This window comes from Ixodes scapularis, unplaced genomic scaffold, assembly GCF_016920785.2.
Source record: "Ixodes scapularis isolate PalLabHiFi unplaced genomic scaffold, ASM1692078v2 PGA_scaffold9__187_contigs__length_104089568, whole genome shotgun sequence".
NCBI classification, from domain to species: Eukaryota; Metazoa; Arthropoda; class Arachnida; order Ixodida; family Ixodidae; genus Ixodes; species Ixodes scapularis.
The window spans coordinates 26504088-26576176 of NW_024609884.1; the positions used below are offsets into that span (position 1 = coordinate 26504088).

Consider the following 72089-nt stretch of genomic DNA (forward strand, 5'->3'; position numbering starts at 1 on the left):
GGAATCCTGGGCTCGATCCCCACCCGTGACCGTTTGGATCTACAGGGTGATTCAAGGAGACGCCAGGCTCTTTAAATCGACCGCAAAATTCGGTTTCTTAACCTATCACGCTACGACTTTCTGCAGCGTTGCTCACAGATGGTGCATTCTTTTTTTTTGTAAAATTTGCAAAGAGCGAACTTACCTGAGGAAAAAGTAAAGAAAGATAAAGGCTTAGCTCCTATGGAAACGCAGCGAAGCCACCGGTCTTCAAACAATACGGCGCCGTTTCGCACGGGAGACAAGAGATGGCGCAAGCGGTCGCACGCCAACTACCTCCAACGAACGAGCATACAACGCTGAGAGCCGGCGTCTTAAGCAGACAAGGAAGTGCACTTCATGTTGTTACCGCGCCTGTTTTTGTTTCTGCGACTGTCGCCGCCTGCGGAACGCGCGCAGCTTTTGAGTCGAAAAGATTGTCTGCTAAAGACGCTGGCTCTCGGCGCCGTATGCTCGTTCGCTGGTGGCGTTCGTTGCGCCATCTCTTGTCTCCCGTGCGAAACTGTGCCGTGTTGTTTGAAGACCGGTGGCGTCGCTGCATTTCCATAGGAGCTAAGCCTTTTTATTTCTTTACTTTTTCCTCAGGTAAATCCGCCCTTCGCAAATTTTACAAAAAAAAAATGCACTATCTGTGGGCAACGCTGCGCAAAGTCGTAGCGTGATAGGTTAAGAAACCGAATTTCGAGGTTGATTTAAAGAGCCTGGAGTCTCCTTGAATCACCCTGTAGATGAGCATCGTATCGGCATCCGTTCGTGTATCACTATACTGCGTAGTGCACGTTTAAAACCCAAGGCTAGCAGTTGTACTGCCCTGGCTTAGATTTCTCATCTGCAGCATAAAACAGTGTTGACATACCTCAAATGTAGACAGAACGACTTCATACTGTCTAAAAACGAACGTCCAATTTGCCTTGAGAGTTTGTCGGCGGACTACTGACGTTGCTGGCCGTCTAAAAGGCCAACGCGCTGTTTCCAAACAAGCCCACAGGACTTGTGGGCAAACGCGCTGTTCCCCCACCAGGTGTGGGCACTGCGCTTGCGCGGGAACCACAAGGGTCCACGCATGCGCCATGCCAATAGCAGCGCCGCGCAGCAGCGTGACGTCAGGGCCGCCTGTTCGTCTATACTTTGTTTCGTGCATATAGCATACAGCACTGCCAAAGCTACTGGTGGCGCGAGCGCGTGGCTTGATCTAGCGTCATATTTTCGCGACAACGAGTGCAAACGATAGGCTAAATCAAACCACGCGCTCGCGTCAGTAGCTTTGACAGCGTTGTTTGCGCAAAGCACATGCCACTCGAACCCTCAAAAGGGCGCCACCCAAAAGGAGCCATCTACTGCAATTTGGTATTGGCCAACTCATCGTAATTAAACAAACGTGGGGACACGTACTAACCGTATAAGCATGGCAAGCGCTTGGAGAAAGGAACGCAGCAACGTGAGGTGGCGAGTGCTCACGACGCCGCGGTCGAGTTCCGTAGTTGATGTGAAATCAGTATGGGCGTATTCCTGCCCGCTTATGCACAGCGCACGATTGGTAAGTTCTTATCCGCTGTATATCGTTACTAAATTATTATGCCCTGTGTATACTTACTAAGTTATTAGACAATATATCACTATTTTGTTTTAGCCCGCGTGTTTTGCATATCGCAACCACCCTACAAAGAAGAGCTACCTGAATTGTTTTCGTGTTCGCTACTAGCATTTTGCCGACACCTCGATTACGTTGGCAGAAATATTAACACACCAGTGTCGGTTTCTGATTTCTTGTTGAATGATATGTTTATGACTGGTGAGGCATTCCAACATGCCCTTGTTCCTAATATTTTTATTTAAAAAAGGTAGATCCGTGGTAATTTTAATATTTCATTTAAAGATAAAAATAAAAATTCAAGGTGATCGTCGTTGGGAGCACTTTGTAGAGCCTGAATGTTTTCTTCTGGTTTCATACTGTTCTATAATTGACGGTTTAAAAATCTTTCGTTCGAATCCCGACCGAGGTGCCCGCAATCTGACGGAGGCTTATTGCGGAGAAGGCGCCGTGTAACCGAGCTTTCGGTTGCACGTCAATAGATCCCCAGGTGGTCCAAATTAATCCTCAGTTCTCCGCTGGGGCGTGCCAGATGCCCTCGTAGGTTTGGTACGTAAAACCCCCAAATTTGATTTGATTTAAAAATCTTTTCTTTGATTTTTTTTTTTTTTTGAATCCGTCAGGAATACCATTTTACTCTAACATTTCTATATTCGGTTATAAGTGCTGATGAATTCTTAGTAAACGCGTTTATTCCATACTTATTGGTACAACAAATAAAACAATGCACTCGTACTTTGTTATAGTCGTTACCGTCTTGATGATGCTGGAGCGGTGCCGTTGTTTAGGCGCTTTCGAACGAAAATGGCTTTATTGGGCACATGAAGCAAACAAATAGAACAATTGATTGACACCATATGGATATATCATGCCGTATGAGCAGTTTTCAGTCGGAAAGAAATTGTGTTCAACTCGAATTATACTTATTTTTTTATTCGTGGGTAATTTACTCAGGTAAAGCTGTCTTCGACCTAAAAACGTCCAAACTTATGGGAAATGACATAATTGATCAGTAATAAAAAAGAAAAAGAATTCTCCCATATTATCTTGAGAATCATTTACGAGACGCAATGTTTAACCAATTGACAAAAAAAAAAAGATTTGTTGAGACAATGAACAATTGTTCACTGTGCTAGGGCCAATACTTTTCGTGAGGCGGCTCATTCTCACATCAATTTCTTGTAATATATCCAAATGGAAATATGTCATTAGGACTTCCGACAATAAAAGCTGGCTTACCTTGCGAGATGCAGTCAAGTCCGCTTCGAGAATTCGCATATGCCACCTGGCGGCTGCAAAGCACTTGAAACGCGTGAAGTCTGACACCAACTAAACTAACTGAAGTCGCCAAAGGCTGTCTGTACTTGACCAATCCACCAGGCCAAGAATGTCTCGACGAAACGTCAAAACGCGACTATATACTTCATTTTGCAACAAGTCAGGGAGCAGTAAAAGACCAACAACATATGCGCAAACTAAAAGAGCAAGATCATGGCACTTGGCAGCGCTTGATTAGTTTAGATGTGGTGATGGCACCCGAACAAACAAGACGAGCGCCGTGCTGTTTCACTTTTGAAGCTGCTTGGTTATCCACGTCGCATGCGCTAGGGCTGGGATGAAACGGAGTATATCAGGAAGATTTCTGGCTGTGTCAAATCTCGCCGTCACGTAACACTGGCGCTAGGTCGCAGGTAGGGGGCACTCTGCGTCTCTAGATGGTTGTGTCAATGTTCCATGAACTGAATCAAATAATAACCTAGTTACACTAGCAGTGATGTGATTGGCCTAAGCCGTTTTGGAGCACCTTTCGGAGCAGCCAAAACAGTGTTTTGGAGCAGCAAAAGTGCACTTTGGAGCAGATATTCTTAGAAAAATAAAATTATTCGTTTTAAGTGCTGGACAAACGAAGGACACTTTTCTCGCCGCAGTAAACATATTATAGTCAAGTTAGACCACCTGGGAGTCTTTCAACATGTAACTGAAATGCCAATCACATGAAACATAATTCAATGCTTCAAGGAGCAATGCAACAATTTTTGTACTTTGCGCAAATACCGCTTAAAACGGATCCCTGACGTTAATGACCTATGAAACACGGGTTCGTTTTTCACCCCACGCAAAAGAAGTCCCCCAAAAAAATTAAAGAAAAACCAGCAGCGTTCACTCCCTCAACTCGTAGCCAGAACAAGTGGCCACGTGATCTGGAGCCGATTATACGCCGCCAGTGATCATAGCCACGCGCTGGGGTTGGCAAAGCGCAGGACACGCGCTGAGTTCCAGACATTGTTATGGCTCGGCTGTTGTCGTCGTTGCAGCGATTGGACACGGGTCACTACCCGAATGCTTCTCGAGCTAGCAATTATCACGAGCCCAAGTCGAGTACTCACGCAATGCTCGGGTCCAATCTATGAACTCCATTCAAATATCGTCACTTGGGTGTACTGCGATCCCCACGTTACGTCATCAAATTTTGCAAAGGAGAGGTTGAATGAAAATGATCGCTTTTGTCCTTGAAATTACACCGCAACAAAGGAGTTTCTTGGCCAGTGGCGTTGCGTGTGAGTATCCTTAAGTCCCATGTGTGCCAGTAAGCTCGTGTCAAGTGAAAAACATTCCAATTGAATATCGTTGCTCTGCTCCTTTCAGTAAAATGGTACATATATATGTACCTGCTATAGGTAACTAAAAACCAAACTGCATCTATTAAAATTTATTTTAAAGTGACCATGCAGCTTAGTATTAAATATCGCACTATTAGGTTGACCAGTTATATAATAAATAGAAGCAGTCTCTAACTGTTGATCCACGTTACCACTGAAGTGCAATACGAAATTGTCACGCAAGCGGAGATAGCTCTTCGATCGAAACCATGCCACCCCGCTCCGTCGCCAACTGGTTGCCAAAATTGTACACAAAATGTAACTGTCCAGCATACGACAAAAAACAGCCCAGCCGCACGTGCTTGCCAGAGCGGCTGGCGAGGTATAAGCTAAACATACAGAAAAAAAAGAATCTGAGCACACCGATGCAAGATATCACGAGCCAGCGTCAGAAAGTTCTTGGAGCGCTTTGAGCAACGACTGAAGTCGAGACAAACAAGCGCGCTGTGCGAGTTCAGCGTAAACGACATTGCCTTCTTTGCTTTAGCTCACTTCATTTCACCAACTCTCTTGCGGCAGATTTTTCAAGTACCGGCGACCCCTCGAAGAAAAGCTTACCGAGAGAAACCCAGGCAAAACTTCGACACAGCGTCTTTGATCTAGAGGAAATTAGGGTGCCTCAATGTTCTTCTGTTAAGGGTGATGCCACCCTTTGTAGTACCCGATGCCGACAGCACGCGCTCACGGATAAAATACAAAGAAATCGACGAAAACAAAATGTCGCCATAGCACAGTCAGCGCCAGAAACGCGTGCAGGGGCACGCTCTTTCACGCGCTTCTGAACAAAAAAGAAAAATAAAAGTGTGGGACAAAATGGCCAGATGTCTCCACCCTAAGCAAAGCGCACATGAAGGCACCCTAGAGGAAATTTTTGTAGTAGAGCATTAAACAAGAATAAGAATGTTGGTGAAGATTAAGGCGGTCCTTACGTTTCAGTTTGTAAAGCGCCATATCTGCAGCGACGTGGCGACGGCAACACTCGACGTCGCGCGACCACGGCGACTGGCAGGCAGGTACCAAATGTAGTTTTCCCACGGTCATTGCTTTCAGGAGCAAGTGCTTCAGCTCACAAAGTAACTCCCGCCGCGCAAAAACGTGGTTTCGTTTCACAGCATGATGACATGGCTGGTACCCACGCTGGTGTCGGAGCGTCCGCAGACGCCCGCGTCTATCGTTGAAAAATTTTTGAAAAAACGCGAGACAACGAGAGGACGAGAGCGTGAAACGAGAGACGGCGGGAAAAACCATGCAAGACCGGATGAACGAGTGATGCAGGGTACTTCGTGTCGGGCGCCTGCTTGCGCCATTTAGCTCACGCGTGCTCATTACAGTACTCAGCTTAGATTTGGTTTTGAAAGGCGAGCAAAATTGGTTCTTTGGCGCAAGCTTGGCGCAGATTACCTATATTTTGGCGAAATGTATCAGGATGTAGCAGGGTTAGCCCTTCGGCGCAGTTTGGCGCAATTGGCGCAGCAATCACATCACTGCACTAGGGACTCTAAACTCGTCAAACACAAAGTTGGGGCCGAAGTTGACGGAGCACGCCGATTGGCTATCACGACGATGACTTCGCGCTTTTGTTTTTTTTGCCAAATCGGCGCGCTCCGCGAACTTTCGGCCCTAACTTTGTGTTTGGCGGGCTTAGGGCCCCAGCACTCTTAATTGCCATTAAGCCAACGACAGATGACTTAATGGCGATGGCCAGGAGTTACACGGCGGCACCAACTGCCATTACAGAAGCCCTACAAAAAAGTGATTTCTTTAAACAGCCTGGGTGGGACACGCGTGTCAAAAAATTAATTCCACGGGGAAAAAAATTTTTTTAGGACAATATTGACGGTGCAAGATTTATTTTAAATTCTTCGCGCAAAGTTCATGACGTCACGGAATGGTCATACACTCTTTCCTCCTCAATGGGATGGTCATACACTCTCTCCACCTCAACATGATGGCCAAGCCGATTCACCTCTCCTCCACGTACCCGAAATGATGAGAGTGAAAACAAGTGGTAATGAGGTGACTACCAACTAAATCGCAACTCGCGCCGTTAATATAACTCTAAAACTTTTTTTTTTGTAATTTTCATTTTTTGACACGCGTGTCTTAACCAGACTGATTAAAAAATCTTATTTTTCTTTCCATGGGTTCTTTAGGCCGGTAACGATCATTGAGTTTGACTGAGCTAGCCTGCCTCGGTTATACTCTATTTCGCGTTATGATGCACCGGAAGAAAGGGTACAAGCGCGAGTTCCTTGCTCTGGGGCACATCTCGGCGGCACAAGCTCTCGTGTATTCATAAGGGCAGCTGCCAACGCTATGAGCCCGCGCTTCTAGCCTTCGCTGCGGTACAACATAAGGTGAAACGGAGTATAACTGATCGGGGTTCGGCCCAATAGAGCTAAAGATGGCGGCGTCCGCCACATCGCCGCTCATGGCCGGCGCCAGCGAAGCCCTTACTACTGCGGAAGATTGAGGGAGGTATCTAGAAAGCATCGTAACAGCAAATATTGTAGGTAGAGGGACGATTCATGGCCATAGCTGCCGCTATACGGTTACGACACTTCGCGAAAGCCAACGCTCGGCGAGGGCGGTCATTGTAATGTCGGTGCCGATAGGACTTTGGTTGTGTCTCTTTTGCTTGAAGTTTGGCAACGAGGTAGAGGGGCTTAGAGCGATAAACTGGCAGCTGAAAGAAAGCCCCAATTGGCCGCCGCCATGTTGCAAATTTTTGACCACTAGACACGTGACCTTATATTTTTTGGTCTAAATTTTAACGAAGTACCTCGCACAAATAATTGCTTATTGGTGTTTACTAAGAGTACCGACGATATAAGTTACGTTTCGTTTGTTTTAAGTCCAGAATGTGGTTTTACGACAAAACCTCGGGCAGCATCGCAATGCCTCCGCTAGATGCCGTAAGCTGCGGCGTTGTATTTTAGGTTTTTATCGGAGCTAGACACTGATCTCCGGGTCTCACAGCATTGAAAAAATAGTTTATCGTGTTTTTTTTACAGCGATCGCAATACAAATGTCGGCTCAGTTTTGCGAAAAAGCCTCAAGATTTGGTACGGTCACGTGTCTGGTGGTCGAATTTGTACAAGATGGCGGCAGCCGAGTGGGGGTCACTTTTGCTTGGTGAACGGAAAGCAAGTTTATCGCTTTAAGACGCGTCTACCTCTTTGAACTCGTATTGAACGTTCTGAGCGTCGTTCCTTTGCTTTAAAACAATTTTTTTAAACCCTTTATGATAAATGAAGCGTGCATATATACATTTGCATCGCTATTTAAAAATATATAATATGACATCAGTTTTGGTTTCGTTTCGGTTTCGACTGTGTTCCTTGACGCGCATCTCCTCTGGAGTTGTTAGGCCTATGTACCGTGTAACACCGGGCAACTCAGTTGAGCTCAGTGACAGTTGGGAGATGTCAACAATCGTTGGCTTAATGACAGTTGAGAACGCTAGTGTAACTATATTATAGTGTAGAATCTGAGCATATAGTGTTTTGGAACCTTTGCTCCGATGCCAGCATCTATTCGCGCAGGCTGCAAACATACGTTGCTTAAAACCGTCACGTCGTGTCGGCGTTGGTTCGTTCATTCTGTGATTATGTATAACCTGTCGTTATGTGAGAGTTTTTTTTGCAGGCAGAGTTGTTGCAGTTTAACACCTTCGTCTTCCTGCAAGAGGGAGGGGTCCCCTTGCGGCCCCTCTTCAAATTTGGGCGCCGCTGCCGTGAGCCAGCTTCTGGGGAGAAATACAGGCATTTTGATACTTTAGCCCATCTTCGAAAGGGGGAAACAGCCACCGGATGGCCAAATAAACATGCCTTTCGTCTACTGCTTGTCACTATACCGGGTGTTTTTGCGAAGACTTTCAAAAATCCTAAAAATTAGGGCGATTGAAAAAAGAAGAAACTCTCTTCGGGAACAAACTACCAGCCACGGCGGACGGCAGGAATTGCCAAAAACCTACTAATTAGCCAGATAATTAATTAAAACTTGTTAATTAACTTTTTAATTAGTGGAAATAGACGTATGATTCCAATTAGAAAGTTGCTGAACATTATCGAAAACCACTAAATCAGTCATTTTCAGAAAGACTTTAAGCGCTTGAGAAGAGTAGTAGCGCACTAAAATTACCACTCGTGGAGCAGGTACAAGGCTGGGGCTAGATAAGAGGCGGAAAAATCGCGCGGGCGCCTTACCGCAAACGCTAGCCTTGTACCTGCTCCACGAGTGGCAACTTCAGTGCGCTACTACTCGTCTCACGCGCTCAAAGTCTTTCTGAAAATGACTGATTTAGTGGTTTTCGATAACGCTCAGCAACTTTCTAATTGGAACCATATGTCTATTTCCCCTAATTAAAAAGTTAATTAACAAGTTTTAATTAATTATCTGGCTAATTAGTAGGTTTTTGGCAATTCCTGACGTCCGCCGTGGCTGGTAGTTTGTTCCCGAAGAGAGTTTCTTCTTTTTTCAATCGCCCTAATGTTTAGGATTTTTGAAAGTCTTCGCAAAAACTCCCGGTATATTAGGCGCTTGAGAAAATCAGCCCTCTACGTTAAGTCTTTATTTTGTAACACTTCTTGTTCTCATTCCACCCATTAAAAACATGGCGTAAGAGCCTAAGTAGGCACCTGGTTCGCCGCACCACCGTCTTCTTCCGCACAACGAAGTCCGTCTGATATGATCACCGAACGTGGAAAGACGCACATGCGAACGCTGCGTCTGAAGAGCTACAGCGGCGCCAGCTCCCGAATGCCGTCTGCTACTAACGCGGCAACGCTATGCGGAGCGCAAGTCCTTCTGCTTCGTGCACAGGGGCTGCGATGATGTCAGAGTGCCGAGCTCTTATTTACTGATTGAAAAGAAGAAGAGTGGGTAGACCTCAAGGCACCTTGTATTGAGGACTACCCACTATCGTTTCAATCAAAGCCCATGAGAGCTCGGCGTCGTTCTGAAGTCACCGCAACCTCTGCGCAAGAGGCAGACTAAAGCAGACAACCCGCTCTCCGCATAGTTCGGGCTCCAGGCTGGCTTCCAAACACATCGTACCACTCGCTTCGCTCCGCTGGATGTTGCGTTCATGCGTTCGTCTATGAAGATGCTGCCATGGTGATGCTCACCCAGGGGGGTCCATATCTCTTTGTCGAATCACGTGTTTCATGGAAACACGTTTCGTGGACACATGTTTCTTGGGCGCAGGTTTCTTGGACACACGATCCGTCGACACTGAAATGTTTGATGGACACATATGCTTCTGCAACGTTTCGTCGACAATTGTCTTCTTTTTTTCTTATGGCGCGTTTACTTTTTCGGATTCGCGGGCGGATCCGCACAGACGGAAAGTGGATTTTGGAGCCCGGTGGCGAAATCGACTTGCCGCTGGAATAAAATCTGGAATGGATATGGGTCCCGGATTGATCCAGACTTTCCGCCAGCGACGAGTCGATTTCGCCACCCGGCTCCAAAATCTACTTTCAGCCTGCGCGGGCCCGCACGCGAATCCGCAAGTGCAAACGCGCCATTAAGTGGATTGGATTGCTGGATTCATTTTGTTCGCTGGAAGCATACTGGAACCAAAGTGGATTCATTCATGCGGCTCCGGTAGGGCAAAACCAAATTTGCGAGCCCTAATCCCAAACTGCCAAACAGTCCGCGTTACGCGCGGGCACCCCTCGCTCCGCTTGAGGCAACATATTATAGTGAGTTTTAATAATTCGTATACGAATGAACGCAAGGACTGTGCGTTTGCGTTGCGTGTTCCACACTGCGCGTTCGCTGAGCCCACACTGCGACCTTGGATTGGCGCATGGCGTCGACGCGCATGCGCAGCGTGGAGCACGCAACACTAAAGCAAGAGCACAGCGCTCTCGTTCGCTCCCATACGCAATACTAAAACTCTATTCTAACACCCGAGCTTACACCAGGCCACACCTGGACTGCCAAGCGTTGGGCAAGCTATAGGCCACCATCCGGACGCCGGCGACCAAGGCGTATGATTCTTGTTTTATTTCTTTACATTAGTTTGTTCTCGTGTGTTCCCATGTTTGTTCTTTTTCGGTTCGCTGCTGACCATTGAAGGGGCCCGAGGACTCGTTAAGCTGTATATTAGTTTTTTTGTTTTTTTTTGTTTTGTTTTTTACCTTGGGTCGCCCTAGAGTCACTAATAAGCTACGATTTAGAGTAACGACATTTCAGTCATCTTGGTGGTTAAAATCGCGGTTGCCAGTTATCCGAAGCTTTATCTGAAATCGCAGGAAACGTTCTTCCGTCCTCGCGAAATGTTAAAACAGTTCGCGACAGAGTAGAACGATTTCCACTGAGCTTCCTGACACCGCCTGTAAAGCTGCTCAAGTCGCATTTTTGAATTGTGGCGATCGACAGTTGCGTCTGCTCTGCACTAAGCACCAAGATGGCGGCGCCCACTAGCATGCTCGGGGAAAGGAGTGCAGATACCCTAAGCGTACCTCATTTAGTGGCTCTAGCTACCTGAACACAACCGATGAAAATAAAAGTTATTCTTACTATTATTATTACTATTATTATGTGCGCGGAAATACGCTTTCCAGGAAACGTCGCTGTGTCGATGAAACGTCGCAGTGTCGACATAACGATCTGTCGATGAAACATCATTCGACGAACTGATTGCCACTGGTCCCAGAGACGGGAGCATAACGTGGCAAATCGTAACCGTTGACATCGGTGATCCCGAGAGAAACAACGAGAGAGCTGCTTGAATTAGGGTTGCTCGAATGCTCGTCAACTTTATTTTATACAACGCGCGGCGCCTGTGTTTACGTGCAAATTAAAGATTGAAAAAAAAAACTAAGTACAGGCCTTGGAAGTGATATGATTTTCTGCTTTGTGTATAGCAAATCGTCGCCCTTCCGTCTATGCCCCGCCGTTCCGAAGCGGCCGATATGCATTGCAGACGGACTTTATCGTACGGAAGGAGACGGCGGGGTGCCGAGATCAAGTTTGTTTTTTTGGCTTTTGCGCCGTGCTTTTAAATGGGAGGAACGTGAACAAAAGGAGTTCGAAACAAGGACTTAACGCATAAGGCTGAAATTCTCCAGCGCCTAATATTTTGACGGGCTTTACACGAAAAAAGTGGTGTTAGCTAGCAATTTGGACTAAGGTTTTGTACTGCGACACGTGGCTAAACTACCGATGTGCCGAAATAGCATGGACATAGCTGCCTATGCCACCCTTAACACATCTACGTATTTAGCCGCTCAGAGCGCTAAATGCAACGACAGGTGCCACGTCTCTAAAACACCATAAAAGGTCCCAGGCTGAAGAAATGTTGACAGCAAAACAAGAATCAAGCGACACCTTTCTTCTACTCACGTTCACAGGGAGATATTGGCCAAGAAAACAACAATCAAGGCACCAGAACATATTTTTCCCAGAAAGAAACGAGACCATGACAACAAACATCCGCAGTCGCGATATAGAGTTTATTAGTAATAAATAATAGGAATATAGACATATACAATTTCAAGTTCATCATCTCGATGGTCGTATGTACAATGCGGGAAGAGTGGAAGCACTTGCCAACTCAAAAACAAAACAAACGCGTTCCTCGGAACCACAACAAGCAAAAACAAATTCTGGGACAAGTGGCCAGATGTCACCGACGGAAAAGGGCTTAGTAGAATTTCCCATTCTTTTTTCTTTTTTTTTAATTTCAGCTTTCGTCGTTTTTATCGAAACCAGAGAAAGTGCAGTTTCACTCGTGCTGCCACAGTCACACACGCAGACGCACCATAAAGCCACGCATGCGCACAACGACTGTGCTGACGTTGTCCCCGGATCACCAACGATGAGGATTAAAAAAAACAAAAAAAACACAAAATATCAAGAAATAAAAAAATAAAAAAAAACAAAAAAAAACAACAGCTCTCGTTCACTCTACCGGGATCGATTGATAAATGAGTTGCCGCCTTCAAACCGCGCTGGTGTCAGATCACATCGCACGAGCTCCGACTGTACAGAGTGCACCGAGCTACGGCTATTGTACCTCAGAATTAAGACAAACGCCAACGTCTCGACAAATTCGTCATTACGAAGGTTAAGACTGGCTAAAACAAACGGCAGATAGGCCTTCCCATCCGTACCCGCCGGCTACATGGATCGCTACCAGTTCTACGGAATGACAGCGACCACGGAGGCGACGCAAGGGCCACGTACAATAGGAAAAAAAAAGATACAGAAGACAGAGAATGAGCCGAGAAATTGAGGACTGATAGAGAAATTAAAGCGTGGGCCCGAAGCCAGAGCATTCCCTCTGCATCGTAATATTCAACTCCACTCGATTTTGCGGTACACGTTCGGTCGACACACCTCCGGTTTAACCTATTTACCGATAGAATATGGAAGAAAAACACGAACTACTTTCTCAGAAGCCTGTCTTTCGGTCAATGGACTCTCCCTGAGCTTATCGATTGGTTTCCAGATAGTCTTCGGAATATTTCTTTGGAATCTCGATAGGCCACTGACCTGATGTACCGTTACGTTTGCATTAGGCGCTTTTGCTCCTTGGAAGGGTAATGATCGTTCCTCCAATGAATTCGGACCGAACGTGAAATCTGGCGAGCTCGTTGCATCCTGACAGTGGCATGCGCCCAGCGCGGCCTGGCGGGCGAAGAGCGTCGACGGGTCGACGTCGTATCGACTCTAGCGTGCAGTAGCTGTACCTCTAGAGTTCGGTGGAGGCTATTCACAAGAATCACGCGAGTTGAAGGGTTGACAGATAGTTAGAGAGACAGGGCACTGGTAGAGTGTGACGCCTGGCATCTCGAGGGAAGCGGTCCTGGGACGAGAGGCAAACATGTCTGATTGCAAAGAGACAAGTGTGCGGGTCGGTTTATATACCTAAAAACAGCTTACAACGAAGCGCGATGCGTTCTTTTTTTTTTTCGCTCTTTTTTTTTTGTTTTCTTTTTTTTTTTTTTTCTTTTTTACACAAGACCTCGGCGCAATTTGTGCACCAGCCGTGCCAGACAGAGTATGACCCGCTACAAAGCCGTCGTCATCACCACCGTAAAGAAACATCGGCAAGGGTCAGGCCCCACTCTAAAAAATTCGGCATTGCACGTGTAGCGTCTGAACACAACCGCGGTACAACCTAAGTCGAATGAATGACTTTACAACGGTTCCTTAACCTACGGCCACCGCAATGCAAAACACCGGCTTGTATTGAAGGTCCAAGAGCGCCCCTCGCTCCGGATCCCGTCCTTTCTGGGAAGGCTGTCGAGCTGCTTTGCGAGACGCACGCGAGCGAGCCCTCGAGTTGGCGAGAGCGCCATCTCTGCGTGATATGCAACATCATTTCGGCGCCGCTAAATAGCCGACTCCGCGCCACTCGCACGAACCCCCTGATCTCCAAGCGCTTCGAGCGGTCGCCTTCCCCGTCCTCACGAGCCGCCACAGCGAACAGCACCGAAGAGCAGAACCCCGACGGCAGGCGCCCGCCCAGACATCATCCCCCCCCCCCCCCCCCCCTTTCCTGTAAGCAGCGCCAAGCCAGACAAGTGCTTCTATAAATTACGCCCGCCTCGCCAGAAACGTGGTCCTTGCCAGTTGTCACAAAGAAACTCGGGGAATCGCGGTTGCCCTAATGCACGCCAAGATCGCGCAGAATGCGGGTCCCCGGCGAGCCAACGGCAGAATTTCCTTATTATCCGCGTAAACGCATCTTGAGGCGCTGTTTCCGCTGCGTCGGGTAACTCGCGCTGCTTGAAAATCCACGCGCGGGGATACATAATAGAAAAGATGCCACGACTGCGCGCCCGTGGACGAGGTTCACCTACCGAACTGACAACCCAAGTGAAAATACATGGTCGCACCACGCCATTCCCGGAATCTTCCAGACGACGCGCGCTTTCACCGGTTATTGCGTCGTTTCAATCTTGCCGACTCGACCGCCACCGTGCCGAGCTGCAGTTTTCAAATTACAATCTCGGCCCGCGCGGACTCCTCCCCCCCCCCCCCCCCTTTTTTTTTTTCTTTTCTTTTCTGAGTGCGTGTGTGTGTTTCTGCGTGGCTTAAGGGTAAAGCGGATGGAGGTCCAAATGACGATTGTACTTTGGGGCGTGATTGCGTCTGTCCGGATGGTGGCTCCTCTTGTTGCTGCTGCCGCTACTGTTGTTCCTTCCTCTTTGGGTTTTCGGTTGCTGTCCCGAGAGTAATCGTCCGCGAGAATGCCCAAGTTCTTACTGCCTAGGAATGCTGGCTAAGTCTTTTCACGCGATTGTAGAGGCAAGAGTAAAAAAAAGGTAGAAAAAAAAAAGGCGGGGGGGGGGGGGGGGGGCAGACAAATATCGCCACGCATGCTGTTCGGTTTCTGCGGCAGTTCGTGCTGTCGCGTGCGGTGCTCGCCAACTGCGAAATGCCCCGTGACAATAGGAAAGAAACAAAAAATCGGAAACACGGTGTCGTTCCTTTGTTACTTAATTGACTTTCCGCTAGAGACTTCAAATGCATCCTTTCTATTAAGAAAAAAAAAAAAAACGTTCCACGCTCTCGATACACATCTTTGGTTGTTAAGACGTCATTGAAACAGTAACCAATGACAGAACCAGCGGGCCCTTTCGCGCCATCTATGAGCAACTAACTTCAACTACCCCCAGTGGAGAACTTGCGCAAAGTCGCACGTTGAATAAAAACTTGTGAGCATCGGTGTGCATAAGGATGAAAGCATCTCATTTCTCCTTTAAATAAGACGAATCAAAGTCGACTTTTACATGGCAATTACACTCAACTATGGTACATTATATGCACACAGGAGACCCCAAAACAGAAGAATGATTGGAATTATGTACACGTATAAAGGCATTTCGTCAACACGGTTCGTCGTGTGCTATGACACTCGATAGCTGTCACTATTGTGTGGTTCTTTTGAAGAACGCGAAAAGATAAAAAAAAAAAAAGTACATCACATGCTTTGATATGAGACATCCAAGTGCACCGCTCAAGGTATGTGGTCACCAAAAAAGGTCTACCGCTCTAATAAATTTGACAGCGCTCTCTCCTGTCACGTATTTTTTCAGACAGTCGCCAAGAAGCGTCGTTTCGCGAATGCACAAGGGGCTTCTTCTCCGAAACCTTTCGGCTTAAAGTGAAAGGTTGTTATTGCAAACATTTTGAGATTCCTCTGTGACTGGATATGTGATGAACGACAAGAGTGAGCTTGAAACGAAGAGGGAAAGAAGACAGACAGCCTAAAACACGGCAAGTTCATCATAAATTAAGGAATGTTGGTACAGTCGCGACACCTTAAGACTGGCCAATCGATGCCCTCCGGCGCCCCCTTGCCGCTGTAGAGGTGTGAACAATCCGTTTCGCTTGAGCATGTAAGTCGCGGCTGCCGTGACCGGCTTTGTTTAGCTCTCCTTTAAGTGAGTTAAGTAACGCTCGCCCTGCCGATTTAAGTGGCGGGACCGGGTGCGACAGGAGTGGACATCGGCTGGCCTGCTTACGCATTTCACTTCCAAGATCACTGTTCCTCGGTTCACGAACCGTCATCATCACAACAGGGTTCGAAGAACGGTCAAAACAAAAAGAATCACATTGAAAGATTGCCCCGCGGGTCAACTACTCAGCGGGCCGACCGTGAGTCCATGGGTCGGTGGTGTCCACACTGGAAGGCGAGTCCTTTACAAGCGGCACTCTGCCGTCACACATACTTACTCGACAACTGCTTGGCCAGTTCCGTATATTTGAGGAATTTCGAGTGCGGGCTCTCTTCTGCTGGAGCAGCCGGAGAGGTTGCGGGAGAGGCGGCCACGGCCGCGGAAGGGGCGCCCGCAGGGGAGCTGTGGCTGCTGCCGGGGTTGCCGGCCGCTGCTGGCGGAGACTCCTTGCAGTGCTCCCTGTGGGCGCCCTTCCAGGTGGGCGAGTCGCCCGGCGGCGCCGAACCGTCTTTGATGAAGTGCATCTTGGAGAGGTGGTGTCTGTAGGCACCCTTCGAGACGAAGTGGGTGTCACAGAAGGCGCACTTCATGAGCGAGTCCGACGTGGCCGCGTCGTTGCAGGCCCAGCTAAAGGCCAGGATCGAGCCTGGGCTAGCCGCCTGTGGCACGTTTGACCGCGACAAGTGGGCGTCCGTCTTGTCCAGCAACTTCTGCAGCTCCTTGAGCGGATGGTTCGAGACCGCGTCGCCTTCCCCGTTGTGATGGCTCCTCCTAGAGCGTGACGCCGCCGCCGCCGGCACCCCTGCTAATCGCGGGCTTGAGGTCTGCTTGGGCTTCGGGGACGATGGCGCCTTGACGTCGCTTCCAGGAGCGTCACAAGAGGATGATGATGACAGATCGTCCGTGTCCGGACCTCCGCGCTCAGAGGACCGTCTGGAGGGCCCGCCGTCCGCGATGACGAGGTCGTCAGCGCCCGGAGAACTGGCCCGAGTTGAAATGGACTCGGCGGGAGATCTGGGCTGGCTCAGGCGCTCTGGGTCAAGCACAGTAGGATCGCCGTCTTTGTCGTGCCTGGGCGAGGAGACGCCGCTGTGAGGCGACGCCGCGCTGTGGCTCGCGGGACCTTGGTGCTCTTCGGAGGGGCACGGCGATGCCAGGCCACCCGTGAGTCTGGGCGAGTGACCCGATGACTTGAGGGATGCGTAGCGGGGCGAACCAGCAGGGTGCCAGGGTGGGTAGACCTCCTCGTCAATGCCGAGCCGCTGCAGAATCCCAGCCGAGGTGGGCCCGCCGCGCTTGCCCTTGCTGTCGAAGCTCTTCTCGATAAGTCTCTCGATGGCGTTCAGAACAGACGTTGAGGAGGACGACGTCGAGTTCGGCGTTGTTTCTGACTCGGCGGAAGCGGCCCGGTCGGGCTCGGCTGACTGCGGTCGCGGCGACTCGAGAGGGGGAGGCGGCGGCGTATCGTCCTCGGCGCTCTTGCGCGACTCGTTCGAGGAGCAGGGTTCCGGCCGGACCTGTTGTTGCTGCAACGCGGTCTTGAGCAACTGCTGCGAGCGGCTGCAGCTCTTGATGTGCTGGACAAAGTCCTTGGCGTCCACCTTCTCGGCGCACTCTTCGCAGGCGATCTTGCCATCGGTCTCCGTCGCCCCAGAAGCCCCAAGCGGACTGGCCGCGGCCTGCGGTCCCGCACCAGCGGCAGCCGCACCCGGGGCTCCCGGGCCACCCCTGGTCGTCATCTCCATACGCTCGAGTTCGAGCAGCTTGCGGACAGGCAGCGACTTCTTCCGCCGCTCACGCGTCTGTCTTCGGCGGCCGCCGCCCTCGGTGATCGAGCGCAAGATGTGCTCCTTGTAGTGCGAGTTCTTGACCATGTGGTAGCTGAGTTCCTTGAGCGAGCCAAACGCCTGGTCACACACCTTGCACGTGAGTACCGCGTTCACCTGGGACTGGTTGGCCAGCTTGTCCTCCGGCGTCCGCCAGGAGATGATCTGTTCCTGGCTGATGATGTTGGTGTAATGCTGCGTGACCCTCATGTGCGTTGTCATGTCGGCAAGCGACTTGAACGACTGTCCGCACCACATGCACTTGAGGATCTGCCTCGTCTGCTCGGCGCCCTTGCCTAGCCAGACGTCTTGTCCGCGGACCAGCTTGCGGGGCAAGGGTACGCCGTCCTTCGTCGTCGCTCCGGATGCGCCCGGAGGCGTGGCTGTAAGCTTGGGCGGTGGTGGCGTTGTGTGGCCTGCTGATGAAGACGTGGCCGGCTGAGATGGAGGCACGGCCGCGTGCATACCGGCCATGCCGCACCGTGGAGACTGCTTCATATGTAACGTCATGTCGGCCAGCGACTGGAACGACTCCTTGCACCAGACGCAGGTGAACACGTCCTTTGTCTGCTCCCCACTGCGGCTGATCCACTGACTTTGCCAAGGGTTCTGCCGGTTCGAAGCCGGCCGGAACGAATCGCTCTTGGACTTCTCAGAGAAGCCGGACTTCATGACGGGTCCAACTGGAGTGCCCATATCTGACGCAACCGAACGCTCGCGCTTCACTTTACCGTTCCACGAGTGATGGTGCTGATGATGGGCGTGGGGTTCGGCCGCCATATTTCGCGCAGCCAGTGCAACCGGCGACGGCGCGTTCGGCAACCTAGGTCCCAACCATGGAGTCCCGCTGGCTGTCAAGCCGACAGGACCAGGTTCCAACCTGCTCAGTTTGGCGGGTTTGTGGTCACGCATGGGAGGCCGGGTTCTCCGCCGAGACACCGACAGGTCCAGGGGAGAGTCCGTAGCCCCGTTAGCTGCGGGAGGATCTGGGGCGCCCATCTCTTCATCTCCAGACTCGGCGACTTCGCTCCCGGAGCCTCCGGGCTTTTTGATGCTGAAATCTAGCGGAGCGTCGTCTTCGATGCCACCTTCATCAGCTTCGTTTTCTTCTTTTTTGACGACGACCATCGGCTCCAAGACTGGAATCTCGTCGCGAATGGGTTCCGCGACCATCTTTTGCGGCAGTTCATTGTCATCGGGGTCCTGCTTGAGGACAGCCGCGTCGTTCGCAGGATACTCATCTTGCATAGGGGAAGCCAAACCAGGTGGTTCTTCTGTAGGCGGCACTGAGGCGGCTTCGGTCTCCGTTGATGGTGACTGGGGTGCAGCAGCAGCCGTGGACGGTAACCGAGGTGGCGTCCCCGTCTGCTGCGTCGGCGGCGACGTACTTCGAGTGTCGCTCGTCACCGAGACGTCCTCCCGAGCATCGTCGGCCGCTGCGTCCGCCTCTCCTTTCCCTTCACCCTCTTCCCCTGCAAACGGAAGAAACAAAAAGAAACAGTGCATCAGAACCCTGAGCTAGAAGCACAGCGATCAGATTAATAATAATTTAACAGTGTTGGGCGAATAGACTTTGTTCAAATCTGGGTGCATCGGCCCTCCAGGAGGATGCACGTACGCCTTGTCGTAACGATGAGCACGTACTTTTCCGTTTTCGAACGGTCTCCGCAACTGTGTACTCTTTCAGAAAACAAACGTATCAAGTGGACCCACGCGTTATTCGGCCAATTTCAAAGACTAACGAGAATAGTGTATTTGATTCATAGTGGCGGAACCGACCGCGTACCGTGAACTGGCTGCCCACTATTGCATGTTGGACATGAGAAGTGCAGGAAAGCCAAGCCCCCCCCCACACACACACACACATTTTGTGGCTTCACGGAAAGAAAGAAGCGTTCATCCATGACGGCATCCTTCTCCCAAGATTTGCGCCCACAAAAATACAAAGCTACGCCTTGGGCATTGAGCGGAGCGCTGTTCTTTCTGAGGGCGGAGCCTTTCCAACAATCCTTACGTAGCACAGATTATAAACATACTCAATATTTCGGGTGTTTTCTATGCAGACACTCACGGCTTAACAAGCCCAGGGCTTCCCGCTACTTCTTTCATGATTGGTTCTCCGGCGTTCTGATCGGCTAACAACGCAATCTCATTGGCCGCGGACCGATCATAAGATTCTTAGGATTCGCCACGCCCTGTATTATTTAGGCCGTCAGTGAGTTTAGGTCTTCAACAGACCTAAAGTAATGGCAATTGTTAGAATCTTTATTCGCAAAACAGAAAAAAATCGTTTAGCACTTAAAAAAAAAAGGAGTGTAAAATTAATCGGGGCAGCCGTCTTTCAGAGATAAAGAAAGCTCTTCCATGCACTGTTGCGTACCTTACGTTAAAAAAAAAAAAAGAAAAGAAAAAAAAAGCAATTAGCGCTTGCCGTCATTGGCGTTTTCGCCGTGTTTCTTCGCGCTCCTAATAAAGTCATGAGTAGTTACTTTGTTCTTATAAGCAACCCAAATCGCCTATTCCGTTTCTAGTTGAACCAACAATTTTGTTAAAGTTTTGTCTAAATGACGTATCCGAAGAGCCCTTGTAGGGCGAATATTTCGTGGAACGTACCGTATAGTTATTATACACCCAACCAAATCAGGAAAAAAAAAAAAAAACATGCAGGAGTTAGTGGTGGTTCCCGAACCGCTCTTATTTTATCTTCCGATGGGAGAAAAAATAGCGATGTTACCTTCTCTTTCAAGTGGCTCACAGTTTACTTTTTATATCGGCTTCGCCGCGGTGGAAAGCACATCGCACACAGACCTGTCGGCTCCGTCACATGCTGCGCTCTTATTAGGACATGTGACTAAGCAACTCGTGTTGGTCCAGAACTAGAGAGCAGCGAGCACACGAAAGAAGCTGCTGTACAAGCTCAGGACCAGAACACTAAAACCATTTCGAGACAATATTGGCGACTTCAGCGAAATCGACGCCGCGTTGCGGCAACGCCGAGAAGCTCAGGAGAGGAGGTCGTTTCGGCCCTGTCGTCTGCTATCGCTGCTTGGTTCTCGCAGGCAGCATAAACAAATATAGTCTCCAGTAATTATTTTTATGCTTCCGCCGTGTCATTCCTACGCACTGATTAGAAGAAGGTTTCTACCGTCAAAAAATCGCTTTGCCTTTCATATGTAACACCGATTTTATACGCTGCAGTGCAAGCAGTTCATAATGGTCCGCGTGCTGAACGACGAAAACGACCTTCATTCGTTCGCAATTTTGCCTGACCAGCGCATCCCCCATAGTTCGCTGGAGTCGCGAATATCCGTCAGGCTTACCCAGCGAATTAAAGTGGGATTTATCCGATATGCCAATAGGAGCCCAATGGGAACTGATAGCGATGACAGCAGAACTTTAATTAGCGCGAAATTTAAAACACCAAATAAAACGACTTGTGTTTCAAATGGGGGCACGGGCCAGACAGATGAATCGGCGAATGGTTGCTTTCCGATAATTCTAAATGGCGCTGGTCGATGCTTAACATGTTTGCAAGGTCTCGCATTACGAACGCGAGTACAGAAATTCCAAGGCATTCGAATCCAAGTGTGTTGGTAGAGAGTGGGCAACAGCTCAAGAGGTCCGAAAAGGGGCTACTAAGATGCAGAGCGTAGCTGATGCCGCACTCGAACGATGCAACATATCCATTGCTTGGTTGGTGTAGCGCGTTCTAAACAAGCTTCGACGTGCTTGAGCACGCGCGGTCCTAATTACGTTCGGTACCTATCTGAGTACAGAGTACATATCTGAAAGGGCATCCACGATTCTGCTTCCCATTCACGTGTGTTCGTGTGACTGACCAGCCATTCCCCAAACCGTGAGCTGGCGCTCCAAACTTCTACTGCGTTTTCATCAACTTTAAATATCAGACGTGACGTCAAGCCTCACGAAGAGATGGACGCCGGCGCGGTAGTTACAGAATTATATTTCAACCAAACCGCCCGAAAAGAAAAAAAAAAAAAAAAAAAAGAGGTGTGATATTAGTCTTTTCTATCGTCTAATGAACTAGCATTGTAGCGACTCCGAATAAGCGATCAAAAAGAGAGCGTTTCAGCTTCCCCTTTCAACGCCCTCGTCTTCCGAGTGCCAACCACGTTTCACAATCGCCGCGGCAGTCAGCGCCCAGTGCGAAGAAAAGGACGGCCAAATGCCGCAGCGGCGCGCACAAGCTCGCCTCGGATATGCCAGCCTCCCCGATGCAACTGCCGCTTCAACGCGAAAGATCAACCGCACTGGATGCGTAGATGATAGATGACCGACGCGGCCGGAGCTTGTGAGAGCCAGGTGCTCGGAGCACGTGCGCCGCTATCGCGCTGTTTCTCGAGCCGGGGGCAGACGCCAACCCTCTCGCGGCAACGGCGCACCTCCAGAACGGTCGGCCGCTCTTGTGCCGCGCAGTAGACTGTAGAAGTGCACGCGCGACGCGGAGAGGGCGTAAACGCGTGGGATCCAGTCCTCAGGGCCGCCTCGGGAAGCAAACCGTTACACGGAATCAATTATTCGTAATCCGTCCCCCTTGCAAATAATTGATGTAATTTCACCGTTACATTTTCGCGGAAGTAATTTGCTATGGGCCTTAATTAGAGGATACTTGAAACAAATTACTTTATTTACTTGTTACTTAGAATTTAAAAAAAAAAGCATGTACGGAAATAAAGCAATATGATCAGTCAATTTAACAACATATGCGCTCCCCCGTACCTCAAAAACGTTATAAAACATAGAGGGTGTTAGATTTTTCTTCGAACATATTTATATTGAAAAAAGTCGTGAAAGACACACTAATGCGGTCTCTGCAGGCAAGTTATCCGGTCAGGGGGACACAATATAGGTGGCTAAGCGTCGCGATAAGTCGGCTAATTCCCTATAATATGTTAAATAACTTTCTAATTATTGAAAATAAACGTGGGGTTCTAACTAGAAACTTCCAAAGCGACAGCGAATGCAACTAATTCATTCAATTTTAGAACGACTTGAAGCACGTGGAAGCGCTGCGGTGCGCTAAAGTTGCCACTCGGTCAACTGGCACAAGGCTATCGGTGACAAGACGTGCATGATGGTCTTGTCATCCGCGTTCCCGCACGGCTACCCTTGTGCCTGTTGCACGAGTGGTAACTTTAGCCCACGACTGCCGCTTCCCACACGCCCCAAATCTTTCGAGTTGACTTATTTTGTGGTTTTCGATGACGCTCGGCAACTTTCTAATCTGAAGCATACGGTTCTTTTTACTAATTCCAAAGTTATTAAACACATTTTAGGGGGAAGGGGTGGGGGGGGGGCATTAGCACATCAACATCAAAAGTTTTGCCAGCGGGTGCTTTTCGGAGTTTTTCAGATTTATCTAAAAACACGAAACCCTAGTGATAAGGTAACTTACGCTTCGCTTCAGAGCCGTGGCGCTTACCATACATTTGCAAAACACTGCACTGCGCGTTTTTTTTTTTTTTTTGACGATGTTTTGTTTGAAAAAGTGCGTTTACTTTCGGCTGACTCATGCGTACGAGAGTATGGCTCTAGAAGGAGCGTTGATATGCGCGAGCGCGCACTCAGTGTTGCCTTAAATGTGCACCCTCTCGAGCCCGCGGCTTTTGTCGGTACAGCACACAACTATTGACGACGTGGGCGAGGAAAAGCGTCGCTGCGGTCCGGTTTCCACGCCTTGCCGAAAAATCAAAAAGCGTTCCTCACTGGAGCTAGTACTTAGGGGTGGACGAGGAGCGGCTCGAATGGCCCCGAGTGATTCGCAGCCTTCACAGTGCTGGAGCAACCGACGACATGCGCGTTCTCTCTGCAGTGCTGAAGCTGACGCTGCGCTGTTCGATTCAAACCGCACTGTGCCCAACCCTACCAGTAATGTCAGACACTCAACAATCACGGTGTTAAGACAGCGTGCTTTTTACACGCACCATGTCGTTCGCAAATGATAGGTAGCCAGATATGACGTCACGGCGAGGTAAATCCTGAGCGAGACGTCACAGAGGGGATCAGTAAGGGATGCGGTACCGAAACATCTCGGCACTAAATGGACCGATGTCTCACCAGCGAGTTTGGCAACACCACCGTTGTCGCAATGCATCGAGCGAACATGAGCCTTTCTGCAAGTGCGACAACCTCGCTCGAGTTCTGCGCAATACACTGCACGAGACCGCACAAATCGTCTCGAGTACTGACGCTTGCCTCCTGCGAACCGAAGTTGTGGCGCTTCACGCGTGCGCCGAACGCGCTTGGTGAGATCGGTATACATTGTGAGACGCGCAAGTTTTAAAGATGCGCCAGGAGCTCCGCCTGCAGCACGCGAGCTCGGTGCGTTCCGTCGCACTTTGGTCGGGCGTGCGGACGAGACTCCGCAGTCCTACCGAAGATACAAAGCTCGCGCTGGAGCTTCTTGCGCATTCTTAACTTCTATCTGATCAGCTTCAGTATACCCATGTGAAAACTGCAAGTCAACATAAGTCCGGCCGCAGTCGGCGCTATACGATCGATGGAGCTAATCACGCAGAGTATATGCGCCATGATCCCGCGTTTCTTTTTTTTTTTTTTTCCCAGCGTGATTAACTTAGCCGGTGACATAGCAAACACACAAAGACGACGAGTGCCTAGACGATGCACATGTTTGGCTCAGTCTGATTCGGCCCATTAGATCGGCTGCGGACGGACTTAATGGGAAACTGAAGCGGTTCTGTATTTGGGGGAAAACAGTTAAATCGTCTTCATTTTCGCCTTCCGGATTTCAAACATTATGTTTATTTATTTATTTATTTTTTTTCAATTGGGTGAGCGGAGGTTGCAGAAAATTGTTGTCAAAATACCACTCCAGCCCCTCCTTTTCCGGAGCGTGACGCCAGAAAAGGAGTTGTCGGAATCTCTGCTCTCGCGCATCTTCAGAGCTATGCACGCGCACTCTTGCTATCTTCCAAAGAGGTAAGAAAGACGCCACGACTGGTGCCAGTGCAGTGCGGGGGAATATACCCAGCAAGCTTGCAATTGCACGCGCTGCCCACACGAGCGACACGCGCTTGGCGGCCCAAAGATCATCTTAAGACGTCACGATTGGTCGGGTTTCTTCTCGTGTTTTCTGGCATTTAGTTGCATCTTCGGGAAAAACGAACGTCATATTCAGATTCACGTGATGAAACTCCGCTAAAATCAACATCCATCTAATTTTTTTTTTTTTAAGAACTGTTTTAGCTACCCTTTAAGGTGGAACAGAGTAGAGTATACCTATAATATCATAAATCATCAAATTAGAGTTAATTTATTTCTCTATAAATGTCTGGGCAAGATAAACGAAAGGTACAACGTCGCGAGGAATCTGTTAGTTTTCCATGAACGTAATTATGAACGGTAATCCTTTACGTTTAAGGCAGAAAAACCTGTAGTTGCGATCCATTATTATTTTTTTTATTTATTTTTTTTTTTTATGCAGCCGGCGTAACCTTTCGCATAGGCGAGGTTAAGAACCACGGTGTTTCGTTGACGCCTGTGCGTAAATGTCGTATAGCAACATCGCGCCCGCCAAAGCGATGCGCATTCTGAATCAAAAAGGCGCAATTTCAGACAGGAACCAAAGAGAAAAAGAAAGAAAGGGAGATATAGAAAGAAAAGAAGCAAAGATATTCCGAAAATCCTGCCTATACCTGTCCACAGAGATAGAACCCCGGGTCCATGTCACATGAGCGAATTGCCGTTTTAGCGAATGACTGGGGCGCGCGTTGACCCACCCGCCCACCAGCGTTCACGACGCTTCGCGGCGTCAGTCTGCGGCGGCTCATTACAAAAATGTTAACCCACCTGGCCCACCCGTAAACGCCGTTTCGAGGAGGCCGACCGTTCGCTGGGTGCTTCGCTGAGACCGACCAACTTTGCGGAGGCCGACCAACTGAGTGCCACCCACGTCAAAATTGTCCAGTTCTATTATTATTCTATATAGAAAACAAATGACATTTTAGCTTACTGAAAGAAAGAAAGCACTTTTGCAAGCAGTATCGCTGTAACCATCCAGACAATATGAGTTGCAACACTCGATCTGGCCTTTTTGCTACGCCTGCAGTCTCTGCAAGCTCCATTATTCTTCGACGTGTCCCAATGAGTTTAGAGACTGGTTACCCAAACTTCGCGCTACGCCCCTAGTCTGGACCAAGGCTCCTTCAAACACTTATATGTCGAAAAAGCATGCCGGGCTGTTCGCGTTGATACTGTCCACGACAATAATACATACGCCGTCGTTTGCATTATAAAAAAGTGCGATTTTCCTCATGTTTCATGCCTGTAAGAGAGCTAGTGTAGGGGAAGATACAACACAGACTTGGACGGTACCCCCACTACAAGAAATATAATTACTTGTAATCAATTACTTTTTGGAGTGAATTTGTCATAATTTGAATACATTTAATACAAAGTAATCGCGAGAGTAATCTGATTACTTTTAGTAGTACCAAAACATTACTTGTAACAGTTACTATTTTCCCCTCTCCATCCTAATGGCGCCCTTCGTTCGTATAAGTCTCCTACCAAGGAATCTTGGAATCGAGTCTCCGAGAGGAATATTGTTTACCAAACTCGGTGGATTAAGACGGTAATAATCTATATTAGGAAAACCCCGTTTTCAAACCGGCAAAAAAAAAAAAAAAGTTGTTTTGAAAATTTGAAGTAATCGGAAAAGTAACGGTTACTTTTTCAAGTAAGAGCCAACGACTTTTCTTTTCGAGTAATCAAATTGAACACTTTTCACCCAAGAGTAATTGTAATCGCAATCGATTACTTTTCCTTTCTTCTAAGTAACGTGTACAAGATTGATAACCACGGCGATCTCTAGTAAATATTTATTAGGTTTGAGAAATGGCCATTACAGCCTATAAGTACACACTATATAGAATACTCTGCCTATCCATGTACCTTTCATTCTGTCCAGTCGAAACAGAGAGCTCGTGGCAGTCCTATAGGGTGCTCCTAACAGTGAACGACACTATCGCCCCGCCCCCCGTTCGAAGTCAAGATACGACGGTTCAAAACAAAATCGAAGCAAAGCCGTTGGATCGACGATCTCAATCTCACCTTGAAGGTCCCGACCTCGCGTCTACACGTCACCTTCTTTAATGTCAAAGAGTAAATCTGCTTCCCGGAAAGCGACATTAAACGAAGAGTATACGTTACGAAACGGCAGAGCTGTCATGTCCATAAAACGTTAAAAGCACAAGCTGAAGCTGCTCGATGTTTCGCAACCTTCCGTATTCCGCAACGGCATAAGGACGTTAACGGGCGTGTCCAGGAACACACGTCGTAGCGGAAGAATCACATCATCACAACGCGACTCGAGCAAAGCACGGAAAACGTCCGCAGAGTCGAAATGATAGAGACGTGGGCAAATAAAAACCGCCTATGCTCCGTCTCGTCCTGCTCCCGCTGCATGAGGAATCGTGCCGACGGGTCGCGTACAAAGACAAGCAGATAACGTGCAATGTTTTCGCTATAGTACACGTTCATGAAGGTGAGACAGAGCCAGGGTGAGACCCAGACCGTACTTTACGGTATACACGATCGGCGCGGAAAAGCAATAGGCACTGAACGCTGCCAGTCCGGCCAGGCAGACGTGGATCTAAGGATCCCCGAGCCTTCAACGTCAGTGAGTTCGTACACCCGAAGACACGATAAAGCTCCACAAAGCCAGGCTCTCGAGATGGGTTCGGTTTTTCGAGGAAGGTGCGGAGGTCCAAGACCAATCCCACGGTGACGAAAATTGAAACACAGCGTTGCTTGTCAAAGCCTTCACAAAAAAAAAAAAAAAAAAAAAAGTCGCTTAATAGGTCCGGGTAGCGCAATGAGTTCCTCCTGTGCTGTTTTGAATACGTGCTTGGCCACGCCACGAACCAAAATGTCTTGGTTAGTCAAGAGCTATCGAATCTATCTATATCTTTAAATACATCTTTAAAAAAAAATCTATAATTCGGTCTCATTAAAACGAAAACGGCGGTGGGCGTTTGAACTGTGCCAGAGGCCACGGGAATCCGTTAACGACAACAGGTAAAGGAACGCGAAGCTATTTGAAGAGTACCAGAGAAGGAAGCTTCATCAGAAAGCGATGCTCTTTCGACGACCAAACCCGGCGTGGATTGCAACCCCCCCCCCCCCCCCCCCCCCCCCCCGCATCCAAGCGCATGTCCCCTTCCGTAACTACCGCCACTAACCGCATACATGTCGCTGGCGAGACCTCAGTGTCTAAGTCTCCTTTAATCATGGTTAAGACCGACAGTATTAGTGCCAATTTTCTCAATACGCTCACAGGAAGGAGCCGTACATAAAACGAACGACGGAAAGATGATTGCTGCGAATCTTTTCAGGTATCTTTACACTGTTACGGCATCCATTGGAAGTCTACGGGAAATGTATGCACCACTATGACGTGCTTCACTTCTTAATTATATAAAAACAGTGACTCCATAACACTTTTTGTTAGCTTGGTGTCTGCGTATTTTAATAATACAGAACTGCATATCCGCGCGCGAGATAGCGCGCATTGCGTGGCTCCAGTCGTTGAAAATATCAATAATATCAAATAAGCACCGATAGGGTGCAACACCAGTCACGTGACCAGCCTTGGAGCTATCTTACACTAAAAAATATAGGGCAGGTTCCATCCAAAACTAAAGCTACTTTAGAAGAGTAGTCATTTTGAGTAGTCATATTTGAAATTACTGTACACGGCAAGCATAGATGTATAGTTCATTGTACGCAATGTTCGTTCTTTTACGTGTGCGTGTGAACTATTGGGTGGGTGTGATAGACCTGCGTATGTCAATGCAGGAAGAATCACATAATGGGTGTTGTCCCGACAACTGCTGAGGACCCTAAGTCGAAACAAAAACCCGCTTGTAACGTACAGCAATTTATACAAGCTGTGTTGTTTCCTAACGTACTACCAAAAGTGGAGCATAACACTGATACGGTATTTCAATATAACATCATCGTCGTTTTTTTTTTATTATTGCTAAGCGTTTTACAGATACAGGGTGTTCCAAAATTAAACTTTGGTGGGTTCATTTGACTGCAAAAATTAACTATGCATCGCCGAACGCGCATTCTCCGTCCTAATATGGCGCTAGCGGTCCGAACGAGATGCTAAAAGGTAATCTACATTTTAAAGTAAAAAAAAAAAAAGTTTTTTTTTTTAATTTTGTACTTTCCCTAAACTAAACCCGTTTTTTTTTTTTTTTTTTTTTTTTGCGGCTTAAAGAGGAAGTAACTTATTATTGAAGAGAGAATGCTGAGTAAACAAGACGTAGAAACACCACCATTAAATTGTGTCACAATTGTGCTGCCGTAACACCTATGGCTGTGCTTTAAGCTCGCGGCTCGCGAGAACCGAATTTTCGAAGTACATTTTTATGTTATAAAGGAAATATTTAATTGCGGCATTATGCTATCTCTAATGCACCACCCAGGAACACCTGCGTATCACACTTCGCTCCGCTAATGCAGGTGATTCATACAGTCCGTTTGACAATAAAAGAAGTATAGGGACCACGCCGTATATACGCTTAACCATAAGCAAGGAAACAATTACAATAATGTGCTGCATAAGCGTCGCACAGCTTTCACGTGGGTTGTTATTCTTCCGAACACAATTAAGCTCATCATTGCATTGTGCATTGACGGAGTAGAAGGTTGGCTGCACGAAGCAGAGGCGCACCCCTGAGCTTCCCGCTTCGACGCCGAGCTCAGGAGTGCAGCGGCGCAGTCCACCAGCAGCCGTTTACCGACGCCGAAGGCCAGTGCAGGGCCGTTGGGCTGATAAAAACAAGATCATACACTGAACCTTTCCTTTCCCTCCCCTCCCCTCTCCCCTCTTCCCCTCTCCCCCCCCCCCCCCCCCCCCCCGCCAAAAAAGAAAAAGGAACATCACGGAAATCGATTATTCTTTGTTGACACTAGTACATCTAGTATCACTAGTTAGCACGCATTAATCCTTCTCGCCCCCTCGTTGTCGAGCCGTCCTAAATAAGCAGGGGTTCCATGATGGCGGCAAGCGCTTATTTAGCTGTCTCGAAACGTCGCCCGCCGCCATATTACAAAAAAAAAATCTTTAAAAAACATATATTTAACGGGCACTACCCCAGCTGTTTAACGACACTGCGCAGCCATATTGTCACAAATGACGACGAGGTACAGGGCTCTTCAACCCTTGCCACTCAGCGTGGGAGCCAGATGCGCTTCCGACTGGGTCATGCACGCGGCAATAGGCGTAGGCAGCTCGAAAACAGCACGGCAGGAACGGTGGGCTGCTTGACGCAGGCACAAATTATACTAAATAAAGCTGGTTATGTGATTTGATTCCAACCCGAAGCAGAAAAACTATCACATCCGATCTTTTCATTTTTTTTTTCCACTCGCATCAGTCGACAGGCTCGTACGCTTCGAAAACTTTCTTTTTTTCTTTTTTCCCCACTGAAACTACATACAGCACAGCGCAGCTTTGAAATAGTATTAACTAACAACTCACCGGGGCTACGCAAAGCAAAATACAGCTTTCTCTTTTTTATGCTTTTTCAGATTTTTTTTTTGTGCGTTTTGCCGAGATCATTGGGCGCGTTCCAGCGTGGACACCGCACACCGTTGTCCTAAGTTCATCAAAAACAATGCACGTGCGAAGATCGCCTCGGAACTAGTAAAGTATAGCGAGTGCGAGAGTCCACTGCCATTTGCACTGTGGTCAGCGTCCAGACCAGCGAGGTCGTGCTCCTTGCTCACCTTCCGTCTCATTTCATTTGTGTGCGCGATTCACTGGAAGGATGAGAACGGCAGAAAGATGAGTTTCGGTTACCCCGTCTCCATCCAGCATGAGCTCCCTACACCTTCGATGACGCTTCGGCGTCTCGTGTGAGTCTCAAGCGTGCACGCGCCGCCAAAGCACGGCGGAAGGCAAAGAGCGCCTGTTCGAGCCTAGAGGTCGCGCCTCCGAAAGCGACGCCCTGCCGTTGTCGCCTCGCCAGGGACTCTATAGCCGCGCATCGGTGAAGAGACCTTGACCGATGATTCGGTGACTCTCGACCAATTAATCGGTCTAATCTGCCTTACGCGGAGGCTGATAGAATCGTTAAACGATTCCAAAATTCCAAGCATGTCATCGTGAACTGAACAGAATTGCTGGGATTGGTATAGCCCTAGCGATGTAGAAACCGTACGTTTTGATGAAGCCATTTCATTTATTTTTTTTTATTCAAACATTGCGGGCTGATTGCCGAAGTGAAGAGAGAACACGGAGAGATGCACACACCCTTTAACTGACGTCGACATGCCAGCTACTAAGCTTTTCTTTTTTTCTTTTTAGTACAGCTAGTTAGGTTTTACTTTTAGAGATTAATAGATGATAACGTTAGTAGTCGATTAATTTTGCAGCCTCAGTGTTCACCTGCGTTGTGAGCACGAGAAAATTGCCAGATAGCTCGTAGGATTCAATGGACAACTTGGCTTTTGTATAGTGCACCCCCAGCACCCTTCCTAACCAAGTTTAACGCAGCCAGGCATTAGCCAAGACACTGAGCCACTGTAGGAAGCGTGGTCATTGCTCAGACTCAGGAGCAGTCAGTAACCCCGGGCAGGTCAGTGACTGCCCGTCAGTACCCGTGAACCACGTGGTACGCACGAAGCTCGAGTAAGCTTCCCCCCCCCCCCCCCTCTCTCTCTCTCTCTCTCTCTCTCTCTCTCTCTATCGTGCAGCGAAAGCGTTGTCCGACGTAACAGCGAGTGTTTAAAAAAAACAGCAAAGCAAAAATGAAAAAAAAAACTTACTAAACTAAAAATTTATACTTTCACTGCGTTACAATATTGTGTATTGTCGGAAACCAGTGTCACAAATATTAATAGCATCGGGCTAATAGCGAAGAGCCTGCACCGTGAGAGGCCTTTTCGTTAGCTTGGTTTATCAGCTACACGTAAGAAATTTTCATGTCTTTCATCGTATGTATATGCGTAATCATCGGGTTCGATGTGTGGGTGCCTGAAATGTATAAAGAAGCTCGCTTGATGTTAATATGGTCATAGAAAGTGCTATTGTAGAAACTACGAGAACGGTGGTGTACAACATAATTTTACCAGATCTATCTTTTTAATTACGAGAAAGGACGCCTCCCAGGTGCTATATCTCGTATATTTACACTAACTATAAAGAGCGATTTGTATCCGTGGAGTAATATGGCCGGGACGAACAGAAGGGCTAACAAGTCCCGCAAATCGGAAGCTCGAGAGGTATGAAATACCGTCTGCGTGAAATTATTCTACCATTGGTCAAAAAATGACTTTTTAATGTCACACGGTTTATATCTATTAGGGCATCACGGCCGCAGCCATTTCGCCTATGTATTGAAAAGGGGCTAGGGAAATGTTTAATTTTGCATACGCACAGCATTCGCGTTCTTTTCTATTTGCGTTGTTTTAGCTGCATTATATTGTCAAGATGGCACAGTTCCGTTCGCAACATTACAGATTTTTCCTCCGAAATGGAGTAGCCACCTCGGTGGCGCCGAGGCAATGCACCGGCCCACGAGTCTCTATGGCGGGTTCGAATCCCGGCCGCGGTGCCCACAATCGGACGGAGGCTTATTACAGAGAAGGCGCCGTGGTAACCGAGATTTCAGCTGCACGTCAAAGGGTCCCCAGGTTGTAAATTCATCCACAGGGTTCCGCTGGGGCGTGCCAGCTGCCCTTCGTTGCTTTGGCACGTAAAATCCAGAAATTTGATTTGGATTCCGAAATAGAGCTAAACAATAAAAGTGCAATAAAAAATGCCATCCACCCCAAAAAGGGAAAAAAAAAAAAACTGACAAAATGAGCCTACGGAAGCAAACATGGTGTGAGCCACACCTCGTTACCAAAAGTACTCCGAATGAAATAATGTATACGTATCGTCATCACGTCTCAAACGTTGGTACAACTTCACTAGGTTCGACGTGTACATGTACTACAAGCAAGTGCTTTCAGCTGAAAAAGCACGTTGGGTGCCACCACATTTCCGCTGTCATCGGTCTTGGTCTGCCACATTGGCACAGTCGACGAGTGGACGCATGCTCAACCGCAAGCAGGTCAACGATCCGATCGGTGGACGGAGTTCACAGATGTACGCTTCGAAGGAGTTGCATTTGTAACCGCATCTTATTACTCGAGTCTACACAAATAAAGAGTAAGCTATCGCTAGCAAACGGCAGCAGCCGTCTCACGATATACGACCATGTGTAGCGTTGTTTTGGCGAAAGTTCAACCCAAGCTTACAAGAGAGACGTTTGCGCGCTCCGCACGCCTCAAAGAAATGATGAATCATCCGGAAAAGGGCAGAATCAACAATCAGGGTATAAACAGCAAACAACACGGATAGATCGGATTGAAAACCAGAGTGCCTGGTCTCTTTTGTCCTTTATGTAACGCCTGTTTCCGTTTTCTAGGCGACAAAAACTAATTTCTAGCGAAAAGAAGTTCTTGTTCGCGGTGTGTGTCGGTATGCGGTATGTGTCGGCTTGCGGCAGCTCAGCCGCCTTGGTGCAAGTCAATCGAGGCCTTCGGATAACGCTACATTGTAAACGAACTTTTAGCCGACGCCCAAACACACGCTCCAGAACTAACACGGCCGAACTGTCGTGACTGGGTCCGGGTGAACGTTGAACGGGGTAAGAGAGAGAGCATTGAGAAAACCACTCGAAATATGCGGAGCTGGATAAGAAGCAACCTAATGGTAAAAAAAAAGATGAGGGAAAAAAACAAAACATTCAGGAACTCCTCTGATGTGCCGGTTGTCGCAGGGGCACCCGCGGTAGCGTGCCCGCGGGCGCGCAGTGAGAAGGAGCCGCGAATGCGGCGGAGCGCGTCGCGGAAGCCGGAAACCGGACACAAAGCTCGCCCGCGCTCGACGCAGCCGGCGCGAATTAGCCGATCCATCAAGGTTTAGCACCTGTCAGGCACAACGGCGCACTCGCTGGTCCGCACCCGAGCGGGCCTCACGCGCGCGCGAGCTTCCCGCGCAGGAGCCACAGCGGTCTTTGTCTCGGACCCGAGGCGTCGCTGGCTTCAACGGACGAGCGGACGATGCGCGCGCGAACGCCCTGCCTGCGTGAGAGAGGGACGCCTCCGGGACCCGCACGCAGAACCGCAGGCCCGCAAACGCCTCAGTCACCGCTCTCCGAGGTGCGCTGGTTATCCGAGACACAAAGATCGCGCCCTTACGTTCCGAGCCACCGGACCGATATACGAACTACCGATCCACCGTTCGTCCGCGATCACTAGGGGAGTTGTCGTAGATCGTTTTCGCCGTCCCGCAAAGCTCTCCGCAACCCGCTACGATAACCCGTAACTCTACAGTCAAGGCCATCGGCGCGAAGGCGCAATAGCGGCTTCTTCGTTGCGGGGGGCTTAGCGGAGGGAGAAACGCGGTAGACGAAAACTGCCTATTGGCACCAACGCGGTCAACTTTCCAAATGATCGTTTTTGGTCTTTCGACAACGAGCGGTTTTCCCCTTCTCCAGGTCGGGTAGGGGCTTACTTGCCCAGCTCCCCACTTCCCCCATTTCTCTGAATCTCACTATAAGAAGTGACAGGGAACACGTCTTAAATCGCCCGAATCGAGCATGTCTGCACGGAGGGCACGGAGCTGCCGTGTACAACGATGGAGACGATTGTCAGAGGCAGACGTAAAACAACGACTGAAGCCGGGGTCGCACTGCTTATACACCAAACAAACGACAGTCTGCATACAGTGCAGTGGAGACAAAGGCAGCTTTACTCCGCGACAACTTTTCTTGGCGATGCAGTGGAAGGTACAGGCCCGCGTCCCCTCTCCCATTTTCAGTTTGCGCGAGCTCTCCTCCTCTCCCCGGAAATGGGGGAGGAGGAGAGCCTGCGTACACTCAAAATGGGAGAGGGGACGCGGGCCTGTACCTTCCACTGCATTGCCAAGAAAAGTTGTCGCGGAGTATAGCTTCAGGTCTACCCACTAATCGCTCCAACCAGAGATCGGCGTTCTGACGTCCCTCTCGTCTTCTCCTCTCCACCACTTTCTCGGCGCATAGGTTTCACAAACAACGTAAAGCACGTGGGTGTATTTGTCTATCGTTTTGCGTAGTTCAGATAACGTAAGCACCGTGCTAAGTGGATCATTATTTGTTTTAGTAAAGACCATATAGGTAGGCATTTATCTATATGTGTAGGCATACCTGTGACCAAGTAAGTGTGTCCCATCGGCGGAATATCTACAACATCAGATTCGGTTGTATCGCCGTTATTCTTCCACGCTAACGCAGGAAGCGACCGCGCTTTCAGGAATGTCAATGTCGCCATTTCTCGTACCAAGCATTGACGAAAAAAAATCGTCCACAAAATCACAGAAGCCACACTGCTAACCAATTTTCCAGGCAAACGCCAAAAGAACCAAGAAGCGCGAGATCTGTGCATTTTTTTTTTTTTCGAAAATTCTTGGAAAGCAGCATGTCTCCTTTAAGACGTTAAATCGTACAGCCGAAGACCCTCCCTAAATCTCCAACTCTGTTATCCGTGCAGCATTTATACTTTCCATGACTGGTGACATAAGCAAGTTCGACAGGCTCGCAAAGACGGAGAGACCGGAAATCGCTTAAGACACAGGAGGCAATTCATGTCTGTAAACAGTAAAAGGGACTATTGCCGAGCTTTGTCATGATCTCAGCCCGCAAAGTTTCTTCGCTTTGCCATTTTTGTATAACTGGCTGCGGAATGCACTTTGAGAGTGAGCCTCGCGCATGAATCCACAGCTCCCCCTTGACTCTGTATCTCTTGCCCGAGTTTTAAGTGCGGGAAAGATGTATACGAGCTTTATGGAAACAACGGTATCCGTCTCTAGCGGAGCTTGATGAGCGAGGCTTTGTGTCGAAGCAAGCACGGTAGAAAGACACCATGCCTGCTACCGCGCGTCCCCCACAATGGGTACCTGACCATCAACTTACGGACGCAATTTGATTTTGGGAAGTACTGCGTCTTTCTAGTGCACTCGTGGGCTGCGAGCGGCATATAATACAAGGCTATAAACATTCGCAAAAACGCCAAGAACCGTCCCGCCGTTCCCCCAACGTTACTTCCGGCTACTGGACAGAAGCTGCTCAGTTTTCATTCCTTCGAACGGCGCCACAGTCAGAGAGCGAAAACGAGCGGAGCTACCGAGCCGCCCAAAATCCCAAAACATCACATTTTAAGGCCGACGGCGTTCTTACGAGGAACTCTTAAGATGCCCTGAAGATGAAAAACAATAGCGGAATCGTCAATAGTGAGCTACATGCACGTCTAAAACTAGACACGATGACGATGAAGCACGGTCGGTTCAGCATTTGTGGGGTTGCAATTTTGAGAGTTTCGTGTTCCCACCCTGTGCAGAATCTTTAGAATAAGGGGCAGTCGTTGTTCGAGCAGGGAGTTCTGGACATTATAGTCACGAACATGATGAGAACGGCAGGGATGCACTTCAGCAGTCCTGCCTCAAGCGTGAGCCCCCGACTTTCGGCAACGCTTCAGCGTCTCGTGAGCCTCAAGCGTGTACGCCCAGCCAAAGCACGGTAGAGGGCAACGAGTGCATACTAAAGGCAAAATATCCGTCCTTACCCTGTCAGTGACGACACCGTACTTCATCTCTGCAGGAAGTTCGCGCGACCGCAGGCCTACCAAAGTGCCCTCGCGTGCACACTGCACGTGCTTGCACGCATGAGGCCACTATATATCCAGAAACGGCCGCCACAACCTCCATGAGCTTCAATGGGGTTCTAGGTTCTAAGAAGTGCACTACATTTTTCCCGGTGTTGACGCGAACCTTGTTTTAAGATCTACAACTACAGTATGTTTAATTATGTTTTTTGCAATGTGTTTACGCCGATTTTTACTTACTGTTCACCTGGCCACGTTCCTGCTGATTATTTTCCAATGGACCCTGTTTTTGTAGAATTTAATGGTGTATATCTAATTATCAACTCATCAGAGGTATCGTTGTCCTGTGGCATTGATAATACAAAGGCTAAAATATTATGTAACACTAACCTGTCTTCTCGTTTATTTCTGATGAAAATACTTCGGCAGTCTCTGGAGTCGGGGGTGGTGCCTAAGGGCTGGAGAATCGGCAAGGTCCTTCCGGTCCACATAAGCCGCAATGTCCTCTCCCCTCAACTACAGGCCCATATCTATCCCTTGCATCCCATCAAAGATTGTGGAGCATATTATTTTCACGCATCTGTTTGATTTTCTCGAACACAACTTCTTTTTCAACAATGCGGAGCACGGTTTCGGTCGTAACTTCTCTTATGAAATGCAGCTCCTATTTCTTACCTAAACCTTGACTCTGGCTACGCCACTAGAGCTGTTTCTAGATTTCGCCAAAGACTTTGACAAAGTACCACACAACGTCCACTTTCTGAGACTATACTAAAGAATGACCCTAATATACTCAAATTGATCAAATCATGCCTTCTTCAATGTCGTCAGTTTGTTTATGCTAACCACACCAAATCCTCCCTGTGTTCTGTTTCTTCTGGTGTCCCCCAAGGGACAGTACTCGGCCCCATTACTCTTCTTAATATACATTAATGACTTTCCTCTCAACATCTCTTGTACTGTGGGACTCTTTGCCGACAACTGCGTAATTTACCGTAAGATAATCTCTGCTGATGATGTAACGCTTCAGGACGACCTCTCTCAAATTTCCGAATGGTGTAACACATCGCGCATGTCCTTAAATCCTAACAAATGTCAATGCCTGTGCTTCTCTCGTTCATTGTCAATTAACTATCCTGTATTTCTTTCGAACTCTGTCCTCACTGATTATATCAATACAAATAATACTTAGGCTTGATTTCCCACCTAATCTATCATGACATACTCATATTAAAACAATTATATCCTCTGCAAACCGCTTTCTAGGCTACATTCACCGAAATGTTCGAATCTCACCTGAAAACCTAAAACGTATTTTGTACACCACTATCGTTCGGCCTAAATTAGAATATGCGTCCTCGATCTGGCATCCTCATCAGAAAAATCTAACAGAGCCCATTGAATCCCTTCAAAACCGTGCTGCTCGCTTTATTTTTAATGACTACTCTCGCACCTCAAGTGTATCGTCAATGAAGTCTCGTCTTAACCTTTCTCCACTCTCCTCCCGCCGTCCAATTTCACGTCTTTATCTTCTTCACAAAGTCTTTTACACACCTTTCTTTGAAAACGTCCCTTCTAAAACCGTCCACCTACATATCATCAAGACTGGATCATTCATGTAAGATCGCCCGTCTCAAGTCAAGCGCACCAGCAGCTGAAGCACTTGTGGACTGGAATGACCTCCCGGATGCCATAGTTACCATACCCGACTCCAAGCAATTGCGACTAGCCCTTCAGAACCACCCACTCCCCTCTATAACGCCCTCGAGGCATTTAGGGTATGTATAAATAAATACAAGGATATAGCATGCGATTTTATAGAGACGCCAATTTCCAAACATCAATCACACCGCCTTCCCGAAAACAGCCACGTACTGAAGCTCATTTAGGTGCATATTTATATGTAGACAAGAAGTTTGCTCCTGCTATCATCTCATATTCGAAGCCTCGAAGGTCCTCCTTTCAATACGTCCTTGTAATAACAGATCTTTACAAGTAGTCAGTGTAATAATCCCGATATAAAAAAGGCATTTCCAATGCGCGGGAGGGCCACTGTACAGCTATGTACAATAACGCCAGTGAGGGCGCCAGGTGACAGGAACGAAAAGTGCGACAGCGAGCTGGAAGCTTTGGTTCGCGTTCCGGCGGTACATGCCGTATACAGCAGGAGCAGAAACCTACAATCCCGTGCTTGCAATCTACGGAGTGTCCGCTTCCGTCGGAGGGTAAACGACGCATCGAAACGTTTGAAAGGCTCACGCAAACGTATGGGCTTCCTACGTATGGGCTTGTATCAGAGCCTGACCAAATGTAGCAAGTTAATAAGCAAAGCGAGTTAGATATCGAAGATATCTAACTCGCTTTGCTTATATATCAGATCGTCTATGATATCAGATCGTCTACAAACCACACGTGGATTCAGCAAATATTCTCTTTAAAAGAGTGAGCTGGACTTTTCGCTACAAACCAGAGTAATGGCATGCGCTCGGCAGGCACTACAAACTGCGGGGGTAACTTTCCTTTCAATAACTTCGCGACGTCAGCGTTGCAACTTGCACCTCACAACGTGTGACACACTGACACCATTACCGTTTCAAAACGCTAGGAACCCCAGAATTCCTTCTCCACCCGGGTATGCGAGCTGCAGTGTTTCGCAAAGAAAGCACTCGGTACATTCTCTCTCACTCCCTCCCTAAAAAATGCATCACCTCAATGTGCCGCCCTCGCGATTGCAAGATGTACAAAAAAAAAAAAAACTAATGTTCAATTATTTATTTTTCTCGCGTTCCCATTTTTTGCTCGTTTTCGTAACATCAAAGGTTTTAGCGTCTTTTGTGCTTTGGTGTAAAGACAGGAACACAAACTAGAACTAGAGGCTCGTTACAATGAATGTATTTATAGTACGGTGGTCGCACAGTGCCAGTTTCAGGGCCGGCTTGCTAGAAACAGCGTCTCAGCTGAGACTGGGTCAATGACAGCGCTGCCAAAGCCAGCGCACCAGCTGAGCCAGACTCAAACCGCGGCTCAAGACGATCGCGCCCCAGCCTTTGCACTGCTTTCTTTCACCCAGTCTCAGCTGAGACGCTGTTCTAGCAAACCGGTCCAGAAGTTCGATTATGCACTACGTTATAACATCAACTGAGCGGCAGCGGGAGTTCTAAACTAAAACCTGTAAAGAACTAAAGCCTAACTACGTATGCCGTAGCAGAGAGATTAGAGCAAACTAAGGCTGCGCATGAAGCGTAGGGATAAATAAAACAGCCGTAAGAAAGCACCGCGAGCGGAAAGACTTTTGAGCCGTCCATCGCTTATAAGCATACATGACATGGCCGCAGATGTATTGTACGTAATATATACCGTTCCAGTGTTCACAAAATCCCATCCCAGCACGCGCATGTTCATCGCTTCGTAAAGCGAGCAATCCACGCGCCATACGCACGAACGCTGAAACTTCGATCAGAAGCCCGTGTGACTTTAGAAGCCCGTTTGTGGAAGACAACGGCCAGGTCGACGGGACAGCCGAGGTGAGAAGCGCGAGCCATCAAGCGCTTTTTGCTTTGAAGAGCACCTGCGAGCTGTCGTTCTGCAAAGGCGAGCTTTTAAACCGCAATCTCGTGCATTCATTTCAGCATTTGTTCGTATACGCCGCGTGCTTTGCTCGCGTTTTGAAGCAACGAACATACGCGTACTGAGCTGTGGAAGATCGCAACGCTGAGCTGTGATTTTGTAAACACTGGATCGGTGTCCACGTTCAAGCGATCATAAAGGTACCAATAGCTTGCAGGGACCTTTATGGTCGGAGGCGAGTCATCTTGTGATTCTCCGCGCGTGGCATGTGCTCGAAACTCACGAGCGCAGGGCTAATTCGGCGATTGCAAAATGACCTACGTCAAATATACCTTAATGCTGGCAGTGTAAAGGAGATATAGAGGAGGCCCCAATCATTTTAAGGGCGTCCTTCGTGGTGTACGTAACATAAGCCCTAGGCTACAAGACAGACCCGTCGGGGCACTTCATTTAACCCGATCCGGTCAGTTTTGATTCACACTTGCCAAACAAAGAGCAGCGACGCGTAGCACAACGAGAAGAGAAAGCTTCAATCGAACTCGGCCGTGTATACGAAGAACAAGTTAATCTATAGTGAGAAGTTCAGCGAGCAAACCCGAAAATCGCAGCTCTAATGCTCTGCAGCGCTAATCGTGAGGGACGACACGACGTGCGGTCCTCTTGAACACTGTGGTCAGACAGATGTGCACGAGACGATAAAGCGCTACCCCCTTCGGCCAAAACTAAGGTGGACGGATTCCACATTCGGAGCTCAATACTCGTAGACGGCCACGCAATGCAAAGGCTAGCGCGCTGAGAGAGGTGTCGATGTATTACAGTACCTGGCTGTAGTTATTTCACCATAAAAAAAAATGTTCGTGCGTCTGTTTCCGCAGAACACACGGAAGCAAACCCATCTAAAGAAGGAGCTTGGCGAATGACGAGGTAGAATATAAGTTTATAGTCGTCCCATTTTCTGAACTCGTCGTTCACCAGCTAGGACTCTACATATGGATAGCAGCCGTTGGCTCTCCAGGTGCACTGCAGGAAATAGACGCGCGGGCATGTTTACAGCGAAAGAGGGAGGAGGTTGTTGGCTTATGCTGCGGATGTCCTGGTCGCAATGGCTGCGCTTAGTGAGAGTCATCGAAAGGGCGTACGAACACCCAGCAAGCACCACTTGTCGCCCTCAGTCAAGAAGTGTAGAGGGCAGTGAACTCTCTTTAACGTTATCGAGTTACCTTTGCCACCTGAAGATTTAGGAAGTTCTAAAGCTCGCGATGAAAGCTGTCAAAAGCGAGAATGAACGGCTAAACACTTCCTGCGAATTTACGACCAAACAAGAAAATGTGTGGCGTCAGAAGCCACGACAAACATTAAAACATTTCCTCGTGACGCGTTTAAACAATGGCTGCGCTCACAAAACAACGCGGTGAAACTGCATGGCGCGGGAAAGAAATATTATGCGTACCTCCTTGGAACGCCAATAGTTGTTATTAGTGTTATGATTAGTACTACTAGGGTAGTAAATGGGCCAGTTGCAACGAAAAACATTTCTGGGTACGTACGTCCTAAATGAATAACAGGAAGCTACAAAAATGAGTGATTTCCACTTCATCCATTTAAAACGGCTCGAGCTCTGGGACGTCAGGATTAGCGAGAAATGAAAGAATGTTTTGATTTTTTTTTCCCTTCGATAGTTCTCTATCTTTCCCGTGCGCTCGACATCTCTGACGCTCGCCACAGATGTTTCGTCGCCGCACTTCCGTTAAATTAACTGAGCAGTCGACGTCGTTTATACCTTTGCCACATATATGAGTCACGGAACTGTCAAAGAAGCTAAGTTCGGCAAAACAATTTACGCGAATGTGCAATCTCGTCGTGAATCTACAGTCGTTTATCTTTCATGTTGTGAGTAATTACTGTTTCGAAAGGATGATGTACACCCAGGTTCCATAGAGTGCCGCGCCGAACAGAAAAAAACTGGGTGACATCGGTCGAGCGCGGCAAACGGCAATGCTCTCAAGCCTTCATCGATGGTCAACATCATCCGCCAATGTATTATAAGGTGAGCTTACCTTACACTTCAGAGAAGATACGCCGAAAATAAACCGAACAAAGGAAGGTTAATATGAGCAACAACGTAGAGTGGAAAGAAAATAAATATCCTATGATGTGCAGCCGAGAACACAGCGCGCCAGAAAGCGCACAACAAGGTTTTTGTTTCTTTTTTTCGGCTTGGTTTCAGCACGAACCAAAAACAAAGTCGATCCTTTTAAGAACCATCTTAGCGCCGGCCTGTCCCGTTAGACTGACTCTTTTTCGACACGAGTGACGGCGCCATTGCGAAATCGCAACTAAAATCGCGCCATGTGAATCACGCATGCGACCGCCTTTCTTCACGCGCACAATTGAGGAAGTGTAACTTCGACGAAGCTGACGGCAAACTTTTGCTCAGAACTCTGTTTAATTTTAGGCGCGAGCGAAGTCAAGCCTGCGAGCGCAAACCCCGTGCTTTGATCATAGCCGTTGTGCACGCGGCGTTCGTGCAGTGCAAGCGCTGTTCAAGACATCCTCGCGTTCGTAGTTTCCACCTCGGTCGCACTTCAAATAATACGGAGTGTAGTATATCGGCGAGAATGGCGCACATCCGTGCAACAACAACTGGATTAACGGAGTTCGCTTCGTGAAGTCGTTCACCGTAAGCGTCGCGAGAAGGGGAAAACTAGTTTTGCGCGACATATGCCAAACGCGACCGCGCGCAAGTCATAGTCGTTGCTCCCTCTCTCTCTCCATGGGAAGCCGTTTCGCTGACATGAAAAATAATCTCCCGCAAATCTTTCAAGGGGAAAAAAAAAAAGCAATAACCAGAACCAGCTAGGGGGAAAAAAAGGAAAAAAAAAAGTAATATAGAAAACACTTTCCGTGACTGGCGTAGGTAGCGGGGGCTTTGACAACTCGCCGCTATAAATCACGAGACACGAACAGCAAGCTCGAAAACGGACGCTTCTACCCCCGCCGCGATATCGTTTCGTCAGGTGGCCGCAATTGTATTCCACTCAAAACCCACCGCCACCTCCGTGCGCGAGTCGCGGGACTCTAAAACAAAACAAAATCCGGGTTGGAAATGTCGCGCGCTCGACAAAAACACCAAACACCGGAAGAACGGAGGTCGAATGGTTAGCAGGACGTACCCGAGATGGCGCCACATGTCAAGGCGACGCGCGCGGTTGCCGGACCACGTTGGTGCGGGGTAATGAATGCAGTTAGGAGGGGGGAAAAAAACGTGTAAAGGGAGCCAAAACACGGGGTCTGGTTACGGCCAGTGCTGGGAAATACAAACGCTGCGTGGAAACGCTGTAGTGCCGCGCACAGATTTGTACAGGATCAGCGTGCAAGTGTGTGCGCGGCGACGACAGATGATGACAGACGACGCCGAAAGATGGAGATGGAATTGAGGCCGAACTTCGGGAAACAGAGGAGGGAATACATCGAACCGGCGTGTCGCTAGACGAAACTCCGTCTCGGATTTGGACGAGTGGAAAGTATTGATGAAAACCTCCGTTCAACGTCGAGTTTGGATGCCATATACGCAGTACTGAAGTCTGCACAACATACGGAAACGCGAAGCGGAAGTTTGGAGAAAAGACACGGAACATGCTGAATGAACGGTAATAGCCAGGGCCAGGTACGACTGTTGACAACCGATTTTCTCAAATTCAAACGAGAACGAAAACACGACTGCGCTATCATTACCGCGCTACCTTTCAATAAATCGAGTAAAATCGGTCGCCGGATGAAAACGTCCCATTCTCAAAGAAGCTCGCGAAATCTTTCGAAAACAGAAGTAGCCTGTGAAGCGGGCAGAGGGGTTCGTCCAACTACCGTCGCGTACTAAAATGGAATGACTGTCGACGAACGAACTGGCTCGCCGGGCTTCCTGGAGCGGGACAACCGGCATCTACGATAGGGAGCAGACTCCGCCGAGGTTTCTTTAGCAGTCGGCACCACGCGCGTTGGAAGGAGCGACGACAGCGACCCGCGATAGGGGCACGCGGGCGTGTCCCGATCGTGGTTCTGCTGACCGCTCGGCCAAGGCTGCCTGAGTCAGCGGGGGCCTCGTGGGCAGACCCGGAAGACGGCACGCTCGCTGCTGGCGACGACCGCAAGCAGCGGGCGAGCCGAGGGAACACGGACACTGTCGGGGTACCTACATTTCTGCTTCTTGGCTGCTGCCGCGGCGAGGCCCGCCACCACGGCATCGACGAGCGACAGCCGGCAACTGGGCCGCGGCGGGGCCTTGCGCGGCCGGCGGCGCGTCGTGGTGGCCGTCGCTGCCGTGACCGCGGGTGCGATCACGGCCACCGCCTCGGCGGACGCCGACCGGATAACCATCCCATCCAGCTTTCCGGGCCGACACTCCAATCCACGCCGGAAAGCGCCGAAACGTCGCCAGTCACGCACACGTCGCACAGCACGAGGAACAGTCACGTGACGGGAAACTGGACGCTGGGTCCTCGCATCAGTCGGTCGGGGCCGATCGCGCCCGCTATTTCTGGACGACGGTCTTTTTCTCGCGCCGACTCGAGCGGCGCACTGCTGGAGAGCGCGGCGCTCCTGTCCGTGGCTCCGGAGTCACTGAAGGGAGAGTTGATCGTCAGCGCCGACAGCACGCGCTCGGCCTCCTCTCCGACGCCTCTCCTCCCCGCTCGACCCCGTCGGGAGAGGGAACCAGGCGGCAAGGCTCGAACGGAGAGAGAGAGAGGCTGGGCGAGGAGGCGGCGAACCCTCTCCTCCAACAACAATCGCCATATTGGAGTCCATCCAAAAGGCTTCTCTTCGTGACAGACACGCATTCATCAAATGATGATGTACAGTCGGCCGGCGGCCCGCACGAAGCGGGGAGGGCTGCGTCGCCTCCTCTCCCAAAGAGCGGCACAAAGAAAAGCCGCCAGGAGAGGAGGTCCGCCCGAGCGCGGGAGGAGTGGCCTCTATCGCTGGCACTCGCAAATCAATCTCGTTTTTCGCCTCTTTTGTGCTTCGCAGTTGATCCGCAGCGGGGAGCGCGTGGGCCCTCTCTCTCCCCTCTCGCCGCGGACACGGCCGTTGTCGTCTCGCATGCCGCGGGCCGGCACGCATGGCGGCGGCCTTTGCAACGCCGCAACTCGCTACGTAGGACGTCCTGAATGGTCGGAGCCTGCGAGGCCGTGCCGATTCCCGCTCGGCCGGGCTCCTCCCCCCGTTGACACGCTCGCCGCGCGGCCGACGCACCACGACGCCGCCCCGCGCCGCTCAGGTGCGCCAGACACGCGGGCCGGCCGCGCTCCGCTCCGGGACCCCTGGCACCCCCGCGTCACAGTCCTCCAACGACACGCCAAACAACCTCGCTCTGGTCTGCGGTTTGGAGACCCCGGATCACTTCTCGTTGCGTTCGATTTTTGAGGCGACTCGCCGCGAACGGACACAAAGCGATCTCTCCACGCCCCGACAATTATAGCGGCACTTGAATGGACTCTTCGCTCCACACCATTAGCGTTGTCCACGATGGAGATACTGCTGCATGTGGCGGAGACATCAATTTCCTCATTCCGAACAGAAAGCGGCCCGGGAGAATATAGAGAGAAAGAGACGAGAAAAAAAATTTGGTCATTAGGAGCCCCACTACTCTATACTTTGCCGGTGATGTCATGTTTTGTGGGCGAGTCATGTATCGTGATTCGCCTCACTCAATCGAGAGCGTTCTCCCCCTTTTCTTATACCACCGACGGAAACGATCTCGGCCCGTGTCATTCAAGCGGCTGCGCCCCGTCGCGTGTCGCTTTGAAAATCGAGGGCATCGAATATCCTCACCCCAGATTTCGCGTACACCTCTCGTTCTCGACGCGCACGAACGGATCGTTCTTCCCTGACGGCGCACGAAATCCACATCACTATTTTTATTTTTCTCGCATACACGAGCCGTAATTAACGGGTTCTGCGAACGTCACGTCGTCAACTCGTTTGAACGCTCAGTAAAGAGAAGGAAACAACTGCGCTTTAATCCTGGGAACGTACTTTGACCCGACAGCGCAATATTTTGTTCGAGAGCAGTTGGACCTTCTAAACACGGGAAAGAGAGAGAAAAAAAAATCTTTGCAGCTTGTACACAGTCGTCCCTGTTTACCACAATCCTCAACTCAGCCAACAAAGCGAAGCAGGGGAACAAAGAGCAACCGCATTTAAGCAACGACAACAACAACAAAAACCACGAAGTTCGCGATCGGGTCGTTCTCACGACAGCACGGACTGTGTTGTTTCCCGCGCGTACACATTTTATGGCAGCCACACTGGGAGCTGTAAAGAGCGATATAATGGCCGCTGCTCACGGCATGCCGGCGTCAAACAAGTTATTCCCGCGCCGTCAACTATCGTGCCTGGTTAATGTGAGGAGGAGAACGTTTATTTATTCTTATATTTTAAGCTACTCGGAGCGCCAACTGCCCGGTACATATCCCCCAACAGCGCTTACTTGCCCACTCGGCGACACGGACGATCCTCGTTTTATGCTTAACGCCCTAACAAGGCTTCCGCGAGAGGCGCGTACGTGCTTTTTTTTTTTTTTTTTTTAAGATACTCAAGACACAACGAGCGTTTAAAAGGCATAATTACAAATTGCAATTAGGAAGACCCAGGTTGGGTCCCATGAACCGAGTCCGAGAGGGCCTCTTTCCCCCTCACCCTTCCTTCTCCTTTCCGCGCGGAGCGAAATTTGATTGGGGCGCCGGACGAAAACCAGAGACCAGTGGCTCCCGTCCACTTTTGACCACCGTCGATCATGTTTTATTACAGCCCTCCGAAATGAAAACAGGGGACAGAAAAGAACGCCAAAACAAAAGAAAAAAAAAAAAAAAGAGGCGTTCAAAAATAACAACGTCAAGAAACATCGGTCCGACACCCCAAGAAATCGCTCGTTCGAGCCCGACGTTATATACGAAACCCGGTTACTACGAATTCGTTGCTTTAAAGAGGGGAAAAAAAAAAAAAAAGAAGAAAACGAACGGCTTCTAGAATTGGGTAATCAAGTTGCTCCGTGGGCGGGTTTCCCGCGTCTGTCCATACTCCATTCGCTTTGTGCGCGCCACATTTAAAAGCGACAGTTTCTTTAATGGGTCGGTACTCGGTATGTACAAAAGACATAATAATAGGAATAATAATAATAAAAGAAAATGGAAACCTCGATCGAGCACCAAAAGCGGGTGTGAGTTATTTCAGCTGTCGCTGTCGATGGTGAGACCTGCGAAACCGATATGAAACAGTGCTCGCGCGCGGAAGCGCCAGTATATGGTTAATCAGCACCGAGCTGGAACCAGACGTGGCCACATTAGGTGGCGTCGGTCGATGGCATGAGTTAACTTATTTGGTGTACTAACTAAAAAGAAAAAAAAATACGAACTAAAAATTACCACCGGGTTGTTCATGATATATATGTAACGTGGATATATAGTCACAACATATATTATATTCAATACGCTTGTAATTCGAATTTTTGAGGCTTGCCAAATGTGCTGGCCCCTTACGGACTCACCCCGTACTACCTTGCCAAGCACTAACAGCATCAATAACCTGGATACAAAAAATAATAACTAAATAAATGGGGGCTTGGCTGACGATTCATTGAGCACTTAAGAAAAGCAGGGCGTGGCGAATCCCGAGCATCTCATTTACGCTCAGCAGCCAATCAGATTGTGGATTAGCCGATAAGGACGCCGAAGAACCGATCACGAAGACAGGAGCGTGAATTAAAGGCCGACGACCAGACTCGAGATTCTGCAAGGCAGAAGATCCTCCTCAGCAAGAAAGAGGAGGAAATAGAGAACAGTCGACAGGGTAGAGAGGGGAGAGGAGGAAGCGGGGGAAAAGTGGAAAGCGCGAACTGGCCGTCGGTCTTTAACATAATAAAGCCACGCCCCGTGTTTCTTAGACTGTCAGTGACCTAGAGTCTCAAAATACCACATGCTCATTCGTTTAAAAATTGAGAAATGTTCACTTCGGTAGCCGAACACACTATTGTCGGCGACTGTTTAAGAAACAAAGGGCGTTGCTTATTATGTTTCCCCGTAAGCGTTGGGTTTTGATAGCGAAACTGCAGAGCTACGTCCAATCCCAGCTCGTGATCGCTAGAGCTTATGCAAGGGGCACGTCGAAAGCTGAGACGCCAGAGGACGGGAAACGATGTATACAAGCGCGCACGGACGCACGCATTCGCGCCCAAAAAGGCAACTACTAAATGATTCGTTTTGTTGACAGATTGATTGACTGAAAATATGATAAGAAAACGACAAGAAATGTAGTCTGGACAGATTTGTGTTTTAAAAGCCTACACCTAAACAAACAAAAAATCCGTTTTTGAAAGTTCTTTTGACGCCCCAAGAACTCTTTCGGCTCGTGAAGAACGGTTTCGCCTCAAAGCTGTCGGTCGCCTCCCCCCCCCCCCCCCCCCCCCCCCTGGCGCACTAGAAAGACAGCTACCTGGCCGATGAAGCACTCTTTCGCTTCAAACATTCGGCAGAGATACTTAAGACTGCTAACGTGTAGGAGTGCGAAAGCATTCTTACAAGCAGCGCGCCACGTCTTCCCATCGCACACGGCGCTACAGCGGTGACATCACGCTCCCCCACTGCGCAGGCGCGGTGAACCCTGCCGGCTCCACGGCTTCCGTGATCGATGCATCTAGGTTGCTGTGCTTTTCTCTGTGTTTTATTTCTGAGGCGCATCCGCTTTGACCTTGAGCGCCCGGCCGGCTTCCGTCACGAAGCATCTGATATGATGCGTCGCGGCCAATGGGAATTCCACTTGTGGGAGCCGTTTTTCTGCTACCGACGGTTCCAGACAACGCCGGCTTCGCTCCATGGGACAGTTTTTGCCTTCGCATTACTTAAAAGAAGCCCATATAGGTTTCTTCACGAAGAACCCTTTTAGGGGGTGCTTAGAATAACTTTTTTAGGGTGCAAAATATGGACCAGTCGAAGAACTCCTAAAGCCGGAGTCACACATACATCATACAAAAGACAGTGCAAACACAAGTCACCGCAATGTCCGTGGTTCGAATGCCGCGTGCCAAATTTCTCCTTGAACCAGGGATTTCCCTAGATTCCCCCCCTCCCCCCCCCCCCCCCCCCAAATTCTTTTTTTCAGATTAAGTAGAAAACACCACCTCTCAGGTGTATATATAGAGAAAAAGAAACATACATTACGGGTATGAGCATTTGGTTAATAGACGTCTGTAATTTAGCTAGTGGACTAAAAAAGAAACAGTTTTATATTTTATCTAGCCTCGCCTCGCATCGCCTCTCCTCTCTCTCTCTCTCTCTCTCTCTCTCTCTCTCTCTCTCTCTCTCCCCCCCCCCCCCCCCCCAGGCCATTGGGACACCCCCCCCTTGATTAGAATCCTGGGGAAACCCCTGCCTTGAACCCATTCCCATGTGGCATTCGAAGCACGGATCTCGCGCTGACTGGCGTTCGAATCTGTACGCAGACTGTTTTTGTATGATATATTGAGCTCGCGAGGGGGCGCTGCTGTTTTCCTCACTGTGAGTAGTGCACCTGCTACCCACGCGGTTATGTTTTAATTTTCGTAGGGCATAAAAACTTGGCATTGCAGATGATTGCACCAGCAGGGGAAGTATCCTCACTCTGGGTTGTGAAAGAATTCCACCAGGCGTCGATACCCGAACTTCTCGCCGCGACTAAGCAGTGTGACCTCTGCTTAAAGGGACCATGAATTGATTTGTCAAGTTCTAATGAGAAATCACGTGGTCGACACGTGGCACCAGAGGCGATGACTCCAAGCTTCCGTGCACCGAGCTTTTTCAAGCACACCATGGAACTTGTCCTTCTCACGGATTGATTGTTGACGAGCGCATATATACGTACGAGTGACGCAGTCCTCGTATCGAATGCATGAGCTGGGTTCGGCTGGCGTGCTTGGGCACCGAGAATGCACCACAGTGAAAAGGCTAAGAACTTTCGAAGGAAAGGAGGTTCGAAAGAGTCCGCTGTATTTCCAAATTTTTGTACCGAAAAGCAGGCTCGAGTGCTAGATTTATTTTGGCACTCCATGCGACATGCGATAGTAACATCCCAATTTATCCTGCAGCCGAAAATTCATTTCATGGTCCCTTTAAGAGTTATTTTGTGACCAGATTTTTTTTTTAGAGTGTACCCAAGTACTTCTTTCTCCTGATTTGCGTCGTTAAAAACCAACCTACAAAATAATTTTCCGCGAGCTACAAAAATGCTCTTCGCTTCCCTTCCCATTTCCCCCTCTCCCACTCTTATGTTAACGTTGCTACATCTTGGGGCGCGATAAGCCGGGAGCTTATCCCGGCTCATCCAGCCCCAACAAAAGGAGTCCCCCTCCGTCAAGATACCAGTGGGAGAGGGGGAAATAAAAGGACTGTCGAGAAGGATTTCCCTATCTTGCAACAAACGTTTTAACAAAGCGAAAATATTTCGTAAAAAAAAAACAAAAAAAAACGTGGTTTTGAAATTAGTCAAATTCGCGTTTGAAGGCCTTCTGTGCGCCATGTTCGTGTGCACGGTTTTTAAAATTGTGACGTCGCCTGCCGTCAGAATTATTTCGAAAGTAGTCCTAGCCATCTCCTCGCCATCGCAATATTGTGTAGATTCAATTTCGCCCCAAAATTCGTAACTTTTTTTTTTTTTTTTTTTTTTTTTTTTTTTGCGCCGCGGAGGAGTTTTGTTTACACATATAAGATAATATTCGAACGCGTTTTTCTCTTTCTCAAATGTTGAGGAATCTTCACAGTTTGCGCATAAGAATTCTTGTTTTAATATTGCCTTATGACAACCAAATTCGGCAAGCAAAAGCTCAAGGATATGTAGAATGGAGTTATCAAGGGTTAGTTAGAATACATATGTTTATAACTTTCTATTTATAAAACGTAAAAAAAAAACAGAAAAACTTTTGTTTTAATTTTTAGAATGGCTTGCTTGTGGTTTTCAAGTATTTTAAAATAAAATAATTCCAATGAACATTTATTTCCTAGTTTGTTGCACTCAGGGGATTAAAACGAGCGAGTATACCCTTTAAGCGCGAAACACATGTACGACGAAACCTTCCGATCCGACGTGCGGACTGCCGGAATGACCTTGGGGGGAGAAGGTTTTCGTAGCATCGGAGAGCGTTGAAAACCCTCGCCTCCGACCGTCGTATTGCGCGGTCGGACGTCGGATCGGACGGTTTCGTCGTACATGTGTTTCGCGCTTTATGGAGGGCTGCGTGAATGTTCGGCGTAAGCTCGGCTCAGCTCGTGCTGAGAATGAGCGCTGCGTCAGCATTCGGTGAGCACTCGGATCCAATCACACGGCTCGTGTTCAAGCAATGGCGACCGCCAATATTGCTTGATGGACCTTTGAAAAGGGCCTATTAGCCTATTTTCCTAGGCTCTTTTAAGTTTGTTCCCATGCCCCACGTGCACGCCATTTTTTTTTTCTTGCACGTGCATTGCATCAGGAACATAAAATACAGGAACACGCTTAAGCTTCGCCTTTAAGAGTGGAACGCGTGAGGGCTAAACATATAAACGTCCGCTCGTTCCCAAGTCGCGCAAGCGTGGCTGCGTGGCCTTCAAATAAAAAATAAATAAAAAGAAACACGATTGAAGGGTCGTGGGTTCGAATCCCGCCTCCACCGAAAATTCTTCATTTTTTTTTTCTTTTAGGCAAATGAATTGCTTTATAAACTGAAGACATTTGAGACATGCGGCGACCTTGAATTCGCATTATATATCATGTTTTAATCACTTTTATTCTACGCATGACGTCACGTTTCACATAAGCGTTGTGTTTTTTTTTTTGTTTTTTTTTTATTTTCCGCGTTACGTCATGTAGCTGCGACGTCATAACCCTATCGACGAATCAGGATTTTCCCGTCCCGCTTTTCTGCAACGCGATTTCCTTAACGCTGTCGCTTTAAAAACAAGCTATATCAAAACTAACACCAGATTTACAGAAAGGAGCGATCAAGTACTGCGAAAATTTCATTCAGTATCGCATTAAATATTGAAAAAAAAAAAGTTTTCCCCTGGCTTTGTAACTTAAAATGGTCCATCACTTTTTTTTTTTTTACTTTTTAACCGTGAAAAAAAATGTTTTGGGGCCATTCGAAGTGTGAACAAAATCAAAATAAAAACGTGCCAATTAGATATCGGCTATGCGAAAGCACTCCGTCGGTTTAGAGAGGTATGCTGTCCGCACCAGTGTTTGTAGCTGCAGTAATCAGTACATTTCGGTGATGTGAATTCGATGTACGATTCCACGCGCCCTATATAGAACGCGCGATGGTGCGACGTTTTCGAAGAAAAGAAAGGAAGACGACGCTAATCCTAATTTCAGATATGTCACTTTCACGTGCAGAGCGATCACGTATCGCGCACAACGGTGTTCCAGTCCGAGAATGTAAACACGGCATCTCAAATCACAAACAATGTCACGGCGCATAATATCATCCATTTACGCCTTCAATTTTCTCGTGCCTCAGGAATCTCTTCGTGTCTTATACTTAGTCTTGTTTTCCTTGCTTTACACTTCCAAGTTCGCATTGTTTTGTTTGCAAAATGCAGCAAAATACAGCAAGCCCCACCTCTCTCCCGTTCTTAAAAAAAAAAATGTAGAAAAAAAAAAAAGGCAGTACAGAAAAGAGAAACGATCAGCTTTCTTTGCTTCTCTGGAGAAAACAATCAATTCCGCTAGGAACCAGCCACCCGGTTGGGCTCCCCGGGCTCTGCTACGACATCAACAGTGCAACCAAAGAGAAGGGAGCCAATCTGTCCGCCTAAACTCCTATTTCAAAATCGCAGAGTCGACAGACAGAACGCAAGAGCATAGGTCTCCTATAAATATTTGACGGGCGCTTTTAACAGCGCCATGGCAGACCGTTCAGAGGACACGCGCGCCCAGCGTTCCAACGCTGTAGGCCTCTATGCAAAAAAAGAAGAAAAAGAAAGAGTCGCTTTTCCACTAGCGCCACCCTCCACCTTTTTTTTCGACGAACGAGCGAATAAAAATAAAATAAATAAAAACATATAACGAGGGAAAAAAAAACGTTCGAGCGACGGCTACAGCAAAAACGAACAGCATCATCTAGAAACAACAAACAATTATATCTGAGCCGTTTACGCTTAATATTCCCGCGCGCGGTTTCTGCAGGGAGAAACGCTCCCCCAACCTTCCTCCTAAAAAGGTCAAAACATGGCGCGCGCGCAGGCGCGACTCTTTTTTTCTCCCTTCTCTTTTTGTTTTTTTTCCTCCGCCTTCTTTTTGGCTTTCTCCCTCCGCGGCTCCCTTCCTGTTGTTAACACAGCCTTGTTTTGTCGTCCCGAGAGTGTCAACCACAGGTGATTGCCCGCTAGTCAGTAAAAAACGGGCGCGCGCGCGCTCGCGCGCTGGCGCCGTGCCCTTCGCGTCCCGCAAACTCCCCTCAAAATATGCAAAGCAGGCCAGCCCCCGCAAACAAAGACAGCCATCTCCGCCAAACAACAGCAGCAGGGACAACACGAGTGGCAGTAGCAGAGGCGGTGGTGGCAGGCAGCCGCCGAACGCTCGACAACGGATATCAACAACGCAAAAGACGAAGCACCCAAGGCGCGCTTCGGAGACCAAGAACAATTCGAGAGGGAAGCCACGCACAAAGCAAAAAAGGAAGCCCAAGTTGGAGGACGGCGAAGGCTGTGGCTATCCCGGAGCGTAAACAAAATGTCACCGGCTGAAATTGGGTTCGCTCGAATTCAAGTTTGCGAAGAAATGCATCGCTAAGTCGCTCGTTTCCACAGAGAGAAAACTCTGAAACAAAAGCAAACAATAATGATAATCATAACATAGGAAGCGAAGAAGAGGGAGAGTGCGAGAGAGAAGGGCAGCGAGCGAGGTCTGCCGCTCGCCTACACTCTGGAGCTTACGAAATGTAAACAGGCCCATTCGATCTACACGTCGACAACGCAAGTGCTCGCCGTGAAATCTGTTTCACGGAGGAGCACGATCCGAGAAAAAAACCAGGAATTCCCCCCCAAAAAATCACCGGCCTTCGGTATGCATAAACGGCCCAAGATCGAGCAACCGCTCAAATGCCTCGCCCCTTGCAGCTTAGAGACTCGTTCGGTGTAGCGTATTTTTTTTTTCTCTTTTTTTTTTTAATTGGGCCACGGTGACCCGCTTGAGTCGTTCCGAGATTGCCGCGCGCCGACTGCACGAATTAACCCAATCTCGACAAGCGCTCAGCTCGGCGCAGATGCTGTCCGCGAGCCTGTCCCGACTCACGGAGAACAGTGAGCGGGAAGCAAAAACAACCAACGTCGAACTGGTTTAGCTATAGCATTCAGAGGAAACGGGGCGTGTACGATGGGGGGGGGGGGGGGGGGGGGGGGGGCACCAGAGTGACGCCTGAATCTACATAGCAAAACAGAAAAATACCCAGGCATAGTTTGCAGAGGGTTGACACTGGGGGTGATATTGCAACGCCATTAACACTTAGAATCACTCGGTAGCATAAAGAGTGCATGTGTGTGTGAAAGGGGAAGGGGGGGGGGGGAGGTGATAGGAGGTGAAGGGAAAATCTTTAGAAAGTGTTAGGCTGCCTCGACAACTTCGAGGGGACTGTGTTGTCCTGACAGGGACACGACCTGGGACGGAGGAAAATGACGAACACCTAAAATCCAGCATGTGTTAAAACCAATTAATATATATATAAAAAAAAAGAAAAAAAAAGGACGCGGTGCAGGCGAATTATTTGCTTGTGAACGCCGAGGTCGCTCCCGGCGAGTGAGATAGAAAGCCTCCAAAGGCCTTGTTTCACATCTTGGCCATTCGGAGTCGTTCCGGTCGTTGATATCCTTCCAGACGCCCCAAGACGCGCGTACGATTCGAGACTACCGCCTCTCCACCCCGGACTGATGGACACTCGCCGATATTCCAAAACAGAAAGAACACCGTCCGTACAATCATGATGACATCCCTGGGCCATAGGAACGAAGAGGCGAACGCTCACGTCGGAACCGGCAAACTCGGAACTCACGAAAATGGGCTCAGCGAAGAGCAGCCTTGGACGGCCATTAGACCAGCCACACCATCATCGGGGGGAGGGTCGAAAGCGCGACAGCGAGAGGGCTCCTCGGTGGGCGACTTCGGGCGGCTGGCAGGGAAAGCCCAACGGCCGCCGCGCTCCAACCGAGCCCAACAGGAGACAGACTGTTCTCACATGCCCGTCTCACCTTGGCTCGCCGAGCGTAATCTAAAGCGCCAGCGAAGCTCACTTTTACGATGTTTTCGACCTTGTAGCTTGTTTTCAATCAAGCCTGGAAGGACAAAAAGAAAGAAACGAGAACGCCCCGGCTGACGCAACGACGGCATCTATTTTCATTCCGCAGTGGCTGAGACCGCCACTTGGACGATCGTTGTATCAGCGCCATTCCGAGCATTAGGCGTCCGACGGCTTCAACGGAGAGCGTTTGTATTCGCAGAAGGGGGATGGGGCGCCGAAGGTGATTCCTGACATCGAAAACGGAACGACCGTAGCTCAGACGGCGGATCCCGCGGCTGCTTTCTTTGATGCGCGTCGTCTTCATTTCCTCTCGACGTGCTTTCCAGGAGCCGCTCTGTCGCCACAACGGGGTTGTCGCGCGCGTGAAACACGTGCATAGTCTACAACAAAAGCCACAAGCTGAGTTTGAGACATCGCCTGATGGATGGAGCACCGCGAGCACGTGCCGAAGTAAACGTACCAATGAACATCGGTGAATCGAAGCACGCCAAAGCTATAGGTGCTTGCCCAACACCACCGAAAAGGTAACTGAACTCCCCCCCCCCCCCCCCCCCCCCCCCTCCAAACATCTGGACCCCAGCAGAGCCGCCCAAAAAGGAGCAGCGTGTCATGGATCTTCTCACAACGAACGCGCGACGCTAACACGCGACGGCGTCGAGACGGACGCGTCTACCACTTTGCGGTGCCTCTCGTCAAACTTCAGCGTGGGGGGGGGGGATTCACTAGCGACGATGTCATGGGGAGGCTTGCCACCCGAAATGCAAAAGCGCGTGCATTTTGCAAACACATAAAAAAAAAATTGCGCCTAAAATGATTGCGAGATGTCATCATTTCCCTAGCTAAAAGGAAGAAAGGTACACATAGCCGGCACGTCTCTCCCAAACTTAGAAAAAGAAAGCTTAGGTGGAGAAGTGATTAACAGGTGACGAGTGCTTAAAAAGAACGAAAGACAAAAAGATAGTTACCCAGAGATAACCTAATGAAAGTGGGCGCATACGGCGGGTAAGTCTTCGAAAATTCGTCTTTGCTACATCGGAACATAAGGAACGTGCCAATCAGAAGGCGTCGAAACATGCCAATCACATCGAAACATGCCAATCAGAAGGCGACATATATGGAACGCACAGGGTACGCGCGATGAGAATGTCAGCCCAAGAGCGCGCCTTCGTTGATTTAAGTCGGGGATGGGGAGGGGTGGGGGGGGGGGGGGGGGGGGGGGCACAAAATCACGTGGACGCATCGGAGGTAAAGATACGCACGAGGTGCGCAAAGAGCAGACGAACTTCTTGCCGCAAACATACCTTAAGAGTCGACGCAAAACTTAAACCAAACATACATTTTTGTGAGAGTGTGTGACCTATGCAACCTCCCTGAATGATGTTCTAACATTAGGAAGTGAGAAATTTGTCACGTGATACGTGAAACTAGTTTGCAAGCATTCTTGATAAGATATTTGTATTACACCAATCTTTATGAATAAAGGCTGCGTCTGGGTATCATGCGCGCAACACGTACACAATACGGATTATCTTTGCTTGCAGAATATGATCGCAATACTTGTATAAGTGCCGCTCATTCCAGAAGGCAGGGAATCTAACACAAATGTGATATGAGGCTACATACAACTATAGTAACTGAAATCGACGCTACTACATAAAGTTTCTCTGTATCTTTAAGCGAAACATGGCGTACCTGGCTGGCACCCCGTGTGTCCAAACCACGTGCAGCATGTACGCGAATGTAACTTCCGTAAAGTTGCAGTTACAGGTGTTTGTCACCACAAGCTGAAAGAGTGAAGTTGCCAGAACAATCTGGTGTACCCAGCTCATGTACTTATAAAATATGACAACATATGACATGTCTATTCACGACCTGTGCACTGTCTATATTAGTACGTGCGCTGAAAGAGACCAGGTGAGTTGGTGAAAAGATTGCATATCTAGATAAGAAAATCTACCGTGTAGCACTTCCGGAGAGCCCTTCGCGGCGCACAAAATGTCACGTAACGAACACCTCACCCCGGAAAGAACAAACTGGCTGCTATCTATGCATACTAGACAAACTACATTGCCGTCGACGTTTACAATCTCATTTGTATGCACAATTGCAAGTCTGACATCTTATAGCTGGTGCCCCATGTGCGTGCAAGCTCGCGTGCAGTAAGCACGAGAAGGTACGGCTTTGGCAAGCCTGCAATCCCAGGCACTTTCTCTATCGACCAGAACTGCGACGGCGGCCAGTGCGATTGCTTAGTAGAATTATGAACGGAGGAGCGAATGGAGTTTAATGGCACAAGGTTCAAGTATGGCCAAAGAGAGCCAATGCTGCAATTGTCTATACAGGTTTAGATGATCCATTGCAGTACACCCGGTGCCAGTTTCCTCAAGCTAGATGCCTGTTTATTTCGACACATCGAGATCGATGTTCGAAGAACATATCCATCATCATTTTAGCCAGCACCTAGACGTCAAATTCTCACGCTGGGGCGAGACAGAGTACAGGCACTCGGCAAGAACACCCCGTGCTTAGCAAACTTTTCTTGGGCAATTATGTTTTGCAGCCTACTGCGACGCGTGTAAGAAAAGTAATCCAACGTGCAAGAAGCATAGTAAAACAGCACAAGTTCGTGGTCGTCGACATCTGACTAAAACAATGCAGACATATACAGCAGATGACTGTCAGTGTTATCCTCAACAGTTCCACCCGAAAACTGTGGGGGCAAAGCACACTTGGGCTCTGAGGCTAAGGCGGGCTTCTTTTCCAAACCGCAGGAAAATGGGACAAAAACTAAAACTACCAAAGTCGCTTAATTGCTACGTCACTATGTCCATGTCACTATTTCGCCCCATCTTAGTCATACTCACACCCCAACAAAAGGTGATCACCTAAGCGTGACCCGATAGCCCCTTCCAATGGTGGCCAAAAAAAATCTCGATGTTCTCCCAAGCGAGAAAATTTCGAAAACAAGCAAAAGCTCGAAAACAAGACGAACCATACACCTTCTAGCGCTCACGACGCGGGCGAAAAAAGGCCGAGTCGGTAGACAGTGGACGCATGCGCTTCGTCTATGATTCTTTTCGTTTGTTGTATCTGTGATCCCATTTTGAATGTTATGCACGTATTCCAAAATGTATCAATTCTGTTTTACTCCCCCCTCATGTAAAGCCTTCGGCCGCTTTGAGGTAATTAAATGAATGAAAGAAGGAGAGATGCATTACCCATGCTCAGAACGCGCGTTCCACAGCCAAGTATAAACAAAAGATGGCAGCGCGCAGATTATACGCCAACGAGCTGTTTAGGAACACTCCCGCTTTTGCCCAGGCTGCAGCACTGCACGTGCGCATGATGCCGCGACGACGGCAAAGCCACCACAGCGGCACGACGTCAGGGCCGCGTGCTGGTGGATTGGGGATGGTCCATAAACCGCTGGTTGTCCCAAAACGTTATAGATCCGAGCGATGAGGAGTTTTCAAAACGATATCCGATAACAGAATTTTGTCGTCTGCATACTACTCACCGACGCAGACGCCCACAGTTTGCCGCACCGCCATCGCGGGGAAAAAAACGAGGCTCGCAGGCCAAACAACAACAACAACGACAAAACAGCAAACATAGAGGAAGGGCGCCCGGGTCTCTTCGCAGTTGCAGATCGTTATCAACAGTTGCCCAATTAAAAAGGACGCGTCGCAAACAATGCCAGCGTCGCGAGTCACAGAGGCGCGACGGCTCGGCATCCTCCGATTGGCCCGACAAGCCCTGGTGACGTCGCAGGCGTAGCCTCGCAGCCAGGGCGAATGCAGCTGTCATCATTACGGCGACTTAATGATGACGGGAAAGCGATCGGAATATGAAATGAAACCTTCGAGGCGTCCATGTTTGGATACTATACGGGAAAGCTTTCGTTGTTCTTGATTTTGCTTACGGCCGCATTTTTTTGCCGTCGTTCAATGGGAGTCGCGATTTGATCGGGAAGTGGCATGGACGTTCAAGTAGTACAAGCTGGAAGATTCCTGGGCGACCCGACGCTGCTCGACACAAGTCAGCCAAGGACGAAATTGCCCAGTCGGGTGTATATACCTATACAGCACCGGGAAAAGGCGAAGCAACACTCGCTTCGGTCTCCGCCGGACAAGAGTTACGATTCGACGCGCTCCCAAAGTGTCCCGGAGAATCTGAATGCGATACGCGAAGCGACGCCGAAGCGCATGCACGTCCGTGAACAGGCTTTTCCTGCATACGCAGCGCGGTCGAGAGGGCAAGCGCGCGCGCAGGCGCACAGACGCGGGAAATCTCGACATCCAACACACGTCTTGAGTTATGGTCTCGACCGGTCGCAAATGACGGTGTTCGAATCGACATGCGGACATCAAGGCTTTTCTGGCAATTAATTTAAGGCACGGTTACATAAATAAAGCGGCCTCCGTGACCGCCAACCTGCCAATTTATGTCGCGGGACAGTCGAACACAACTCGTTAACGGCGCGGTTGATCGCCGCGAAAACACGCGCGCTAGCCAAAACGCTTTAGCGCGGCTCCGCGATTGAAACGCAGAGTCAAGATGTTGCCGCTTGGAGCGTTTCCTTAATTCCGACGTCGAGTATTTTTAAATGGCGCGGTGTAAAAGCAATAAGGAAGACTCCGCGAGGAACCAGCTCCAGCTTGTACCGCGAATAAAGGGAAAATTAAAATACTACTCGCGTGGGTCGTCCTCGCTCCGGTTGCGTCCGAATGTGTTTCTTTTGGAGACAGTACGCTCATACGAGTTCAAAGTCCGCAAACCGTGTTTGCCAACACAACATGAACAGCTCGTCAGCGTTGCTGCATTGCCAAAAGAGCGATGGTCCCTGCGCTAGATAGCGTCTTTAAAATTACGCAGAGAGAGGGAAACAAGAGAGTGATAGTGCGATGTTGACTACAGTTTAGCGGGAAACACATGTGCGCAAAACGCTGTCGTCTGGCGTCGCGTCGCCCCTACGGCGATACGAATATCTAGCTCTCTTTGATCGCGATGACGAGACGTCATTGCGTCGCCCGCGCATGGTCGCCAACATCTGTCGCAATGGTTACATCTCCCGACAAAGAACAGGTGTGCCTCTCGCCTCAGGGATGGTGTAACGACACGGCCGACAAATCTGTGGAACCTGGACCGCGGACATGCGGCGTCAAAGCCCACGCTCCTTTTCGCTTACAGTGAACTCGTATATAGCTGTGGTGGTAACTGCTTCCTTCCGCTGCACGAGCTACGACGCAGAATCATCCCAAGGCTTTGATCTCGCGCACGTAGCTGTTGTGTTCCAGGCTATGCGCCGAGAAAGTGAGGGAGAGGAGGATACGAGAGCGCGCGTGGACGTCTGAACGCCGACCTCTAATTGGAAGGATCAGCGGGAAGGCCTGGCACTCGTCGAAAGCGTTCGAATGCGAGAGCCAAACGCCGGACGCCTGCGTTCCGCGCTCTAAGGCGTTCGAGGAGTGCATTGAAGATACAGGCAGCCAGCTTTAGGCCTACCCACTAATTATTCCACCCAGAGCTCGGCGTTCTGAGTCGTTTTCATTTTCCAGGTCTTGAGCAAAGAAGTTAGCGCGGACTGTGGCTACGAAGGTTTTGTACAGCGCTGTGCTCAGGTAAGCTGATGTGTATTTTTTAGAAACTATAAGGTCGGCTGGCCGCAGGATGTCTATGCGAAACGCTCTTGCTGGGAGTAGCACAGTGGCCCCACTGTCTTGTCGCACGCGTCGAATATTGCGCGTACTTGCACGGTGGGCGACTGCTTCTCTTTTTCTATGCTAAAGGTGGTAACTACGGGCGTAGAAGAAAAGAAAAAAAAAAGAAAGAAAGAGAGAACTGCACGTGGGACACCGTCCAGCGAGCCGCTTGCCGCAATCGGTTTCCGGTTCCTCAACAGACTAGAATAGCATGTCCGGCTCTCACGAGCAGGTTTGATGTCTAATTTTACGACGTTTGCCCACGCGATACACATGGTTTCCCTGGCCCGCGGACAGGTTCCTGAATTTAGCCTGACGTTTGAGCGATGAACAAGCAGAATGTTGCACAAGAGAAACGGCGGCGTCACGGTTTTCACAGCGAATAATGCGCCAGACACAAGAAGCGTCCGTCGTGTGCGGCGCGACGGACGTTCCATCATGCGTGTGTTGTGTCTGGCCTCCAAAATGCAGGAAATCATGCGCGGAAAACCAACCGAAACTGCCACGAAAGTTGAAACACGCGAAAATTGTTCCCGGCTGCTGTTGAAAGACCAGGGTACTTACTGCGCGTAAATAACGAATATCCTTTCGTTAAAAAGCATACTTTCTATTTCAGTAAAATAAACACCAACACGTGGTTACTTCTTCCAAAGGATGACGAGGAACTATTTGTTTTGTGTGTTTGTTTTCCAAATATCATGCAATTGTCGGATGATATTTTGCACTCGAGTTGCGGCTTTAAGTCCATCCTGCGAATACACTTTGACAGATTAAAGCGTGTTTCACATGCAGCGATTTTGGCCACAGAGCAGCGCGATTTCTGCCGTCGCGGCGCTCGTGCCGTTCAACCGCTGCTGCTGGCCAGAGCGCCGCGACGGCAGAAATCGCGCCGGTCTAAGGCCAAAACCGTTGCATGTGAAACACGCTTAAGAACGGCAAGAAGTGGACGCTAGTCATAAGTTCGAGGGCATGGCGAAACATCTGCGCTTTAACTCTCGCATGCCAATCGCTTCACTTTTTGCTACACTCATGCCACCTCAACAAAGACTGTAAGCATGAAAGGCTTTGCCACCTAGTCGGTTCCGCACATTTATTTCGTTCAGCACTATACAGCAATTATCAGTCGCCGAAAACGTGCATTCACAACAGAGTTATAGAGAACCTATTAGCTTACACTAAGATTTTTTTTTTTTTTTTGGCAGCAGCCGGTAGAAGTAGACGACTCAACTTTTGTTAAACCTCGAACGTTCTGAGGGTTGGTGAGCTCAATCTGACATTTGCCAGGTCTCAGGATCCACAACTAGCGTGACAGAAACCGATCGTTTTTTGTTTGTTTCTTTTCGACATCCCCGAAAGGAGCGAATATCTCGGTCTGCGAATGCCGACGTCTTCTTTAGACGGCAGCATGCAGCTGCCGGCCGGAGGTTGTTGTGCATCCCTGTCGGGCTGTCCAGAGATAATGAGATCATTGGGGCTCGCGACAGGATGCTTCACTCTCGCCTTCATAACTCCCGCGTTTATGTAGCCTCACGTGACGGATAATCACGCATGATTGCTTATACAGTGCAAGTTGAATGTCTTATAAAAGCGCCACTTGTTGCAAGGCATTCATTTGTTTCGTTTCGATGTTTCTCCAATTTAAACTAGGCAGCAGTCGAGCTTGAGCAAGGACGATGTCAACGAGTTCTCGGCAAGTAACCTTTCGCCACGAAAATCCGGACCACAGTTTGCATATGCAGTGGGCACGACGTCGTGGCTTCGATACGTCTCAGAGTGAGATGCACAATGGCGTACTAAATTTTAGGAGCGAATACGCCTCATTCATGAGCAACTTCCTCCAATACACTGCCATGACATGCAGAATTCAGATAAATCAAAAATAGTCCCCATGCGAGCAAAAAAAAAAAAAAAAAACTAAAAAGTTGACGTGTACATGACAACTGACTCCTGGATCGAGAACATATTTTCGGGACACCATCTCATGGTGAGCGGGTCGCTGTCCGTTACAGGAACACAGGAAGTTCATCGTGGTTCGTGGTTAGCACAAGCTAGCCAATCCGCTGGACGCCTGTCGGTTACCCGCTCTTGCGGCAAAGAGTCCTTCAGGATGCACCTGAGACGATTGCATCCGGTTCTGGACGGCCCCCGCGCTTCCCATATCGCCCACAAAGTGATACTCATTAACCTGGGGCAGCGCGCGCGGCTCATTCGGGAAAAATGTCACGGCGGAGACGCTACCGTTTCTGGACCGTAGTTCCCGGAGTACAACTGGCAGAGACTCTGCCCGATAAACTCGGCCAAATCTTTCTCAGCGGATGCTTTTATTGGCGAGTAATGGGTTCCGCCGGTCGCAGACCAGTTTTTGCTATCAGTCAGTCAGTCGCCGTAATCTGCTTTCTTCTTTCGTCCCTCGGCGAGTTCTCCGGTTCCGCTGTCCGGGCGCCAACTCCCCAAATCAAAATCTCGACGTCAACCTCTCTCTTCGCAGATTGCCGATGAATTTGGCAGCCGCGCGCACGTTTGAGAAACGCAACCTGAAAAACTGGTCAGCGTCCCTGCCATCTGTCCCCGCGGCTTTTCTCTGCTCTTCCCTGCACCCGTCCCTTCCCCGCTAATTTATTTGAGAGATCAGGCAGGCGCCCCAGTTCAGATAGCTAAACCGGAACGAAAAGGAGATTCTCGAAAACGAGACACGTCTCCATATTTATTGCGCCTTCTCCGCGTCTCTTGAGTGAGCCGCGCGCGGCGGCGCGGAGCCACTGCGATCAGAGATACCTTCATTACTTTGTTTTATACACTCCCCGGGTCAACTGCGGGGAGGGGCGACGCAGTCGCTGAGGACCGGAAGTGAGTGGAGCGGAACCGGAAATTGCGCTCTTTCTCCTTCTTTCTCGACACCTGTATTGTGTTTTCCTTAGACCACCGAGGACACGGAAACCGTGCAATTAAATGCCATTTCCGCCAACAGGCTCAAAAAGAAAAACCACGTAAAACAAAATAATTGTAAAAATTGAAAAAAAAAAAAAAAAAGCTTTGCAGCAGCATTGCATGGAGCACCATTTCGAGTAAGACTTATCTTGAAGACCATACTCCGCATTCACTGAGCCCTCCTCTATAGTATATAGTGAGATAAGTCCTATCAAAATCGGGCGGGTTTTCCGAGCCCGCGTTGCTGTCCATCCATATCGCGCATCTCCATGCACTCTGAATCGCCCGACTGTTGCGCGACATTTAGCGGCCTTGTGGTTTCATAGACACTGCGACCCCAGGTTTCCTCAATACAAGTTCATCCCGATACCGTCCCAGCACGACGTCACGTGCCACTGGCGTACGCAGGATTTTGATATCTGGGGAGATAAGACTTAAGAAACAAAAGAGTGAAAGAGAATCAGAGAGAGAAGGTAAATATACAAAATAATTATAAATAATTTTCGTTGGATTTTTTCTGCCAAATTAGACATTTCACATAATTAAAATACAGGTTTGAAGTCGGTTTTGGAGTGAGGCATAAAACTATACATTCAGGCATCCATCACAGGCAAGGCACTCGTTGCGGTGTCGACGAAAGGCAACACATGGGAAGGGTGAGTTTTAAAAGTTGGTGCTACTATACCCAGGAGAGCACGCGAGGAATAAAGACGAACATTGCGATGTGCAGGGCACTTTCTACGTAAAAAGACAATGACTACGCGGAGCGCAGGTTCGTCTGCTTCCTTTGCAGGGGTTGCGATGACGTCAGAAAGACAACGAGCTCTGATTGGTTCTGATTGAAGAATAGTGAGTAGGCCTCAAGGCAGCTTGCTTCGAGGTCTACCCACTATCCTTCAATTAGAGCCAACCAGAACTCGGCGTTTTTGACGTGACTGCAACCCCTGCAAAATAAGCAGACGAACTCTTGCGAATGCAACCATTAAATTGCATCTCTCGAAAATACGCTGTTCCGTTATGCGTTTTGCAACCTACAGTACTCCGTTACATAACCACGTGTAGCGGGAGAGAGGTTGATGAATATCTCGAATGGTTAGGGGATATCATAATCATTAAAGCGTGGTTAAACTAAGGAAACAATGATTGTTAGACGGGATTACAAAATTTGCGCCTACATACTGTGTGCGAATATGAAGACGGCTTACGTCACTTTCGAGCGCAGCTGTTTTACTTCCTTTTTTTAACTTTTCGTGTTAAAAATGCTCCGCGCTCCATGCATTTCACACTTTTCGTAATATCCCGCTAAAAGGCAAGTAAGTGCCAAGCGATTTTTCCTCAACGTTTAGTCTGGTTGCTTTGCTAATTTACTTGCCGCAGATACTGAATGCAGTAGCGATTCATAATTAGTGAATAGTGGCGAGCATGCGCTCTAAACAAATGAAAACGCTGCATTACGCTAAGCGAGCGAGTCCTTGTCAGCTGCACATAGGGATGTCGCGAAGCTACCGAGGTCAGAACTCGACCGGGTTCGACGTTTTAAAACTTATAACGCTGCCTTAGACAAAAGTTTGACTGAGGTTCGACTATTAAGCGCAAGCGCGAACACTGAAAATGAGCTGACGCCACTTAGCGGAGGACGGGTGCAATATTGATCCGGTGATTGCTTTACACCAGTGGTCTCCAAACGAGGCCCCGCGGGCCAGTTCCGGCCACGGAAGTTTTCCACCGACCCGCGGCCCGCTCTCAGCAGACCCGCTGCTACCATGACTGAACATGGTCGTCACCATTATCACCATCCTTAGTCCCCGGCTTCAAGTTTGTGTAACTGTGTTAAAATTCCTTTGCGTTCTAAGTGTCATTCTTCCAAGTGTCACTGTGGAGAGGACTCGCGGCGTTCTTTTTGCGCGCAATATTAAAATCGGAGGAAAAAACGCGAAAAGCGATAAATTAATATCTAAAAAACATTGTTTTTTTTTGTTTTTTTTGCAAATTTCTTGCATGTGTCTCGCCTCTAACAGCAAAACACCCACAAATCAAGAAAATAAAAAATAATTAACCGATTTTAGTTAATTAAGCCAGCTTAGCTTACCATGATGCTTCTTATTTTATCTGATGTCCGCCTAGCCAGATAAGCGCATAGTGAAGACGGATCCGGTGTAACTGACAACTCTTTCAAAAAAATGAATTACAATTTAAATTTAACATCCTGTATAACTCTTTTTATTTCTTGTGTGTATCATAGTTGAAATAAGAGGTGAACCTGTTTTCATTAAGCATTAGATTTCGTTCGTACACACTTCCTCTACCACGTCTTACCTCGAACCGCAAACCGCACCACCAAAGGAAAGGACCCCCGGAATGAAATCAGATGGATGTTTTGACCCGTTGAACTCGGATAGATGTTTCGACTCGTTGGATAATTTGGCTCAGTGAATGTTTCGACCTACTTGGGTGTTCTGACCCGCTAGACGTTCTGACTCGGGTGTCACGTGATCATAAGGGTGAAATAAGGCCCCAGTTTTTTGTTATTTTTATTTCTTTTTTCCGCGCTGAACATACTATCTTAGGTATAATCACATACACGACATATCCGTTGAATACTGAGAAAAAAAGAAGACATCAACGCCAAAATGCATACGCGAAAGACTATCCCGCGTTTGTGTGGGAAAATGTTTCCACACACGGAGTTCACGCACCCTCGCTGACGAACGCTAGTGTTCCGTGCACCTGTCGTGACTCCGAGTAGCTTACTACGCGAACCGCGTGCCGCTGAATATCCGCATTTCCCAACGCGCAACTCTACCCAAACAGATCCCTCGAATTACGCATGCACCGCAACGTTTCGACCAACGTCCTGACTCCTTCCTCGGTGTAAGCGACTTCTCCCCTCCGATGTTTACGCTCTCCGAAAGGCATTTCGTCAGAGCCGTCGGAGCGAAGAAGACACCTATCCACCTAACCTATTCACACCACTTACGAGCCGCGACAACAACAAACAGAAGCTGCCGCCGAAGGGACGCGGAGGTGGCAGTTTTGGAAGAAGCACCCAAACGGAAACCGCACCTGAAAGCCTCATTACGGGTATCTCTCGTCGAAGCGGCATGTGGCGCCCTCTCATGGCAGGTGGTTAGTATATCCAACAGGGACACGCGCTGAGTCAAATGGTCGTTCCGGGCCATTAGGCAGAGCCCCCACGGCGGGTACGTGGGGCTGCCGGTTCATACTGCAGGGGGCACCCGGAGCACAAAGAGGGGACAGCTCTTTCCGCCGGCACTCGCCTGCCCTCCTCTCCTCTGCCAACAAGTGCGTAGAAGGTACGCGCTGTGGCCTGGGCCCGTTGCAATCGGCGAACACATGTATGGGTCATTACTAGCGAAAGGAGGCGGGTAGTATTAAGCCCATGCGCGTACATCTTCTCAAGATTTGATCCGCAGTAATTTTGATAACGTGAAAGCGACATCCCATTGACGGTTCCAAGTTTGAGAAACAAGCAAATAATATTAGCATTTCTTTTACACGTTGTGTGAAACAAATGCGAAACAACTCTTTATATTTTTTTTTTCAAGGACTGGCTTACAATTCGAGCCTGAAGTACCGAAGTGACGTCTCCAAAGAGTTAATCTGACTGCTGAAATTAGCGTTCATTAAAAAACAAGGGAGAAGGTTTGTTTCCTTTTGTTTGTTTGAATACAGTGGTAATGTTCTGGATATTGAAACACATTACCCGAGAAGTTTATGTTAACTATATCGATTAAGTGTGGCAAACAATCAAATACCACGATGACGTTATATTAGGTTCCATGGGCAGTTTCATAGTAACATCGTTCTCAAACAGCGTTCCACCGTAAAACAGGCCTTCGGCACACACTGCACGATTCTCCGACTGGGAGCGCAGCGCACGACAAAAGTACAAATAGACGGTGCATGAAAGACATGAACGAAAGCAGCGGAATGGAAATAAATATTACAGGCTCGCGGACACGGCAGCAATTCACCTTCGCACGACACCGCCCAACGCGCCACAACTTCAGCGGACGCGTTCGTTCCTTAGACGCGTCTTTATGTGAGACGATTACGGGACACAACGCAACTTTTCTTTTTCTTTTTTCTTATATAAAAATCGCGGCTTCAAGCGAGGCGTCCAACTCGAACAGGAAGGATACGGCTCGCCGGTAAGTGCGGAGGCACACAACGGAGCCCAAATGGGCTAAACTCCATCAGAAGCGCGATCCCCCGAAGCATGCCTGCCGCTCAGGGTGCAGAATCAGGGTCGGCCCTCCGGTTGCCACAAGAAACCCCGAGCTCCACCGCACCACGGCGTCTTCGCCGAAAGCATCACTCTTGCCGAAACCAGCGTATCAAAGGAAAAACCGCGCGCTCCAAGACTCCAACCAGGCTAACAATCGCAAGATAAATACGTCGCATATTCTTACCAATATGCGAGTGCTCAATAGGCGGCCGTGCAGTCGCGGCGACGGAGGGGACGGCAGCCGAAGTGGGGAGATTTTTAAAAGGTAGAAAGGGGCATACGCGGGCACAAATAAATCTTTAAAAAAAAAAAGGGGGGGGGGGGGAGGTTGAGAGAGAAAAAAAAAAAACGAGTTGTGACACTTTACCGAAAAGGTGATATAAATGACCCGCTTGATCAGCTCAAGGAGTTGAGGTGAAACCTTAACCGGGTGTGAGAGGAGGAGGGGAAGAAAAAAAAAAAAGGGGGGGGGGGGAAGGGGGACGTTCTCTATTTAAATTTGTCTCCCGTCCTATTTTATCTTGGTATTTATCGGCGTACTGAGGGAAAGCGAGATAGAAAGGGGGAAGGAGGGGCTCCTGATGGCGTTTGGAGGTAGCGGTTGCCAACAATGAGGTCATTAGAAGTTGAGGTCGCCCAAGATAAATTCCGGTTCCTCGACGTACAAAACGAGTGCGTATCGAGAATGGGCCCAGTCTGAATGCGGAGACTGATCGGTTTCGGAGTCGGGAGAGGCAGGCGGTGGCAGCCACGTCGAGCTCTCCCAGAGGAAGAGACCGAGAGCACAGCCAGCGCCAGAAAAGAGAATGGTGACGCATTTGGGGATACGAGCTGCTTTGTTGACTTTCCCAGAAACGAGAAGAAAAAAAGAAAAAAAAAGAAACGCGAGAAAAATGAATCGTTGGTGTGGCAGTTCCTGTCGGAGCAACTGCGCATATCTTTTTGGCGAAAACAGTGTCGAGTGGTCGTTTGTGCCCGTTCTATGTATGTTTTATATATATATATATGAGTTCCACTGCGTCTCCGCAGGTCTTGTCTTTGTTACAGAATCGCGGCGTTTACATGTCCACACAAAGCTTTCCCGCAAAGGCCGCCTCTGTCGTCGAAAGAAACAGAGACACAGCTTCGAGCAGGAAATACAATCGCTCCGGCGGTGTCAACGAAGCTCGGCTACCCATCCGACTTGAAAGTTGATTCCTCGCGCCATTTTATGAAAACGCGTGTCTCAAACAATTTCGCTTGCCGGTCTCTCGTGGACACGTATATGCGTTCCGACTGTTGGAAAGAGCCGCCTCCGGACTGCTTAACTGTTGTTTTCTGCACCGCGGCGTGCGTAAGCCGACGGTATACCTAGCGTAGCAAAGACAAGGCGCGTTAGCAAAGCCTTCTCCGCGCGTAGAATTCACATTATCAGCGCTGCGCAAGAAGTGCCCCGCGCCAGCCGGTTAATCGAAAAACGAGCTCAGAGTTGACGTTACTAATCGCCCGAGTACGAAAACGAATCGTTTAGCGTCGTGTGCGCATTTCTTGCGTCGTCAGTCTTCGGAGAATTTAAAATTCAGGAGCAAAACAAGAGAAAAAAAGCAGCCCGAGTAAACGAAGGGGGAAACACCTCATCAATTAGAAAAAAAAAAAAAAAAACAGGCTAACAACTAAACATCCAGTTCCCGCGAACGAGGTCACCCGTTTCGAAAGGACAGACCCACGAAGCAAAGACAAACGCCAGTTCATTCGATGTCACAGGGCGAAACAGCACACGAGCCACGCGCGCCAACGGCTTGATCTGGAGTAATAGCTTCTCGTAACTTACTTTGCTTGTGGGGTTGGCTCTCGCATTTTAATTGCGAATATAATTAGCCGATACGTGTCAAGAAAAAAAAAAAAAAGATTTACCTTAGTTTTGTCAGACGGTAAACACCCTCCTCTCCAAGGTCGGAAGCAAATACTCGTATGATTTCCAATAGTGAGAAATCGGAAGGATTCGGTTAATTTCTGACTACGGAGTCGCGTTCATCTAGAGTCACTGGGAGTTTCAGAAGCGCGAGGCGCGACGCAATTAAGGTTGTAGAAAGTGACATCGGTGATAATTAATAACTTTGAGTCGCTCTTTTTTAGTTTTAGGCTTCATTTCTCGTTGGAACAATTTCGATTGGTCGGTATTCCGTTGGAATTTGCGAGTTATTCCAGCCAATGCATGCAGGACTTAGCGTGGAGTGCGGCAAAAAGGTTGCTTACGTGATTAGCTCTCGCTACAGTTCACAGTACGTAGGAGACAAAAGTCGTTCGTGTCGTCGCAATAAATCAATCAATCAATTTTTTTTTTTACGAGTAACATGGCGGTTGGGGGAAAAAAGCTGCAACAAGTGCAGCTTGACGAGGCGCCAGCACCAGAATGACAGTTGGTTCAGACGCTGCGTAATACAGCTTAACGGGCGCGCCTGCCGAGGTGCAGCTTTCTAGTCGCAAGGAGATGAATCCAGAACCCCGGACCCCTGGCGCGAAGTGGCGCCCCCCCCTCCGCACACGAGGGGGAACCTGGCCGCGCTGGTTTTGAGGGCTACGGGCTTTCTTTCCTCGCCGGCACCTCTCCGCGCTGGCCGGCCACCCGCGAGCCGACGGCGCGGCGGCGGCGCACACATGTGGGCTAGGACGACGACGATCGCTTCCTGAACGGCCCCCCGTCTAATGTATTCGGTCGAGGGCTTCGGGCCACGTCACCGAACCCGTCCGAGCGAAATTTAAGGCGCAGGTGATACGTGATGACGGATGCCGTTCCGCGTACACGACCTCCATCGGCCGCAACTGGGACGCGGAAAGAGACCCCGAACCGGCCACCGGGACTATTATAGATGGATGCGGAGGAGATACCGCCAGCGTGTCCTCCGCTCAATCCAGAACTCCTGTCGATGGCCGCGCGGAGGCGGCATCGTTCCTAACCCCGCCGTCGGGGACCGGGGTTATCCGTCGCGCCGCCGCCATTGGGCAGGCGGTGGTCGAAGCACTGACGGCGCACTCCTCCGTCGGCCATGGCGATGTCATGACACCGCCATGGCGATGTCATGTACTCTGCCTATAGGCTCCCGCGCCGCCGGGCGCCCCCACTTGCCCTTTCGACGACAGAAGTGGCAGCAAATTGTTGAGACCGGTGAATTTTTTGTCGGTTCGGTTCGGGGTCGGGATGGCTTTCGGTTTAGTTCCGGTTGAGTTCCGGGGAGCAAAAATAACGGTTCGAACCAGTTTGAACCGGTTTGAACCGCTAAACTAACATCCGCGCTGTTTTGGGCAATAGGCTCTATTTCAATCGTGAAACGAGTAACTAGACGTATATATAGTTTTTTTATCATTCGTACAATCCGCTTTTATTTTCAGGTACCAAAAAAGAGAAATTACGTTATTTAATTTCGACGAAACAGTATAAGAAAAGCTGGATTAACATACAAATCGCAAGAAAAACACACAATTTCTCATACATTGTAATTCGGTATATAACAATTTGATCACTATATACAAACACAGCGACCAATTTTCATTTCCCAAACATTCAAATTGTAATACTAAAAAAGATTTTAAAAAAAATTACCGTAAACCACTCTAAACCGGTTACAGTTATATTTTTCTGCGGTTCAGATCCAGTTCAGTTCCAAGATGGCGTCGAAGATTTCAATTCGGTTCAGTTCCGGTTCGGCTAAAAATAGCGGTTCGGTTCCGGTTTTCGGTTCCGGTTCGACACCCTGATCGGGAAGCCCTCACGTCGCCACGTCGCGGTCGCGCAGGGCAATGGGACGCTGCGTCTTCGTGTCGCGTCATGGCGTATTCCGACACAGCTTTGGCGGACAGAATCGGTATATGTCTACCAGGACGCAGAAGGCTAAATAAGAGCCGTCGCAAAGAGGAAGGTACGTCGGCCTTGGCGTCGCCATGCGCTAACGTCGCGCGCTCGTTGAGAGACGATGCAAGACGCGCTGACAGCGATGTTGACGCAAGGTAGGCGCCGCTGCGTGGATCCATATCAAGTTTAGAAGGGGGAAAGGGTCTTCTAGGTGGCGTTGGTCAAACACGGGGGAGACGGCTCGTGCGATCGAGGCGTCTGGGAGGTTTACGCGGCGGCGCTGCGAATCCACGCCC

At 49.0% G+C, this 72089-nt stretch overlaps 1 protein-coding gene across 1 annotated transcript; it reads right to left on the minus strand.

Annotated features, from left to right (window-relative positions):
* Positions 1-11735: 11735 nt before the first annotated feature.
* On the minus strand, positions 11736-44403 carry LOC120835951 (protein tiptop). Its single transcript, XM_029993036.4, has 2 exons — positions 43984-44403; positions 11736-19011 (listed from the first exon to the last, which is right to left on the minus strand). Exons 1-2 carry the CDS (start codon positions 44162-44164, stop codon positions 15977-15979), a joined length of 3216 nt encoding a protein of 1071 aa, XP_029848896.1. The 5' UTR covers positions 44165-44403; the 3' UTR covers positions 11736-15976.
* Positions 44404-72089: the final 27686 nt, after the last annotated feature.

Excerpts from the sequence above, each read along its gene's own strand:
- LOC120835951 (XM_029993036.4), bottom strand. The coding sequence starts at position 44,164 with ATGGTTATCCGGTCGGCGTCCGCCGAGGCGGTGGCCGTGATCGCACCC. Across the intron at positions 19,012-43,983 it reads AGCAGCCAAGAAGCAGAAAT|GGGAAGAGGGTGAAGGGAAA; the intron begins GTAGGTACCCCG and ends TTCCGTTTGCAG.